We start from the raw sequence: 70,573 nt of genomic DNA, 5'->3' as shown, positions 1-70,573 counted from the left end.
GTTGACCAGAATTTCATTCATCGACCCTGTGCCGGTGAGCCTCCGCGTCTTCGGCCCCCAAATGGCGCCCTGCTTATCCTCGCAGATTCAACAAGGAGGAAGATCACCAACAACTTCTTGGAGTGTCGCCTTCATCGGCAACCTGCTGACTAGTGCCGGTAAACATGCCCAGAACCGCAATGGCGACGTCGCGCCAGAACCGCGTAGTCGGCCGGATTTTTGGACCTGCTCTCCGACGACACTAGTGCTGCAGCACCGCAAGCTCGATCAGGATCCTTTGACCCGCGTCAGTACCAGATCCGACCCGACGTCTCTTTGATCTGGAATCAAAGTTTTCTTACCTTTAGTAAATCAGTAAAGAGGCATGGTAACTTTTCCTTAGGGTTAAAAGTGTTTTTACCCCACACATTGATTTTTAGTAATTTTATTTTATTTTATTTTTTCTGATTTTGTATATGGTGATTTTAACTAATTATATATTTTTTTGTTTTTGTGAAATAAATTACACGACGAACAAATCTTAACGGTGTGACTCTTCACTACGTGTATGTGGAATCAAGAATAACCGTGGAATTACGTAAAAGTCAAAATTTTGACGCAAATTAAAAGGTAGTTATGAAATTTAATTTACTATTGGACTAGTTACTGTTTTATAATGAATTTATTGTCTGGTGGATTAGTAAATTAAATATATGATTAAATGTGACCTAATCATATAATTTTAATTATTTTGTATGTTAACATAACACTTACCTTGCGACGATCAATGCGAGAATTACGATGTGAAAGAACAAGCACATTTACACGCAGTTTATTTGGCAAACTTACAAGTAAGATCTAAATTTGTGTTGCCGTTTTCATTAAATTGCATTCATATACATGAAATGATATATGTTACATGATGAGTAAAGTACTCTCTAAATATTGTGCATGTTATATGCTATGCTTATTATCAAAATTTGATTGCTTAGCATGTTATTAAATTGTGATGCTATGATTTCAATTTTTCAAGCCCAACATATTTATACATGCTCATTGGCTTGTATCATGAATACGATAATTGCCTAAGTTTTGTCAATTACTTAACCATGTTAAATGATATGCTCTATTTGTTGCATATGTTATGTCTATATAATTTTTATAATTCTGTTATTTAGCATATTATATGAACATTGTCATGATAACGAAATTTCATGACAATTTTATAATTCAAAAACAAAGAGAGGACACCATATTCTTGTGATAAAGTATTTTCATGAAGCATCGAAAATACAACCATTTCAATTCTTGGTCTTGCAATCCAATTTGTATTTCTTGAAAATGAATTAAATTGTATATTTTTACTGTGATAAAACAACTTCATAAAGCTTCAAAGTTGCCATAATATATCTTAATATGTTTAATTTTCGTGTAAGTGTATTTAGAATTTTAGACTGCGAAACTAATAAGTCTCGTACTCTATCTACAGTTGGTTAAACTAGCATAACATATATTGGACTTTAAAGAATTTGAATACCAATATCTCCTACAAGTCAACCAAGGCTCAACCATGATCAAATTATACAAACATGTTTCATGCACGTAACTTGGAAGCATACTTCAAATTTTGAATGACAAAGAAACTTCTCTCAAGACAAAGAAATTTTCTCAGAACGAACTATGGATAATAAAGAAGTAATGACCGTAAAGCAAAGGCAAATATTATGAACATTTAGGTTCATACAAATTGATCAATGACAATTGATAACAATATAACGTTTGAAATATGCATAGGGGATATGACATGCGCGATATGGAACGCCCTTTTACAAAATGAGTATAGAATAATGAGAGAATGGCAATTTGAAAAAGTATATTCAATATCAAACTACAATGAGAAAGCTCCTTAATTTTAAGAGCGACACAAATCTAGGTCAATTTAAAATATTTCAGACTTTGATTACAGTCTGCCACTAATTTTCTAAGATATAATTATAATGGCTATTATATATGCCCAAAATTTCATTAAACTTCGGTATTGAAGTACCTTTGGATTGGACAAGACCTTGATGCAATCGTTGACACACAATCAAGGTTATGACTTTTTCTCAATGAAATGATGAGAATATTCGAATATTAATTGGGATATACGTGATTGGATTTTTAATATTTTGACTTTGCAAAGTACCGCATAAAGTAAAGCAACTTCACAAAATATTAGTATGACATGAATAACTGAATGCAAAGAAATGCATCATGCAATCCTCACAGTAGTAGTACTGAAGAATAATAGTACTATATCCATGGATATAGATAATAATATCAATAATGATCGCTAATGTATAATCCTTCGGGATTCAAAATGTACATGCATTATGAGATTGAGATATCGTTTTACGATTCTATCAAATTACTCTAAAGAATTTGGGTTTATATTCCATTTTCATGTCTTAACTATGTACTTGATTGACACTTCATGTAACAAGAGCCAACAAGAGACAATCGAACCCTCATACGTTTGAAATATATTTATGTCAACGACTATTTCATGTGCAAAGAATTAGTTAGATTATAATTGACTTCATTTGCATTATCTCTAATGACTGCGGATGTAATCGAGAACTAGAGAAGTTTATATGTCTATTTAGCAAGTATATATGTAATTGCTAAATTGAATCCAACGACGTCAAAAGAAATTGACCTTCGGGATTTTGACATATTTGGGCTTTGACACGACTTACTGGGATACTCAGGTCATGATATTTGTGTCTATATATTAAAGGAGTTACACCATGACACTTATATTTTTTGGATAAAATAGAAGCAAGAACTAAGGAAACAAAATACTGTAAAAATCCTTAAATTTATTTTTATGGAGGAATTGAAGATGTAATTTCATCCCCAGATTTCGTCGCTCCCCTAAGACGGAACTGTAAAATGTTTGATGCAGAAGTATATGCACTAACACCATATTTTGCTTCTTATATCCATTGTGATTACGTATGTAAAGATAATCATTCAAAGCTTATCGATCTCTTAAAGAAATTTAGATTGAGATCATCATATGCAAAGGATATGTATTCTCACAATGTTCAAAGATTTTCCCAACAAAAATTATGTGGACATTCAACCAACTTGCGGACACTTTAAATAATTTATGGTGTTGGTTGATGTGTTGACACGCTGGTCATGTGTCATCACACCATTCACTACTAAAACTAATGCTACATATGATAGTTATAAATCCACTTAGTCTCACGGAAAACGACTAAAGTACTAGTCTTAATATTGGTAAATGGTAATATGCACTAATCTTTTCGTTTAAGGTAATGTAATTTTTGCATACACAACCTCTTACTCACTAGTTCTTGGCTATCACCATAATAATTGTAAAAGGAATTACAATCCATAACATCGAAGGATCGAAATACTTGAGCTCGCTAGGATTGACACAGATCTACAATTCTTGAGCTAAACTAGATTCATCTACGTGCCAAATTGCGACGCCACATCGCATAATGCAGAAGCCAATTAATGTGAATAAGTGTTTTTATTGAAGACGAGCATCCAGATAGTCCGCTATATTTCAACATTGACAACCGATCTCTTTTACCGCTAGATATGTGGAATATCACTTTGACCCCGTCTTTAGGGGGAGATAAGAACAAAAAATGTTCAAGTGGAACGACATGAATTGTCGTGGTTTGTCCCCACTGTGTCTCATCTTGATCCCCATTATTGCACAAAGTGATGAGATCACAGATATTAGCTGCAAATATGCTTGCAATGTTCAATGTCCTAAGAAGAGGACATGACACCACCCAAGGGCAATTGGGCATTGCGTTGCCACCATAGATAGTGGCATGTTGACACCATAAAGTGGCATAAATTGTGTCATAGGTTGTGGCTCTCCAAGGAAGAGGGGAGACCACCTTATGTTCGATTACTTCGATATATACTCGATTAAAGGAAGAAAACGAGTTTGGCACAATTGGATCCATTGATCCATAATCTCAAATCCGCCTCATGAGAATTCTTATATTTTGGTTATCACTGGGGGACGACTCATAGGTTAGAACAAATCCTTGCAAATATAGAGATCTATACAAATACAAACCACATGAGGATGTAGAATATTGAGTCTTCATATCAATCTGTACTTCGTTGAGAAATAACAACGTAGTAATTTTGACCCAATGGAAAGAAGCGATCCAGCATGAACTAAGGTTCACTAACAAATAGATAGGTATTTGGGCAGTTGAAGCCGACACCGCAAGTGTAAAACCTATCATATATCTTTGTTAGGATGCGTATGAGAAATGAGAATTTAAATTCACCTTATAGCGCAAGGTCTCTCACAAATCGCAAAGACACATTATTTCACTTAACACAATATACTTGACTCGACCTATCATTCGTTGTATAGCTTTGCGCCCACACAACAACAATACCAAAATGTTTAGGTTTATAGTCCTTATAAAGAAAAGAGAAAATGATATGATGAGAATAGATACAATTTACGTCGTTCCATATTTGGCGTAAAGAAATACATACCAAATAAAATGCATTAAATATGCAAAAGTTATCAAAGCTCCCATGATTAATGTAAAGATCAGGGGGATGAGCAGACATCAGGGGGAGTCTAACACATATGTTAATCTCAAATGTAATAGGTGTGTTGTGCTCTTTTCCCCTTCGACCAAGGTTTTATTTTCTCCCATTGGATTTTGTTACTTGGCAAGGTTTTTGATGAAGCAATACCATATGCACCATTATATCTTTGAACTCGGCACAAGGGGAAGTGTTGAAGGAAAAACATCATTAGTGTGTCTTCGTTAAAGTAAATACCAAAATGAGTTAATGACGTTTATGATCAACGGACATAAATGATCAATCACCATTATGTAGCCTTAATTAACATTTATTTCTATTGTAATCATGACTCATATATAAAGGGGATTATCAATGAGATGAGTAGACCATTTTATTTTCCCTACAACAAACTTATCATTTTATCAATGTCTTATTTAGGCCGTTAAACAAGAAAATTTGGAGCAGTACGTTGAAGGATTTCTCTAGTAAATCAACATGGGCTCTATCAACATTATGTGAATAGATAGTTGATATAATTTTTCCATCGGCAAATCACGTACATCTTTCACGAAATCATATTTTAACTTCAATTATAAGTGATTTTGTATCAATATCATGACATCATTAACGAATAATATTATAATTCTTTGTCACAGATCGATGCTCTTAGAGTACAGTAAATTTTATCAACACTACGTTTCAAATTCACTGAATTGTATGTTACGCACTATATTTACTTTTGTCGCAATTTGATCAATTCAGTAAGAAAAGAGGATTCGGCATCAAAATCACTTTTAAGTTAAATGATGTCGAAGAATATAGAACCAAACAATCAAAAATAAACAAACTTTAAGCTTAAAAAAAAAAGAGGAATCCACATCCCTTGGAAATTCCTCATCTATACAAATACCATAGTAAAATAGTAAAATTAGCAATACACAATGTTAAGGAAAACTCAAAAGTTGATCAACACCCTTGTTCTACACTTCTAGTTACAAAGAAGGTAAGAAAGTCCCCTCACCCTAAACCCTAAATGTCACAAAGCACGTAGTACAAACTGTGGATCCCCAAGCCTACCACAGCCGACTTTATTCGAATCAACTAATGATTGATGATGATTGATCTGATGCAGGCGCGCACTGCATAGCAGGTGGGTACGGAAATCCACGAAGCCCTCAATCATTCCTTTTTTAACTGAAACGGTCAGTAGATCTCTGCCCCACCCTGCACGGATATCTAAAATGCTTCCAAACTGTACGGCCTCTACGGGAGTAAAAAACTACCTGCTTTTACTTAACCGTCTGATAGCAACTTCTCCCTTCATTTTTCTCATCAGAAACTCCAACGAGAAAGTTACATTCTTTTTTGATGGAGACATGTTTTGTTTTACCATTGAGTTATAATCTAGCAGATGATAGAAGGCGGCGCAGCTACATACACCGCCAATTTCCGCCGACTTCTACCGTGTTGCAGTTGCCACGGCCGGCATGGACACCGCCAGAGAACTTAAGCTGGTGGTTGTGGCGGCCGTAGCTGCTCCAGTAACAAAGGCGGTGTCATGAGGAAGAATGGTTGACGATGGGTTTACAAGGAACTTACTGACAATTCCTGTTGCGGGTCTTGAGACTTGGTTGTCCCACACTCGGTCTCCCTCCCGGCCGCGGCGGCGGTGCAAGAAAGCATCGGTGGCGTTGAGGCAGTGCATACTCCAGTTCCACTTGCGCCGCAGCCGGTGAATCTTTTGCAATTGGCGATGAGCCAACGTGCAAGTATTCTTCTTGATGTTGGAAATGGCTTCCAACAGAAGCGCCTCTTGGGTTTTTTCATCGTTGCCAATCGCTTCGCCGCGCAAGTAATGATGCATCTCTGGTACACCGATGGCTTTCCTAATCCCGGTGCTGTAGTCTTCCTCGTTGGCAGTTGGGTCGAACATTCTTCTCACCTCGTCCACCAGACCACCCACCTCCACCATCCTATCAACTCGCTCCGACACAAACGAGTTCAGCACTCGCGGGGCCACGTCAACCCATAGAAAGCAGCACTCGTATCTCCTCCGGAACTCGGCGTGCTCGTCCACCAGTGCCTCTATGTACGAGTTTGACCCACCGGCAATAATCGGTAACCGATCACGCTCCAGGATCGATTCAATGGCCAAAGAAGCATGATGCTTGAAATCATCAGCTGTGAAGTTAGACTCAGGATCCACTGTGCCCAACAAGTGATGTGGTACGCCTTTGCACTCCTCAGTGACCTTGTTGGTGAGGGTGTCCAAGCCTTTATAGACTTGCATTTTATCTGAGTTTATGATCTCGGCGGAATATTTTAACGCAAGGTCGATAGCGAGCCTGGACTTACCGGTTCCAGTGGCTCCCATTACTACCACAACCTTATCCTTGTTCCGACCGAAAAATCGATCCATGGATAGTCCGGCTGGCGGCCCTTGGAATCTTGTCATCGGCTGTATCTGAACTACTTGTTGGCAGGCAGGCATGGAGATGAGAGTTTGCATTATTGAAACCTGCCGAGACCCAAGGCCAAAACAAAAATTAAAACACAGGTATATATAAGCAATGGAAAATCATATGTCCAAAGTTAATCAAAGCTTGATCTCTTGGACCACGGTACCTTTTAACAACGAAAAACGCGGCGATTTGACGATATAAAATGGCTCTTCACAACCTACTTTCTTGCTAGCGGCCCAGACAGATTGAAGGCCGGGGAGATAGAGAAACAGAAACTACGTACGTAGTTGAGCTAGATGCTGAAAACGGGGTTTGAGAGTTTTTGGACTTTCTAGCTCGATGGGTACATGCGTAGCTCGCTTCGCTTCCTATGTTCAGAACCACATATGCAAATACAAATACTTATCGATCCTCAATTTAAAAACTTGATATTTCCACTGAGGAGATCTGTGATTACTTAACGACCAAAGCACAAGAGCAGAGCTTTGATATGTATGCAGGTGGAGTTGGGCAAACGATTGTTGGTATAGGTTTTGGCTTTGACTTCAATGAAGGCAAAGACACATGCAAAGGTGTGCAAGTTAACTTGAAGCCTTGGTGTTGAATCAATGTCTTATATATAGTAATGCGCGCGGACCTCTTGGTGGAAGTCAAAGGACTAATTTGGCGAAGTGTTCGAATCCTAATTGAAAAGGAAAGGGAAATGTGACCACATTCACAGAAGTAATTATTATGTGTACCCGCCACACCACGTAATACTACTATGTGGTGTACTCAATCAATCATATTACGTCATGGTATAATTAACATACACGCGTTGAAAATGACAAAAATTTATTTACATATAAGAACCAATCAAAACAATCACAGTAAAAAATAGACTAATAACATTAAGAGAGTACGTCACGTGTGATATGTGGCGGGTATATATAATAATTTCTCCATTGACATTATTGAATACCTATAGTTACTTAAGCTAACTAATCATGTGTACGTACACACACACATGTAATTGTAGTAACTTAAACTTTCGGTGGTATGTTATATTATGTAGGGTTAGGGTTCTTTGATAGAATATCAGAATATTTTAATTATTAGTTACGTCCTGAAAAATTTAGGGTTAACTCTCATGGTAATCACTCTCATTTCCTATTTTTCCAAGTATGGAATTGAAATCACGTCATCACTTTCCTCTCTTTCTCATTAACACCACCATGCCATTTAGTACTGTTTACTCTCTCAACTCTGAGTCCATGATTCATTTATCGTTTCAATCGATCTGTACACTTCTAACTTGATCTCTACAATCCCTAATGTCATAATTTTCAATCCTAATTGTCTATTGTGTAATTTCTTTACGATCGTTGGACAGATAATGTGAATGTAATGACTAGCAAACTCAGCACCATGTCATCCACGAAAAATGTAAGTTGTCCGTAGTACTACCGGCCCTCTATTTTGATGAGCATACGCTAGAGCTCACATCCTTCTCATTTTCATACAATATTGGGAACGAGAAGATTTCAACTTAAGGTCTTCAAGGTTTTTAAAAAGGAAAATTTGCAGAGAGATCAGAGAACAGAGAAAGTAAATCTAGTATCTCTCTCTGCTCCATCACTGACCCTCCAGAACCTCACGGTCACAACTCACAGCCATCGTGCATTCGTCCTCAGCGACCTCGATCATCTCTTCACTGTCAATAAAATTTCACTAATAAAGTGCGTTATACATCTCTTAATTAATAATCACAACTAGTGGTGACCTAACAGAAATATATATATATAACTGTGATATTATTTAACAACAAACATCATATCAAATATATAAAACTGTATTATTTGAGGACAAACATCATATAACATGTAGCCGGACGAAATCATATCTGACGGCACATCGTTTTATCACGCCGGTCGGAGCTAGCGTCCAATTAATAGCCAGCTGCCTTGCTAGGCAAGCTGCAATTAACATTAATTAATGAATACGTTTGATATTACATATTTTGACACATTCTTTACCACTGAATTCTTGTTCAAATTTCATAATTCGTGTCTTTATATATAAACCGTACTCGTTAATGTTCAAGATCTGTCTTAATTCTTAAATAAATTGGACATTTTCGTGAAAGCATGGCTGATGGCTCTGTTTCAGGATATGTATTCGTATTAGCTATAGCTAGCTAGGTATCGTAATTTAATTACATGTCTTAAGAAGGTACATATATCGATTGCTTAATAAAATTAAATTAATGTTAATGCTAGTCAACTCGAAGTAGGAAGAAGTGGGTGTTTAGTCTATGATTCCCTTAACACCATTTGTTAAGTGAGGTAGCTTTTTCTTAATTTGGAGTTTAGGTTATGTCCTTATTCACATAGAAAAATATATGAGTGGGGAATGGGACAGTCGGTTTCATGAAAGCAGTGGGCAAAGGGAATTTTCTTTTCACGGTTTTGATTCCTACATATATATATATATATATATATATATATATATATATATATATATATATGGTGAAGGGACAACCTAAGGCATATTAGGCCATATGTTTCTGAAATTCACTCGTTTTGGTTTAGTAATGGCCTTTGGTTCAAAGTAAAATTGGTTATTCGTACGTATAACCAAAAACCATTATTCATTAACCTAGTAACGTTAAGCAAAGTCGATCTTTGATTTAACTCTTTGAAAAAATAAAGAAATAAAAAGTTACTGAAAGAAGGAGCATTAACATATTAAGTTGACATATTGACAAAGTTTCAGTGAATTATGCATGTAATGTTTTTTTTTTATAGAAATATGTTTAGACAACTTGAATACCTAAAGGGCGTTCTTAATAGAGACGATGTTTCAGTTTCATAATCTTTTTTAACTTTTTAAGATAGATGAACGTACAATAAGTGTAAAGATCAATATTGTCGTCTATTACTTGTTGAAATGCATTTTGACTATATCCTTCTTTAACTTGAGTGTTAGTTGTGTAGAAAATATGCGAAGTTGCAAATTCACCTCAACATGCCTGCAATAATATATAGATCAACAGTTGTTCTAATTAAGCAGATTCCTCATTTAGTAGCTATTCTTGCTTTGCCTAAATTAAGTCAATGTTTCAAATGTTGTAAGGTATGTACGTAATTAATCTGGTAATTCTGCTCAGCATCCTCCTTCTAAACCCTAAAAACTTCTAAGGAGAAACAGTTACGTATGATCAAGCAATATTGTTAGATGAATGAAACACACACATATTATCTTGAACAGCGCGCCAAGGAGGGTATATATATATATATAATAAATTTTTGTGAAACTAAATTCTTTGATTTATGAGGAAGAAGATCAAGAATTTAAGAGATAAGATGGAATAATAAAATAGTGAGATTTTCTTGAAACAATATAAATGTGAAGGCCGAAAAAATAATTTTACTATTTAAAATATATTAAATTAAATTATTGATAAATAAATTAAAAAAAACTTTATCATGGCCCCAGTGCAAGCGCGGAAACAAATTGCTCGTTCCTAAGTATGTACTACGTACTTCCAATGAATTGCCTGAACCTTGTTAAGATATACGTCCATATTGAATTAGAAAAACATCCTCGACCACTTGTAAAATTAAAACCTTCGAGTGTTGAGATGAATAATGCAGCCATCGGGGTTTAAACTCATCCATCTGAATTTTAATTTTTGTTTCCTAGCTAGCTAGCTTTTTTTTCTTTTGAATGAACTACAGATATTTCAAAAACTAATTGATATCTTTCAAGCATTAAGCGAGGGAAATTAACCCCATCTGTTAGTAATCTCATATGGCCATTTTATACCACTGGTTTTGAACTATGCCTAAGTGAAGGATATTTTAACAAAGTCCTCACTATATTCGATCAAACCAAAGGCGGATTGATCTAAGAGTAGTACGTTGCACACTTGCATGCTGGGTATTTTTTTTCCATTCCAGGCAAAAGAAATTTCATCCGCTGGGTACAAAATCAAGTCTGGATGTTAAATTCTTAACTCAAACCATCCTAAATCATGATAAATTTTCCTCCCTTAACCTAATTTTTTCGACGCTAGATCCGCTACTGTTCAAGGCGAACCCGGAAACATTTTGATGGCATATATATGCCTATATAATTTGGCATTGTTACATATGCTCGTGTTTCAATTAAATTCATGTTTAGTAAACCCAAAAAATATTGGCACTAAACTCAAAAGGACATGATTATGACTAAAATTAACATTATCTCGAGTACCAACTTGTTATGTACTGATCATATCAAAAAGTTGGAAAACAAATTGTCAAACTAATTAAGTTTGAAAGAGAACTGATGTTTGCGAGAGCGTGAGATCGAGTTGTACATCTAATTTTCAGCCTGTTGTTTTCTCATGATTTGATTGGTAATGATGAGTTTGAAGTTCGTGGGTGCGAAGTTCTTTACAATAACCAAATTCAAATGTTGGTGCATCAATCATTGAAACATGCTCATTACATATAGCTAGGTAGACTCGCAACTTGAAAGGACAAACTCCAAGCTCATAAAAATATATACACCATATTAGTTAGGGAGCTTCTATTCATACCTCTTAAAATGATATTTAGATCTTTATTTTTTTCCTAGATAGTTTTTGACTTAATCAATGCATATGAAATTACCAAAAAAATAATTCTTAAATTATCTATTCTAAGTTACAAATGTAGAAAATTATCTTTTATATTTATTGCTAGAAAAATCCTAAAACGGAATATCAAATTGCATAAAATGATTTAATTGATTACCATCTTTTTTGGTAAACATCATAAGTCAAAAATTAAATGTAGATGATTAACATCAAATTAAATGTAGACGATTTAATATATAAACTATATGACTATCTAAAATTTTTCTCATAAACTTTGATTTGAGTCAAAAAACAAACTTTGTTCATTAGAAGTTAGAATATTTGATTGGTAATATATATATATATATATATATATATATATATATGTATGTATCTGTGAATGAAAATGAGTGGAATAGTGAATTAATTCGAGAAGATAGTGTTGTGTGATTATTATACATTTTCCTAATTGTATATAATAAATGAATTTGAAATAGAGTATGAAATAAATTAATTGATAGTAGTCGGATTTAATATACCAAATTAGATATTTAATATTTTAGGAAAACTATGGAGATCTAGATAGCATTTTATGTATCTATAAAAACAAAATTGAAATACATGAGTAACGAGTTCTAAATACCGTTTTTAGAAGTATAAATAGAAACTCCATATTAGTTATTAATGTGTAAATTTGATCCCGAGTTATGACAAACGGGGAGTTTTTAGGGGTTTATGAGAAAAAGATCGATATCGAGTGAGAGCACGGACGAAATACCTCAAATGATTACATTATCGATCATCGATGTTTTTAAGGCCATCCTTCCACATTACCTCTTAAGAAATATCACATTAGCTTTCCCGCCTAGAAACTCTTAGGTAATCATAACTATTATGGCTTTACAATATAGTAAAATTTCCACATGACTAATAATATCCATAAAGGAGCCCCCGTGCGCAAGATACCATACTATATATCATCAATTCATCATGATACGAAATCAGGACTAATATTAAAAGGGGCATGATGAATTTTCATATCCATGCGAATTTATAAATGTATTAGTTTGGGGTTGTATCTTCTTTTGAACCCACAACCCTTTGATTCAAAATGACCTTTGTGGCTTTGTTCCATTCAGAAGCACATACTAGTGATGATTCCCAAAATTCCAATTAGTACTACTATTTATATTTACTTTAATAATGGCCATTCAATCATTTTAAAGCTTTATAAAATATGACTACTTGCAGTCGTCATAATGCGTATCGACATATACGAAATCCTCTTCAAACAGGCGTCGAGCGGCCGCGGCTTCTCTGCGGGGCATGGGTAGTTTTCTGACAAAATTTTGAGGGAATGGCATTAGGCATGGTTATCTAAAAATGAGAACCATGCAAAGTGTTAAATAAATTTGCAACCTTTTCCAATATATAGACTCCGCTGAAGAAAGTGTTGAAGAAGTTTGCAACACACAGCGCCATCTCTTGAGAAAGAACTGAATATCTTGATAAACCAATTTAAATGTTGCATCCAATGAGCTTTTCACCTTCACAGCAAACTTCAATTTGTTAAACAGAGCATCCATATAATTTTTACTCGACCAAAGAAGCTATCTAGCTAGTTTCTCTTAGTAGTTCTAGAACTGTATCTAGCGCATGCTTGATATTGATTGTGGGCATTATTGACTATCAATAATTACAGTATAATTTCTCAGCAATCATTGATGGATAGAACTAGAAGTCTGAGCCTCAGACATTATAGATCCATGACATATCTATTAGTAATCAATTTGATGATTAGTCGAATGCGCGCGCTTGGACTTGCTTCCAATTAACTTGACTTGAGCTTGAAATTCTGCATCGTGAAGCAAGTCAAATGAAGTAACCACTCAAGTCTCTATCCCTAAGTTGGCCATGGTGGGTTGGGGATCGATTTCGTTCAAGGTCAATCTCCTACCCATTTTTGTGGCCAATTAATGATATGCGCCACTATCTAATCTTACAGATAATGGCCAAAATAATTTTCAGACCTGCATAATTGCGTTTGCCATGGCAGGAAGAAACTTTTTAAGCCTTCATATATATTGAAAACCGCAGGCTGCAGCAGTTATACGTACGTTATATAATATATAACCAGGTCAGGATCGCAAGGATGGTATAATATTCCTGATCATAACCTAGTCGCAAAACCTAACCGTTACTGTACAATATAATTCTGCATTACATGATCACATCATTCACACGATCGATTAATATTTCTTGTGTGCTTTTCGGCGATCTGTGTCATATATACCGGCAGCGTGCAGAATCCTGCATCATATAATGTAACTCAGCATGGTAGTTCTGAACCTACCACAGCGCGCTTCAGATCAAACTAACAAAGAAACATACCTAATCGATCAGTTAAACAAAGATGGATGTAATGTTTCTATACGATGGATGAAGTAATCTATTGGCTACGGACGGTTTATTTGATACTCTGTGAGGAGTAAGGACTAGCTTACATGTACAATTTATGTCAACTAGTACTTAACTGTTTGTGTAATGAGCCAGTGAGGGAAAATTCAATATGGTGATGAGCATGTATATCTAGGGTTTCAATTATGGAGCTAGCATGTACCATACGTATTCTTTAGAATGGATCAGAAACAGAATACAAGTTAATTCGTAACAACAGTAGGTTTTTTTCTCTGTGTTGTAGTAGCAACCGTTTTTGTTCTGGAAAAACCTTTCATTTATGATGATCCTGTAGTTCATAATAAGGATTGATTGAGAAAAGAGAAGCCCGCGCGCCACGTCAAAGATTCCAGAAAGTCGCCATGCCATAAAGAAAACGATCGCAATGCGGTTGCTTAATTGAGATAATCCGTAAGAGCCAAATTAGCTTATTTTTCATATTAGGACCAAATTACTTCTTCATCGATCTAATTAGTCAACACGTTATCCAATAGTATAGCTACAATATCAATTTTAATATCATATTGTGGACTTCCAGTTTTCCTAGGACTCTATTTACGATAATTTTGGCTAATTCTAGCTATTGGGTTTGAGACTATAAGTTCATGTAATACAAACACTGATGGCCTCATTTTGCAGAACCCTGCATTAGTCATGAGTGATTAATTGTAAAAATTCTACCCAAACGATAATATGTAGAAGCTAATCATGATCCATTAGGCTTCTTTCTATTTTGGGCCTTTGAATTGGGAGTATGGAATTAATGGGGTTAGTTTAAGAACCGAATAGCAGAAGAAGGTATAAGAGGCTTTAGACCGAGTTACAGATGGGAGATTTTGTGGTGAATAAGTCTCTTTTCTGCCAAATCTTATAATAAAGGCATTTGGGCCAATTCGTTCTTCCAATTCTTCCTGATAAGTATTAACATATCAGTGTTTGCCAAGTCATTGCTACATAGAACTGTTGACAACATTTCAATCAATCCAGAATTCCGGAAAGTCCATGCATGCTAGCTAGGTACAGTAGTACGCGTTTGCATATTTTTCTCTAAGGAAAACAAATTATTACACCAACTCACCAACCTAAGATATTAAACAAGACACAATTAATTAAGAATGGAAGAAAAATGCTAATTATATATCTTCTCCATTTATTACCTCCTCAAGTCATCGAAGAACTGCATTCCATTTACACTAGGGCTCTAAATCGTCCCACTTACCGTGGGAACCGAACCAATTTAGAGCGGTTATTTTGATTCATATAAAAAAAATAGAGTTACACAATAGAACCGAACTATTGTATATAAAACGGTTCAGTTCGGTTCTAATTTTTGAAACACTTACAAACCGTTGGATTTTAATTCATTACAATATTGACTGTTACATCACTAGCTTAGATCAGTTTCCTCTAAACCAATGGTCTAAATATCGTTTTTGGCATCGTATCGGTCGAGAGGTAAAACGATATATCGGGGGATATATCGGTTTTATCGGGGATATATCGGTTTTATCGGATTGTTTATTTTCAATAAAATTTATAAAATTATACTTCAATATGTACTAAATAAACTAAAAAAAGGTACTAAGTAAACTAAAGAAAATAAATATTTGATTTAATGACAATTAAAGTACACGAACGACATCTAATAATAAAAATATGTATTTAAGAATTATTATTTAGACTTAAAATTCATCATATATATTTAAAATTTATATAAATTAAAAATATATATGAAAAAATGAAAAAAAATATAATTTTTTTTAAAAAGAGGAAATAAATATTTAAAAATTAAACAAAAATTGAAAAAATAATAAAAAATTAAAGTTTGACCGATATTTGACCGTTGACCATTATTTTTGCGTTGACCGATAAAATTTGACCGATATGCTCTTATCGTATCGGATTCGAAATATCAACGATATATTGGGAATATATCGGCGATATCGCTGATATTTCGAACAACGCTCTAAACTTAAGCTCAGAGCCTCTCAAGTCTCAACTCTTCATTCCCAAAGGTAAAGACCCAACTTTGAGAATCGAGTCTCTCAGCCCTCCCCCCCCCCACCACACCAAAGATCCTTGTTTCTCTACTGCGCCAATATGAGCACCATCGCCTCCACCTCTACCTCCTGGTCTCCACGTCCGATTCCAACCACCACGGCACTGCCAAGTACGCACGGTGGCGTCCAATCCCACAGATCCTCCTCCTCCTCTGATTGCGTCAACCTCAGCCGCAGCAGCTCACCATCGCTTCCTGGAAGTTTGATAACGTCTCCAATTTGATTTTAAGGTTTGTGATTTTCTTCTATGAAATTTTCAGATTAGTGGCATTGGTTAGCAAATTGGATTTGTATGTGTACTTAGTGATTCAAATTGATGGAGATGAGTGAAAATTGAGGTTTGAGAGAGGGTTTCTGAACAGTTTTTGTATGACTAATGCTTTCATAGTAATGTAGGTCTTGGTTCACGCATTTGATTGCTTCATTTTGTTTTAGGTCGATAGATATTGAGACTTGGTTTTTGAATCATTTAATTGCTTCATTGTGTTTAAAAGTCTTATTATCAATGACCTTATACTTGTTAGATTGACTCATAGGATTAACATTACTAAAAGCATATACATTTGGCTTCAAGAAAATTCTTCTGCTTACAATTTTAAGCAAAATATATATAACATGGATTATACTGATAAAGCAATATATCAAATACAACATGGAATCCCTTCATTGTTTGAGTTTCTTATCATTTCTATCTCTCATTCTAAATTCGTGCAGTATTGCTTCTTTATCATTAACTTGCTCATGGATGTTTTCAAAGTCTCAACTACTGTTGATCCCATTCTTTATCGATCATGATTTTTTGTTTCTATGCAGTAAATGGAGGCTGCATTCATGGAAGTTTATGTGCAGTTGGTTTTTAGAATTTTAGTGTTGTTGCTCAGTACAGTTACTGAATTATTGACTTATTGTTGGAAGTTGCTTGGAGTTTGTTAATTACTTAATTTTGTTATGTTCAACCTTTTTGGTTTGTAATTTTAGTATTTAAAATTTTTGATTTCTTTCATGCTTCACTTTGCCACATTTATAAGTTTGACTGTTTGAATGTTTAATCAAACTGCTGCAATTTTCTTGTTTTACTATCTTCAGTTTACTGAGTTTCGAACTTCATGGAGAAAAGTTCATATTGTTGATTGTTCCATTCCATAATCATGGCATAGTAGTGATAGTACTATTGGACAGTAGCATTATTAGTTTGTTACAAGTCTTCTACATGTACATAATGCCATAATCATGAAGTAGCATTGAGATTAATATAGATTTGTAGCTGCAGGAAATCGAGAACCAAATGAAACTAATTAAAGACATCTGAGGAACCGTCAACCGAACCGGTTCTAACGGTCTGATTCTTAAACGGTTCATTCTCTCATCTCCACTATTATAATAGCGTGAGTTTAGTGTCAACAACTTCACTAATTTTTTGACTTTCTTATAATACCCATGCAGAGACTGAAATATATTTAGAAATAAAAATGTACAATGGGGTAATATGGTAAACTATTAGAAGATATATCAGAAATATCCACTCCTCTCTTCTGTGAAATCGTGAGAAAAAAAAAACTGCCGCACACGATCTCAGTATGAGAGAGGCTATAGAACGGAAGCTAGGTACAATGTCAGAGGTTATGATAGATATGGGTTGCTTTAAAAGGATGGACCGAGCCCAGAATCAATTAAATGCAAAATCAGTCTTGACTCTTGACGAATGTGAGGTTGTCGAATTGTGATTGAGTATCTTGGGTTTGACATCTAATGATTTGGTTTTTTTATGTTTGATATAATGGGTTTTCTTTCAATTTTTTAGGGCAATGAATTGCCTTTTGAAGTAGGGGAAACACAAACAAACCGCATACCTGTAAGGTATTCAGACCAAATTTGTTGTTTTTGTTTGTGTATCGTTGTTGTTTCTTTTGGTAACCCAATTATTTGACGCTGCAAGTTATAACTACAACAATGAGTCATTCTTATGGTGTGAGAAGTTAATATAGTAATCGACTAATCGTAGATGTAGAAGGCATGTGGATGTACGTAGGACTTTTTGGGAACGGTGGAAGGAGAGGAAATAACAGAAGGGGAGAGGTGAGACAGAACACGGGGGAAGAGAAGGAAAGAACTTTTTTAAGAGGAGGAAAGAAAGGGAAGAGAGAAAGAGAAAGAAGAGGACAGAATGAGAAGAAAGAAGTTGAAAAAGGGATAAGAGGAAGAGAACAAGGGAATAGAGAAAGGAGAACGAAGGTGAGAGGGAAAAAAAAGATGAAGGAAAATAATTTTATTATTGTTTGCATTTCGTACAGAGAGGATGCTAAATAAGTTCTCTGATATAGTTGTCAGGACAAAATTGTTGTTACTGTTTGTGTACTTCTGATGTCTTTCAAAGTATCCAAATTCTTTGACATTGCAAGTATAACTGTATAACTGCAATGAGTCATGCTTATGGTGTAAGGAGTCAATATTACAATTGTATACAGTTGTAAGGAGGCCAAATAAATTATGTGATATAGAGGTCGGTTTATGTCGCACACTCGCTTAAGTGCGTAGTAGTTGTTCGTCATGTCATGGTGATAAAAATGCTTTTGATCATACTTCAGAAGACCATAGTTCAATTCTTTATAGTTAAAAGGGTAGATTACTCTTCTTTCAATTCACAGTTCATGGAATTAAATTTCTATCAACTCGATTGGTAGTGCTGCAGTTTCGATTTGGTTTCTGAATTTTAAACTTTTCTTACCTTTAGGTTAGCACTTTCCTTTGTAGCACACAACCATCAATCGTCTTTGCATTTTCTTTTAAGTTCCATAAGTTTCAATATACAACTACATACTGCATCAAATTCGTATATTTTGAATTTACACATTGGGAAAATAATATTTTATACAATTGAGCAACGGAAAGTTTATCCCCACAAGTAGACTTTCATAATGGTCGATTTGTTTGTTATATGAAAGTATTAGACTTGAAATATGAGAGACTTTTGTATGCAATTTTTTTTCCCTCATGAAATGACTAAATTTTTTTAGAAGAATAAATTATAAATCAAACTTATTCACATTTAGAAAACATAACACGCCCGATGAGAACTCAAATTCGCACGCGCGAGCGCGACCTTCTGCACGTGCATAGCACAGGCATGAAGGCTAGTAAACAAAGAACTAGAACCATTTAAGGAACACAGTTCGGTTTTTAATTCCTATTTTTTAGGTGTTTTTGGAACTGTTTACGGCCATAATTTACGTATTACCTCGTCACTTTGAGATTGATAGAGTTTTGACATAGGAGATCGAAGTCATTCAATTTCTAGCGCTCAAAGGTTAAAGTAACCTCTTGCCAAGAAAATCAATAAGCTAAGCAGACTTGGACCTGTTTTGCAAAAGCACACTGACATTGTTTCTGTTCTTGTCCGCACGACCATGCACAACATTTATAGTATAACTAGCTAAGCTAGCTTCTTATAGGCAAAGCCGTATTAGCAAAATAACAATAAGAGCGAGCGAAAGGACATTGGACAAACACATTTAAACAGTTATATAATCTTTTCCGGTACAACAAAATTCTTAATCGGATTTTATAATTACGTATCCGATCTCTAAACACAACATACTACTCGGAGGATGAGCCTCCCGGTTATACTGGCTTCTACTCTTCATATCCTGAAAAGAAGAAGATTATCGATCATAGATGTTGTGCGTCAAGTAATGAGAGATAGATTTGGACTTTCTTAAACATCTCCGGGATTTCATTGTAAAGAGTGTCTTTCTCGGCCGGGTAGAACCAACCATTTACATGCTGCTAGACCTCATCATTTAGCCGGCGGAGGCCCGCAAGCCCGATGGACTTTTACCCGGCCCGGCCCGCGAAAAAGTCCGCCAAAGCCCGCTTCCGTGAGTAGAGGACCGGGCTTAGATTAGATGTGTAAAACCCGGTCCAGCCCACCAAAAGCTCATCAAATAATAAAATATTATACATACATATTTTATTAGGTTTAGAATAAAACTATTGCATTATAAAACAACTATATGAAAAAAACTTCTCGGGATCGATCGACACTAGGCGATATGATCGGTATATATATTTATTGACCTTATAAAAATTTCATCTAATTCGGACTTCGTTTAAACGTCGAAATTTCCGGTAAACCGAAAATAACACTAATATGTCATAAAACAAGACTCATTACCAAAATGTGAACACCGAAAGCTGTGTGCATATCTCAAATCACCTATTTTTTTTCACCGTTCGTGTGCGGTCGCACTAAGAAAACTCATTTGGTAAAACCCCGGTCAATGAGGATTTTAATATGTCAAAACGCCTCTTTTTTGGTTGACCGTAGGTACGGACGGTCAAACAATGTCCAAAACAGACGAAATTTTTACTGGGTCCCTAAATATATATACCGATCACATCTACTGGTGTCGATCGACCATATTTCGAATTGGAGTTGTCGATCACCTAAGTGTCTACTAATATATCTTAACCTTTATATTAGGTTTAGAATACAATTATCGCATTATGAAGCGACTATATGAAGGAAACTTCTCGGGATCGATCGACACTAGCCGATGTGATCGGTATATATATACAATGACCCTATAAAAATTTCATCCAAATTCGGACCTCGTTTGACCGTCGGAATTTCTGGTAAACCGAAAACACCACTAATATGCCCTGAGGGAAGACATATTACAAAGATGCGAATGCCGAAAGCCGTTTGCATATTTGAAATCACCTAATTTTTGTTACCTATCATGCACGGTCACACAAATGAAACCTATTTAGCAAAGCCCCGGTCAATGAGGTTTCAATATGTCAAAACGCCTCTTTTTTTGTTGACCGTAGGTACGAACGGTCAAACCATGTCCAAAACGGACGAAATTTTTACGGGGTCCCTAAATATATATACCGATTGCATCTGCTGGTGTCGATCTACCATATTTCGAACTAGAGTTGGCGATCGCCTAAGTGTTCACTAATGTATCATAACCTTTACATTAGGTTTATAATAAAATATCACATTATGAAGCGACTATATGAAGGAAATTTCTCGGAATCGATCGACACTAGCCGATGTGATCGGTATATATATTTAGTGACCTTGTAAAAATTTCATCCAATTCGGACCTCGTTTGACCGTCGGAATTTCTGGTAAATCGAAACACCACTAATATGCCATAAGGGAGGACCTATTACAAATATGCGAACGCCGAAAGCCGTTTGCATATCTGAAATCACCTAATTTTTGTTACCTATCTTGCGCGGTTGCACTGAAAAAATCTATTTGGGAAAGCCCCGGTTAATGAGGTTTAATTATGTGAAAACGCCTTTTTTTTAGTTGACCGTAGGTACGGACGGTCAAATTATGTTCAAAACAGATGAAATTTTTACAGAATCCCTAAATATATATATCTATCATATCTATTGGTGTTGATCAACAATATTTCAAAATTATAATTTATTTGTGACTTTTTAAGGATGTTTTATAATAATTCTTTTATTATTTCAAACTCTTAAATTCAAATATTATATATATTTTTCTAATAAAAGTCTGCAAAATCCGATCCGCCACTTATTTAAATTTAATAAGACCCAGCTCAGACCGGTCCGAACCCGTCACTCATGAGCCGGGCCGGGCCGGATCCAGTCCGTCGATGAGCCTTTATACCACTCGAAAACAAACTCCCAAATAGTAAAACAAAAAAACAAAGTCCTATTTGCCACGTCAGCTAAAATAAGTAGAGTAATATCAGACTCACTAGCAGTAGTAAATGACTAAATGTTGTTGGAGACCCGATCTCTCTCTGTTTTCAAATTCTTCACACTTCCGAGAGTCGCATCCAAACCAAGCCCCGAATCGGAGCCCTGAAAATAACCGATGGGATTCAATCGGACCCTCTAAAATGAACCCCTCCTCCTCTTCTTCCTCTCCGCCTTCCACTTCCGCCGGTTCCTGGTTCTCCGGCGTCGTCCGCGGCCGATCCGACAAGGCTGGCTCCGTCAAGATGGGATCGGACTCCGCTTCCGGTGGCCCCGGTGAATTTTCCGGCCCTGTTGTGCGGAAGAATCAGTTCCGAGGAGTGATGTTCAAGTACGGCCCCAAACCAATTCAGGTTAGGTTGGAATTAAAGATTGCTCATTTGTAGAGATTGGAGTTGATTTGAGTCGGAAATGGAGTTTGAAGGTTTGATCTTTTGGTTATGAATGGGTGATTGTTATCTGCAAAATGTGATCTTTATGTGATGGCTAGTGTAAACTGTGTAGTGTGGTGCTTTAAATATTTGAATTTGGTGCGTAATTCAATGTCAAGAAATTGGTTTTGCTTAGTGGAAACTGTGAGGGTACAGCAATATGTGACTGATAGGGTGTTCAGGTTTTGAGAGCGTGGAGACTTCATTTAGGTTCAGAGTGTTGGAAGGTTGAGTGTTCAGAGCTATTTATGTCATTTAATGAAGAGCATTGTTGACAATTGGGAATATCGGAAGGTTCAGTGAGATGCATGAACTAGAAGAGAAAGTGCATGATTAGTTCAGGTTTGCTTTTCGTGGAAGCTTGAGTTCGACGTATGAGTGAGTTCAAGTTTAGGTTTAAGAGGTTAATGCAAACATTCTGTTTCAGTGTTAAATGCTCAGGCTAACATTTAGTCAGAACATGCTATAGCTGTCTTTACAGTAGAACGTTTCTTGTTCTGTAATGAGAAATCATCTGAATGCTATATACTTGCTGTTTTCTGTTGTCAGCAAATCTAGCTCGGTCTCTTTAGTTATGCTCCTTTTGGCCTAGGTTTCTCTGTTTATAGGTTTTAGTTCCTATAAGGATTGTTAAATGATGATATCCTTACAATGCAGGTTGCTTTTAAAACAGGTGATTATAGACAGCAAGTCATCTTTATTGGTGGATTGACCGATGGCTTTCTGGCAACAGAGTATGTAACAATGTGTTCTAAGTCTTTATGAAGTGCCATTTTTTCTACCATTAATCATCATATAAAAAAATGTGCTTGACAAGGTTCCACTGAGATATACAATATTTATTGAAATGTGCTTGACATTATAAAAAAAAAAAACAAATATCACTGTCCTGAATTTACGGATGCTCAAAGCAAATTAATTTCTATCTCACCTTTCTTTTCTGATTTCAGATATTTGGAACCTCTTGCAATTGCTTTGGATAAGGAGAAATGGTCACTTGTTCAACTGCTCATGTCATCTTCATACAATGGCTATGGCACTTCCAGCTTGAAACAAGTAACTCATCTTAAGCTGTCATATGGTTATTCCTTGTACTTGGGTTCCTATTATTTAACATACTGTTGGAGGAGTAAGTAATGCTTGCTAGATAATTGGGTTTAGTTGTATCTTCCTTGTGAGTGTTTAGCTAGTTTGAAAGTCATGGCTGACTGGTCTTATAGAGCTTTCATTAACTTAGATCATACCTATTAGGCTTTGTGATCTGTGTTCGGCCTAAGCTGGGATTGGAAATAATGACCGCTCACTGCTCTTTTTTATTCTATCATTTCTAAATGTTGCCCTCTTCTTGGGGTTTGTGGGCATCAAAGTTACAAAACAAATCCGCTTTTGCTCATAAGATCTCATTTTCTTGTGTATCAAAGGACGCGATGGAACTTGATCAGCTGATTAGTTATTTTATAAACAAAGAAGATTCTGAGGGTGTTGTACTGATTGGCCATAGTACTGGCTGCCAGGTTTGTGTTTGGCAATGCTTCAGCGTCTAAACCTAATTATCGTTATTATTTCTTAACGAGTATAACTTGAGTTTCTTGTTTTTGGTTATGACTCTAGGATATTGTCCATTATATACGCACAAATGCTGCATGCTCTAGAGCGGTTCGTGCTGCCATTCTACAGGTAGTAGACTTTCCATCATTTGCTTTTGTTTTTCTTACTGATACTTGATGTTTTGTGATTGATGTCAATGATATTATCTTTGCTTGTGGCTCATATTCCCTTTTGTCTACCAATTTAACGTCTTCTTAACTTTGGTATTACATCTATAAAATTGTTCAGGCTCCAGTCAGTGATCGGGAATACAGAGCAACTCTTCCTGAAACAGCTGCTATGATTGACTTGGCTTCAACCATGATAACTGAAGGTCGTGGATCTGAATTAATGCCTAGTGAAGCAGATTTAGCCCCAATAACAGCATGTCGGTGGGTACACAATGTATATATCAATTTATAGATTTTGAGTTGCTTGCAATTGTAAAGGTGCCGACAACATTGTTATGGAAATACACACAAAATATGTACCATGTCATCAAGTTTGGTTGCAAAGTATGATTTTCCTTGTTTGAAGAGCAAACTTCTTTGCAGGTATCACTCGCTTTGTGCATACAATGGGGATGATGACATGTTTAGTTCTGACCTTACTGATGACCAGCTGAGATTAAGACTTGGGCACATGACCAACACACCTTGCCAGGTAGAATTCCAACTTCAAGCACCCACATGTCTGCAAGAAATTTAGTTCTATATCCCTGAAGTTCTGCACTTTGAAAGAGAAATTGATTATTTATTTAAAAAAAACTAGAAAACAACAGTGCTATATTATCTGTTAGGCAAGTTTATAACAATAATAAGTATTAAAGGTGAAAAATAATACTAATTTGGAGGAAATGGTCTTATTGATCAAGCATGCATTTTGGTTCACTAACAGGAAAACTGTTTCTTTCTCTTTTTCATGCATCATAATATCAACCGTGCAAATTAAGTCTAGTCAAAATATTCTGCAGGTTATTTATTCTATGGCTGATGAGTATGTGCCAGACTATGTTGACAAGAAAGCATTGGTTCAAAGGTAACTATTTCTCATATTATTGTGATAATATATGTTGTTAAAAATGAAATATTATTTCAGTTAATTAAGGTCTTCAAAATTAGTATGATGGGTGATGTGTTGGTATTTATTTAACTCGTGCAGGTTGTGCAAAGCAATGGGTGGTGCAGAGAAAGTTGAAATTGAACATGGGAATCACTCCCTTTCTAACAGAGTTCATGAAGCTGTTGCTGCGATAATTGATTTTATCAAGAGAGACGGACCTAAAGGGTGGGATGATCCATGGACTTAAAGGGAGTTGTGTTTATACTGTATTCTCCATTCTAAATTATTTATTTTCATTTGATTCTGATTTTTTATCTTAGTGGTTTCTTAGCCTTTTCTTTTTATACTGTCAAGTGAACTGTAATCATATCTTGCCTCTCATTGTTGAAAGAGATCATCCTTGTTTTGTCCGACTTTAGCAGTGTCGAATCAAACATCTGTGAATAGCTTAATCATTTATTCTTATAAGAAAATTTGATCATATTATTATCTTCTTATGCTAGACCATTTCACTTTTTCGATTGCTGCAGCTGTAGCCTCGTTTACACCTACATATTCCTTAGTAACATCCTTGGCCTTTTTTTTTACACTAGAGGGTCAAGTGAACTGTAATCACATATTGCTTCGTATTGTTGAAAAGTGAGATCATCCTTGTTTTGTCCGACTTTAGAAGAAAATTTGTTTGTATTATCTTCCTCTTATGCTAGACTGTATTAACGTTTTTGAGTGCTGCAGCTGTACTGCTGTAGCCTCGTTTACACCTACATATTCCTGAGTAACAACATCTAACGCAAACATTTCTTAGTATCCTCAGAGGTTTTGGGATTTGTCCAAGACTTGAATTTGGCTGTACCTTTTGAAAACCAGAAGCATAGCTGTTAGCCTTTGTCTTTTTATCCGTTGGAATTTGATGGCTCAGGCTATGAAAGAATGAGAGGTCCTTAGAATAGAATTGTTAAAGTAACGACTATGGAGGGATTAGAAGGGGGGAAGTGAACCGTTGGTAGATGGATGGTGGGGGTTAGTAGTTGGTACCTACCACTAGTTTTCGCGCAAATCTTCTCTGAACCATGTCAAAAAATTCATGATTTATGAACAACTTTCTGGAATAGAGAAGAAATCATGGGAATGTCTTCAGATCACACATTCACTCCCAGACATGCTCATTTTTCTTAGCCAAAAGCCACTTAGAGCTTCACACGCTTCAACATCACTTTACCCCATGGCCGTCTCTCCAACATCCATTACTACGCCCACTCTGGTATTTTTGTCCTCCATTAGGAAAAGAGGGGATGCAACTTCATTAACTTAATATATTACCGTGTTTCTACAATCAAGTTTGTCAAAATCGGCGACAATGAAATTAAAAATAGATATTTAGGGGTACTAACAAAAGAGCACTGAGAAAGTCTGTGCGTAAGCGTTGGTGTACAAATAGATATACACTACGCGTAGTAGAATTTTCATATAGTTATACAATTATTTTACTAAATTCTAATCATTTTCACCAATTCTATCAAATCAACGAAACTGAAATCTCATTTGGTTTGTGGAAAGACGAGCAACATATTCTACTAGCTTCTTTAATGGAATAAATAGAGTAAAACCGCTATAAATTAATAGTTTCGGGACTGACGAAATTTATTAATTTAGCGAGATATTAATATATTGATAAATTAATAATATATTAATTTATCGATTAGTTAATAACTTATTAATTTATCATGGTATGATAAATATTTTGTTTTGTTTCGGGAGAATTACTATTCTACCCTTGTGTGTGTCTTAGCCTAATAGGTTTCCTGTTAGGAGATAGATTAGCATCTCCGTAATAGATTAGGACTCCGAATCCTACGGGATTGTGGTTTTGTAATGCCTATATATAGGCCCCCATATCATTCAATAATACACAATTATTTTCATCCTGAAACACGTTATCAACACGTTGCCCTAAAACCCTGAACTTTTAGAGCCCTAGAAATTTTTTTCTCTTCTCCACCACCGGCTGACGTCATCTCCGGCCTCCGACATCTCCTCGTCGGCGCAGCCCCTGCTCGCCGTTGTTGCAGCCCCCCCCCCCCCCCCGCTGCTACCCCCGCAGCCCCGCATCCCTGCGCGCAGCCAGCCTTGCTGCCCCTGCAACTTCTGCCTTGCTGCCCTGCACGCAGGCCCTGCTCGCTGCCCCTGCACCCATGCACGCAGCCCTGCACACTGCCCCTGCATCACCCCTGCAGCCCCCGCATCGCAGCCACATGCAGCCCTGCTCGCTGCCCCTGCACGCTGCCCCTGCATCACCCCTGCATGCACCCCTGCAGCCCCCGCATCGCAGCCGCATGCAGCCCTGCACGCACGCTCGCGACACCTGCAGCCCCGCTCGCGACCCCTGCAGCCTCGCTCGCGACCCCTGTAGCCCCGCTCGCGACACCTGTAGCCCCGCTCGCGACCCCTGCACCCCCGCTCGCGGCCCCTGCAGCCTCGCTCGCGACCCCTGCACCCCCGCTCGCGACACCTGCAACCGGGCACAATAGCCATTTGGACTTCATACTATATTTTCTTTTCCTTTTTCCTATTTCATTATTTAAATGTTCATTGGCACGTTTTTATTTCTAACGATATTTCACGTGCTCGTATAGGAAAAATCATTGCTCGTCGTATTATGGTGATGACATTCATGTCGCGATGGACGATACTTTTGCCATCTACATACGATTTCGATCGTATCCTCCCAAGATTTTTATGTCATCGGACGAAGATCGAAAAAGGAATTCAACAAGCAACTTCATGCATGACGATCGATTTGCAGAGCAATTTACTTATATGCGGTCTATTTGGCAGACCAACAAGTATGTTTTTCTTAAAGTTGCTGCTTTTGAAGATATATATATATATATAAATTATCGGGCGCTATTAGCCTTTTTCATGTCTTCTTTTCCGGCCTTTCTTATAACGCTGATGAGACCAAAGAGGGATATGATTCCCCTCTTGGTCAACGTTTTTCGTGTGACGGTCCTGGGGGAGTCACGTTATTATTTAAAAAGGAAGATATCGATTTCGTGTGGTCGCCTGAGTGCACCGCTGTTTTGGGTGCGATCATGAGAATCGCTGATATGCATCGATTATTTTGTGACCATATGCATCACAACCTTCTAATTCCGGTTACATACTTGAATAGTTTCGATTATTTAAAACCTATACAACCCTCGTTTCTTATGGATGCGTCGCCATCGCGACTGTTATTTGAATGTTTGAGTTTTCTTAAACTCATGTCTATAAACGATAATCTCAAGGTCTACGTACTCATTTATTTGAGTTGATTCATTACTCTGATGCAGCACTATTTGCTGACAAAAAGATCCCAAAAATAACGAATTCTATGGGACACACTTAAAAGTGATTTAATGAACGTCTATGACGTTGTATTATCAGAGTTGACCTTGATGCATACTCCACATCAAAGAAACGCATGCCATTTTTGGCACCTGTATCTATTTCTTGAGGGATTTTTGGAGATGGAAACGTAACATTCTTCCATTCTCAAGTAAGCACATTTTTGAGCCTCATGCTAAGGCTTCGCCCAATCCGATATGCAAGATTTTGTTGCTACATACTTTTGATTAGTCAATCTATTTTGACTATGTCTTCTGCTTACTATTTTTCAAGTATGACGTTGGCATTGCCATGATTATTGCTCGACTTTAGCTTAAGTCGTCTATTGGAATTGGAAGCTTGATTGTGTTGTATTAAATATTGGCATATTCTATAAAATTTCTCGTATTTCTTGTTTACAAGATTGACTCGTGAGAATTTTATTTGCCTTGGCTTAGCATGTATGGTCAACGTTTACAACTTACGTGGTTTTTAAATTGGCCGCTTTTGAGTTACATGGGACCCCAATAGCACTAAATTGGGATTTTGGACCTTAAAATTTGGAAAACGGACCTCGGAACGTCAAAATTGACGTCGTTTTTCCCGGTTACTGTTCCGGCGTTTCCTGAACGTTTTCCGGCGTTTTACCGGCGTATTCGCCGCCTTCCGACCATTTGCCGGCGTTTCCAGCACTTCCATCCGGTTCCGGACGGCGTTCCCTGTCGGACCTGAAGTTACGGCCTCCATACCGGCCGCCGCCGGCCAGTTTTCCGGCAATCGGTGCCGCCGGCTTCCGACGATTTTTTTTTCCGTCGTTTCTCGTCATGTTTTCCGCATATTTCAGCAGTTCTTGCTGCCACGTTTTTCCAATCCAAATTTCACCCGGTTTTGAGTTATATTGACATGGTTTTCCGGTTAATTTTCCGGTTTTCTCCAAGTCGTTTCATAGCTCAAATGATTTTATTATTATTGGTGACCACCCGCACCAAATGGAAGGTTTTGCACCGTAATTGTTTGGTATTCAACTGCTCTAATACCATGTTTTTCCAACTCTTAAGTTGAAGAATGTAGTTCTATTGCCATGTGATACATTCGATGAGATTGTCATTTGTTTGAATCCCCTCTCATACAATATCCTACGACGTATTATGTAGAGAAGTTCACCGCGTCGTTGACTCTCTTAATCTTCATTTTGAGAATGTCTCGCCGTGAAATCGAGTGTCTTGCTAATTGCGTAACTACCCACACTGTCCTACGGTGCATGTAGTTGTTTTACGGATCTCGTGCAGATATTGTGTGTATATCTTCGTGCCTTGCTAAGTTTTAAAGGCCATTCATGCCAATGATGGATTTTCATCTTGATATTTGTGTTAAGAATGGAGAGGAATAAATCTGTTTGATTTCATTGACAATATCTTTTTCAAGCTTCGACAGTAGCTTTGTTAGCTTGCAGACATAGTTTTGCTTGCCTGCAACAGTAGTTTATGTAACTCAAGATTCTTTGAATCATGGGTTCGGTTTTACTGTCTTCTCAGTTTTGATATGATCATTTTTGGTCATTTTGAACAAGATATGATGATTCGAGTTCTTTGAAATTCACATTATCATCTATTTATCATGTTCACGAAGCGATTGGAAGACCACCTCACCCATGCTCCACACGGTGAGGCCGAGCCTGCCTATTTCGGCGGCTCCATGGCATTAAGGCCGTCGGTGGCGGCATCCCCTCCTTCACAGGAGCTTGTGATGCCTCCCGTGTCTTCTAATGCCTCCATGACAATCTCTGATGCCAATCGCTCATTTTGCAAAGCTTGTTCTTTTGCTAGATTTCAAGAAAGTCCTTATTTGCTAAGGCTCCAACCGAGAACATTCCATTCTTACAAAGTATTTAAGGTGACATTAGTGGACCCTATCCAACCGAATACGGACATTTTTTGGTATTTTTATGGTATAGGTTAAGAGCATCGACGCGTTGGTCACACGTCGCTTTGCTTTCCACAAGAAACGCTGCATTCGCTAAAGTTTTTAGCTATGATCATCATACTAAGGGCTCACCACCCTTCCCATCCTCTCAAATCTATTTGATTGGATACCGTTGGAGAGTTCACCTCCACGACTTTGATGATTTCATTTTGCATATCTACTGGGATCGTCGTTGAACATATTATTCCTCATGTTCATTCACTGCACGATCTAACAGAGCTCGGACTTGGTTATGGGTACTAACCTGCCGATTTTTACATGGAGATATGTAATGATATTGCATGCAGCGACACTTATTCGTTTTAGACCCACAACTTACCAAGCGTTTAGTGCGTACCAGATGGTTACTGGATACGATCCCAACGTTCTTTTCCTTAAACGCCTATTTGGTTAAAGTTGTTTATGTGCCTCTATTGTAGTTATCTCAATGGGTCTACTTGAAACGATTAAGTATTCTGGTTGGTTATGATTTATGAATCACCAACACTTGTCCGCTATTTCCAATCTACAACCGTTGATCTCTATCCTGCGATATTAGCAGACGGTCACTTTGATGAGACATACTTCCTGTCGTTAGGGGGAGATATGGAATGCTCCCATTCCGATTTTAACGCCAGGAATTGACGTGGTGTGACACTATGTCTCATTAAGATCCCGCACTACTCAAAGTGAGCAAATGTGTAACGCATTATCGACCTCCAGAAAGTCAAAGATTCGATGCTCAATGACTTTACCGATATTGCGAAAGTGACGAGATCGCACATAAATGCTGTGATGTGCCGGTAAGGTTGGAACTTTCAGAATATGAGAGAATTTCATATGACCTGGTCCTAGCACCGTTGACACCATCCCTGACAGTGGGAAGGAAGCCGGCGATGGCACCATCGTACGCTGTGGTGTTGTCGGCGCCCGTGGCATTGCACCACAAAACAAGGGCGGCAAACGCAAATATGGACTAGGAAGGGTCATAGCTTCAGTCTTGGCTCCTGCCTAGATGAGGGGGAGACCATTATTCTCTAGAATCAAAACTAGAAAGAAGCGAAGTGCGTAGGCACAAGTATTTCGCCCATCATCAAGAGATATTCTCTAAACATGTGTATCAACTAAGTTTCTGTGGGACGCTACAGACTTCTTTTGTTGATGTTAGAGAAGAATAGAAATCTCACGAATTGATCATATACAGCGCGCGCGTGTGTTTAATGTATTGATCTCCCATGATTGATGATGTATTCGCTTATGCTCTTATTCCGTTGTAAAGCATCAACGATGAGCAACTTGACCGAAGTGGAAAGAATCAATACAGGCTGAACTAGACTTGTTATGTTGGTCGTTGTTCGTAAGTGTAATGAGAAAGATGAAGTCATGCAATATATGCAGGACTTATGGCGCAAAGATTGTCTCATTATCCTAGTATTGAGTACGATGAGTTATATTCTCTCGTTATGGACATAATTGCTTTCCGCTACTTGATCAGTAGTAGTGTCCATGAAAACTGATTTGCAGCATATGATAGTGGTCATAGAATATCTGTAAAGGGATCTTGACGCAGATATGAGAGTGCCCAAGGGACTTTAAATGCCTCCAGACCACGGAGAGCTTATGTAATCAGATTGCGACGTTCGAGAGAACATAGTACAATCGGTTGCAAGAACTCATACCCATATGTGTTCATATGAAGCTAATTCTTGATTCTCTATTCCGTCTAAGTATAGATGATGAAGAGGTTCAATGAGCTATACATTCATACATACTAGTGTTGTTGGGACACTATTGCTTTCATTATGACGTGATTAACTATGCGCCTATGCATTGTCATTGGACTTGCATTGCTTCTTTGACATGGGTTTAGTTCTACACTTAGTGAACCAACACAAATCCTATCCACACCAATGCCGCCAGTAGCTCCAGCAACATCAACATACGCCTTGGTGTAGCAGTCGACACTGGTAGCGTAGAGGATGTGTACAGTTCCACCTTGGACCAAAATCAGTCCTTCATTGGTCCATTCCCCCATTCTTTTCGCGAAAGACACATTAAATGTGACAAATCAGAATCTGTCCAGTTTCGTAGGTCAACTTCAACGAGACCTACAGGACAGCTCGCTCGATGAAATATGGTGAAATTGGTACCGTTAGAAAGGTCTATGTGTCTACTTTCCACGGACATTAACCTTTCATTCATAGCTATCATATTGAGTGAGTTATGGCCGTTTTAGCAAAGTAGGACAGTCCTATCCGGAAATTTGCAAGTCGGTTAACTTCGACAGAGCATTGTGAACTGCTCCGATCGGATGAGGTTGTGAACCTTATGTCACTGGAAAGCCACGGGTGTCTACCTTTCAGAACATTTTACGGTTCGCTGATACCTATTTTGACGAAGAAGTTATGGCCGTTTAAGTGAGTGAAGGTCATTCTACCCGAGAATCTGATTTTCATTGCAAACTCTTGTTTTGAGTTGTTATGCAATCTTGTTTCCTAAGATCTAAGTTTGGCTAAATATAGAATGTATGATCTAAGGATGTGTGGCTAGATTAATGATTAATCATTAGCCCAAGACTACGTTTGAGAAGCATGTAATGAATGTTGTGTACGTTGTTCTTTGTACTCCATGATTATGGCACTAATCAGGGGGAGTTGTTTCGTAGACTTCAGGGGGAGTCTACCTCACATGATGCTATCAAATGTAGACGGTGCGTTATGCTCTTTTTCCCTTCGATCAAGCTTTTGCTTTTACTCAAGATGTTTTTATTTTGCTTGACAAGGTTTTTACCGAGGCAACGATGTGTGCACCATGTAACCTAGGCATGTGACACAAGGAGGAGTGTTCCGGGAGAATTACTATTCTACCCTTGTGTGTGTCTTAGCCTAATAGGTTTTCTGTTAGGAGATAGATTAGCATCTCCGTAATAAATTAGGACTCCGAATCCTACGGGATTGTGGTTTTGTAATGCCTATATATAGGCCCACATATCATTCAATAATACACAATTATTTTCATCCTGAAACATGTTTCACTTTTTTGAAGACAATTTTTTTTTACTTTGTTTATGCACTACATTATTTAATTTATCATGTATACCTTATTAAATATACTGTTTTTTCCGATGTATTAAATTTTTTAAAATATTATATTGTTTGATGATGATAATATTAACAAAATTCGTTAATGAAATCCTCATAAATTTAAAAGTCATTGTATAAATTATGACACTATTAGTTTATATATTCGATGGGGTCTATATGAATTATCAAATTTCTATTATCTTATAAATTTAGTAAATTATTAATTTAGTAGTTATTCCCAAGTCGGGACAGACAAAACTTATTATTTTAGTAAAATTATTAATTAATCAAACATTAATTTATCGAGCTTTTATGACGAACCTCATTAATTCCACATTATAAGAATTCCATCTAGGATACAGCAATCCAATAAAAACTCCGTAACTTAGGAATCAAGAAAGTCGAGCTCATTGATTCCTTATTGCATATAAGGTATGAGTTTTGGGGAGAATAGGCCGACCTTAATCCAAAATGCCCGTGTCCTTAAGTAAGAGTCACACATTTATAAGTTAGAGAGAGAGAGAGAGATTCTCAGATGCATCATATGTTTTTGAACATCATTTTAATGGAAAAGAAAAACAAGAAAAAAAGAGAGAGAGGATCCGTGTATCATTTGCAATTGAAACTATGTATCAAACCCAGCACGAAGACATGGACTACCTGAAAGGAGAGGTGATATATGCATGCACATGATACAGAGAGATTTATCATATCAGTAGTCCTTGTTAATTGGTTGATTATTTACTCAATGCACTTTGAGTTGGAAGGAAGTATGCTACAAAAAGTTAGACTATGTGATCCTTCATTAATTGGTATGTACCAGGAAAAAGATATATTAGGCTGACAATGTGCTTAATTATTAGTTCAATCACAAATTGCATGTTTCATAACGTAATGAACGCCTCACAAAACTTTTTGCTCTCCTAATCTTGTCCTCATGATCATGTTATTTGGTCTCATGGGGACAGCCTACCAACTAACAAATTACAACTAAACCATAGCCTACAATGTATGGAAGGCATTACTAACCTAATCTAAGAAGGGCAGAAAGACTTCAATATCAGACCTATACTACATTCAAATTTAAAAGCCTATATATTTGATAGAAAGTTAGAAACTATATGATTATCAGGCGTTCAGTACGTTAGAATCTATAAAATCTGTAAAAAAAAAAATTGCCCCAATTCAATAATCTTATTCAACCAAATTTCACAACGTTCAAATTGGAATTCTATTGAAATGACTTGCAATTTTTTTTTCTTGAAACAAAAAAAGATCCTCAATAAAAGAGAAAACGAAACACAGTTCCAACACTTACACATACGTTGTATGATATGTGCTAACCCTAATAATTTCAGACTACAAGGCTAATTGAAGTTTAAATCACATTATTGGAAAAAAATTTAGTGTTCCTGGAGAATCACGTGACAATATTTAGTGGTTCTCCTTACCTATTATAATTTGATATATGGATTTACTACACCAAAATTATAATTTTACATATTAATATTATTTGTGAAATGACATTCATGCGTATTGATAATTTTGAATTAGAATTTCAGATTTAAAGTTTAGAGTTTATAGTTTAAAATTTAGGGTTTTAGAGTATAAGGTTTAGGGTTTTAGAGTTCAGAGTATTAGAGTGTATGGTGTATGGTTTTAGAAAGAAACTTAAAATATTTTTTAATAAAATATATTAAATATGATTTTTAAATTAAAATTTAAGTGTCAAATGGTGATTGGAATGAAATACCACTAAATATTGCTACGTGATTCTGTAGGAGAACTGAAAAAATTCTTATAAGTTTTTCAAACATACCCTCAAGTCATGAGAAAATAAAGAAAAATTTCGTAATTAATTCGTGAAATATGTTGAAAATGTCGGACTACATTATCACGGACTCATGGTAACTCCGAGATATTTCGCCCACTCGAGGAAACACAATTTTCGGCAAGAATCTCGATTTTTCAGTATAATTAAAAAAAATTAAAATGTTTGTCGATCTCTTCTAGCCAATGTGGGTCGGCCTCTAGGCTTTGTCTTCTTTCTCACCATTCACAAGCTGGCACCACCTTTACCTTAACCCCAACACCAGTGAAAGCTATCAATAATTCATGAAGTCCCCCATACCCATATCATAAATTGACCTAAATACCCCTACCTCACACACACCGACGCTCCTCCCATTGGCCCCCTTGTCGGTGCCATCCTCGTCTTTCTCACTGCCTCTCCCACCACACACCGAAGGGCAAATCCGTCCCCTCACATTAATTATGCCTGCCCTCCTTCAAGGCATATCACCAGCTTTGCATTGTGATAATAATAACACCTCTTTTTCTCCTCCTAAACTTAAAGCTCTAGAAAGACTGAAAGAAAGAGAAGAGAGAAAGAGCAGGGCTTTCTCTATTAACGCTCTGTTTTTGTTGAGGCAAAGGATTCCATATACAAAAATAACAATCAAAAAGCTTGGCTGCATTGTCCAAGAACCCTAGCCTAGTTCTACTCACCAAAACAAACACCCCCGGTAAGTAAAGCTTCAATCTTTTTCTTCACACCTTACTATTATTATATATACTGCCTCGCCCAAATCGATAAAAATACATTCTTGTCGTCAAAGCTAGCAGTTTTTTCAGTAATTAGCAATCTGGTTGTTTATTCATTGTTGGTTTTTGCAGTAGTTTTGAGTACTCTCTGAGATGCCAGAGAAGCAGGGAGCTATGAGTTGGCCTTCATCGTCGAAACCAAGCCCTCCTGTGCTTCAATGGCGACTTGGGTTGGTTACGGCTCTGGTTCTTGTGGGAATGGTGTTGATTTGGAACCTGGATGCAACAACTGTCAAGGACTTGGTTGAGGCCACCAAGTCTCAGCAGGGCTATTTGACTACAAAGGTTGGTGCTTTTTCTAATAATATTGCTCAGAATCATGAGAATTTGGAAGCTAGGACTGCTCACATTGTAGTTAATCAGACCCAGAAAGGAACCAACTTGACCCAGTTGAATACCCAGACGGGCTCTCAGAACCCTGTGAATGAAACCCAGAATGGGTCAGTGTCTGATCAGAATTTAACTGGGGTTTCTGTGGTTCCTCAGAACCCTATGATTGAAACCCAGAATGGGCCAGTTTCTGATCAGAATTCAACTGTGGTTTCTGTGGTTCCTGCTAGTTTGAACTGGGTTAGTGCTTATATAGAGCCTAATGTGACTAAGAGTCTTTTAGCTAAGTGGTTAGCTCCTGGAGGAGAGCCTTGTAGAGTTACAAAGACTGTTGAGATTGCAATTCCTGGTTTGGATAGTAAGGATCTGATTGAGTTGTCTGCTGGTGAAGTCTATGAGTTTGGGTTTCAGGCTTTGGATGAGACTAAGCAGCCTAGGTGTTTAGGTGGGGATTACTTTGAGACTGATCTTTCTGGGGAGTCATGGAAATCTAGGCCTGTTGTGAAAGATTTTGGGAATGGATCGTATTCTGTTTCGCTTCAAGTTCATCCAGACTTTATGGGAGATTATAATCTTACTATAATCCTACTGTTTAGGCATTTTGAGGGTCTTAAGTTCTCTCCTAGTCGGTTTGCATTTGATAGGGAGTTGCGGAGAATTCCAATCAGGTTTTACAAGGGCTCGGCTCAAATACCAGAGCTACAAGTTTGCAAAGAGTCTGATTTTGGAAGAGATGTTTGGACTGGAAGGTGGACTAGGCACGGTAAAAATGATGAGTGTGAGATTAGTCATGATGGCCGATACAGATGCTTATCACCAAGTTTTCCTTGCCAGAGTCCTTGGTGTGATGGTTCATTGGGGGCTTTGGAGAGTAATGGTTGGGTTTACTCCACACATTGTTCGTTCAGATTATTTTCAGCTGATTCTGCTTGGAAGTGCTTGAACAACCGGTGGCTTTTCTTCTGGGGTGATTCCAATCATGTTGATTCGATACGAAACATTCTCAACTTTATCTTGGATATGCCTGACGTAAAGTCAGTTCCTAGACGGTTCGATATGGTCTTTACAAACCCAAAAGACCCTTCACAGAATATTCGAATTACAAGCCTTTTCAATGGTCATTGGAATGAAACACAGAATTACCAGGGTTTGAATTCCTTGAAAGATGAAGGATTCAGGAATTTAATCAAGAAGTACTTCTCAGAGGACAGAGTTCCAGATACTATAATCATGAATTCAGGCTTACATGATGGTATATATTGGTCCAACATAAGATCTTTTTCTGTGGGGGCGAGCTATGCAACATCATTTTGGGTGGAAATTATGGAATCAATTAGGCAGAGAGGTTTGGTGGTGCCAAAAGTCTTTTACCGGACCACAATAGCCACTGGTGGGTATGCGCGAACTATGGCATTTAATCCTAATAAGATGGAGGCATTCAATTGGATACTGGTCGAGAAGTTGAAGCAAGCTGGTATTCTGTCTGGTGTGATTGACAATTTTGACATGACCTTCCCATGGCATTTTGATAATCGTTGCAATGATGGAGTGCACTACGGCCGAGCTCCTGCGAAGGCAAAGTGGAGGGATGGCCTCATAGGACACCAGTATTTTGTGGACCTAATGCTGGATCATATACTGCTGAATGTACTATGCGCAACCAGATAGGAAGCTGCTGCAAACATGTGAAGCAATTCAAATTTCTGCTGAATTTTTTCAACAAAGTTGCGTTCCAGAGCTATCAAGATTCCAGAATATAAAAGGCAGGCTCATCCTTGAATCCCAGAATGAAGGGCATTAGTTTTAGAGAGCTGCGACTTGAACGCCTTTGACGTGTATCAGGTGGAGCACTCTTGGGTTTTCATCCATATTGTTCATTTAGATTGAGTTTGGCATATTCTTTCCTGTTTATATATAGTTTAGAGTGAATTCATTCCCACAGGTTGTACATCAGGAGAGCTTCCAGAATATCTAGAAAATAATGAAATTTTTGTAAGAGCTATCATCGCAAGGTATCATATATTCTTATTACTTTTACATACTCCTTCAGCAGAGTTACCCTTTCTCTCTTTAGTTATGCAACATGGATATGCCATTTCGGCATAGCCATTGTGCATTGTATATCTCTAACACAGTTGTTGGCTTTAAGAGCATACATCAACCACCACCGCAGTACATTCAAACCCCTCCAACTTGTAGGTTAGCCAAAGCCTTAACCACAAATTTGAAGGGAAACCAGCATAGTAGTTGGGTATTAAGTGCTAAATTGGTAGACAAGCAATCTTGCCTTAGAAGTTTCGTTGATCTTGGTCGATTTTATGCAGAATTGCTGATTAAGGTATGTTGCCTAATGCCTATATATGCTTGATTAAGGTATTGTTAATTTGGTAAACGAACATATGCCAACAGCTCGTATTCAGATGTTGAAAATAGATACGTGAAAGAAAGAAAAGGACGAAGAAAAGAGACCACATGTGGAAATATGCCATGACTAGGAATAGAATACCCTTTTGTTTTGGCACCAAGTTCGTGTTTGACTTGCAATAATCACCCCCCGAAAAGCTAAAGGTATGAAATCAGTAGTGTAATTGGATTGATAGTGTTCGAATTAGTAAAGAGTTGATAGATTCTTCTCTATGATAATCATCGTGTTCTACTTTTAGTCTTCAATAATTAGTGCACGAGGAATTTTATCTCTCATAATGAAGATTTACCTAGACAAATTTTTTTTTTTACTTAGACAATCAAACCAAAGGAAGATAGGTCTTTGAGGTTCTTGACTGGCCTTTCGATCACGTTGTCAACTTACCGATCGAGCTCCACTTTCCGTCCAACCCACAAAGAAATCTTTGTTTCTTTTTAGAAAGAAGAAAGTTAATACAAATTTTTTACTTCCTTGATTCCTTCAGACATACAACTCGAAAACTTTTTTGTCGCAATTTTCCCTGTACCCAAATGATACAGTAGTTTCCTTTCCTACAAAACAATTTTGATGCAGCAGGCAGTTTTGAACACAAACGATGAAGCATCCTAGGTTGGTCACCAAATGACAATATTGTCTGCAATCAAGCTGTGCATAGGACGTGCGTGCTGTTTGACATTCAGCAGTTTAAACACTAATGATGAAGCATCCTAGGTCGTTCACTCGTTCACCAAGTGCCTATTAAAATTGTCTGAAATCGAGCTGCATAGAAGGGCATGGTGTTTGACATTTAGTACAGTGTTCCTTATACCAATTCTCCGGCCATCCTTACGAGTCACACATATCAACTTTATTCCTCTATGGAGGAGGTAGCTTCACAACTTACACAGCTTCAGAGCACCGATCAAGTTCTATCTTTTTATAATTTCAATTTGGGCATGTTTGTAGGTTATACTGGCGATAAGCCTATAACATCACAAGAAATTAACCAAATACTCTCAGAACCAGTGGCCATCCTGGATCGTGCTGTTTCACCACATATATTAAGCATGTGAGAGCTCTCATGAATGATGATTTTAGCTATACACATGTTCTAATGTCAAAGTGGTTCAATTCACTTCTTTCATACCAAAATGTGCCAATGTGGGCTTAACCAAAGTTATGAGGTAATGTGGCCGAATTCACTCCTTACATTAACTTCTTAACAATGTCAATGTGGCCGAATAAGTGATTTCTTAATTAATACCAACTTATGGGCCGACTAAAACCGTTTTGCAACAACTCACTTCCGCTTCAAAAGTTCTAATCAACACCTTCACATTGAATTCTCCATCCCATTTGCCTTGCCGAGCTTGCGAAATCAAAGTCAAAGACCAATCACATATTATCCACTCGCCAATACATCAGAGCCATATACGAGAATCGAACAATCACAATAAAAGACACTTTTACTTAAGAGGAATAAAATGCAAAACTAAGGGAATGATTCTGGGTTTAGAGAATTCCAGCGTTTACTTACATGTGATGAAATTGTAATAGGTGTGAGTCTCACATCCTCATCAGGAATTGAATCATTAACAACCTGGATTTGAAAATCCAAGGCGAGAGATGGGTTTGGAATTGAAACATCAAGAATCAACTTTTTATGCATAAAATATCCTCACATAATTTCAATAACTCAAAATTACCCAATTATATATTAACTTTTTATGCTCAAAATATTAGATAGTTTAATTTGAATGGAATACGTCACGGTGTATATCTTTAATTATATTTTCCTCTATATAAATAGTATACTATAAGAAAATAAACATATTCTTAAATTTAAAGACATAATCCAATAATTTACTTAAAAGTATAGATCGTTATACTCAAGTTAAAATGATCAAGGCTTTTTAGTAATCGAAGTAGTTTTCTTTCTAATTCCTTATGATAAGTAAAATAAACAACATCAATCGTTACAAAAAATGTCTCAATGGAATTGAAATTTTCATATATAATTCTATTCCATTTCTCATTCATTCCATCTTCTATTCTAGCTAAATTATATTCTAAATAAGTAAACTTGTCCTAAAAGTTCACGCCAAATGTACATGAGCCCAATGAGCTGCTCGGATAACAGATGTTATGGAGATGAAGCACAAGAAAACTTGAACATTAGCTCCCAGTTTACAATATAATAAAATGGTTATAACTTACGTAAAATTCTAATAACCGCTTATGAAAACATAAAATCTATGTTTTCTCATCAAGTATATCAAATTAACGTAAGGCAATGTGAGAAACATCATACGGTCCAAATCCCTAACAAATTTGGTAACTAATAATCAAAACTATCCATCTGATTTTGTTGTTCTTCGAAAAAATGGATCTCGACTCACTAATAGACAGTTAGACCTAACCAAAAAACCAAAGAAAGTTGAGAGTTGACCCTGAAAGTACCAAGGTAAAAAAAGGAGAAGTACACGCAATGCATAATAACCTGGAAGCAACCCACCAGGTAGTCATGAGAAACATCCCACATTCCCACCAAACATAAATTTGTCCAGAAATAACCCATGAAAACCAGATAACGATTTCAACTCAATCCAATCCCCCCTCAACCCAATCGGCCAATCCCAAACTCCAAATCAATCAAAGTGGCAATCTTGACAATAGAATACAGACCAACAACAAAAGTCCAGGTTTGGATAGAAGGAAAGAGAGGAGGAAGGTCACATAGTTTTGGAGGGACACCCAAATCTGGCAAACCTTGGGGGACTGAGGCCTCGTTTGCCGCTGAAGCAACCCAACAATATATACGACGACGACGAGGAGTGTCGGCCTTGGCGTCGTAGGATCTCTATGGCTCTCTCTTGGGGCTCTGCGCTGAGGATCACACTCCTCCTCCTCCTTCTTGCCGCCGTCGCCACCGCTTGTTTTACTCTCCCTGTTGAAAAGGTCTCACCTTTCTCTGTTTTGGGTTCTTCAAATCATGTGTATGATGATTGTTGGTTCTGCATTGTTTGAGTTTTTATTGGTTTATTGTTAATTGGCCTATTGGGTTGGTAAAGTTAGCTCCTTTGATCATTTGTGAGAGTTTCGGATATGTTGTGGTCTTATGTGTTAGTTGTTGCTATTGGGGATTTTGAAAACTATTGGAATGTAGCATTAGTTCATTTGTTAAATAGCGGCGGTGGGGGGAAGAACCTGATTTTGATGGATTTGGGAAGCTTGGGGTAAATTTTTGAGCTTAATTGTAATGGTGAAGTTAATATAAGCATTACTTGTTCTGTTTAATGCAAGATTAGGGTGTTTTGGTGTATTGGCAATAGATCGGCTTGTATCGAGTGCTAGTTTTGATTTCTAATCTGGATGGAGCTCTGTTTTTTTAAGTTCATAAAACCTTTTACCTTAAAATGTCGTAATGTGATAAAGTCCTACAGTCTTTTATTTATTGATTTTATCGATTGTATCAGCTGCAACTGGAGGTTGTGTTGTGGATCACTTCTTTGGGAGTTTTGTTATTTATATAGAACCCAAGATTTTGGCAATGGAGATGATATCTCTCTATTGAAAATGGTTTTTTTCTGCTAACTGATAAAATAAATGTTTCCTGCAGCTTTTGAAGGACTTCTTATTATGGGTTGATCAAGATCTTGGCCCTTGGGGTCCACTTGTGCTGTAAGTAAATTGTAGCCCTGGACCCGTAACACTTTCAATCGTTACTTGTTAGAATCCGTTGCTTGCCTACATGTTAGATTGATTCTCAAAGATTTTTTTTCTGGTGAGAGAAGTGACCTCGTTTTTTTCTAACTCAAGCTCTTTTGGTTGCATGCAGGGCTGTTGCATACATTCCTTTAACGGTCTTGGCAGTACCCGCTTCAGTACTTACTGTACGTATATGGCCGATGGCTTATTGTAATAAGTGTAGCTTAATTTCTTTAAGAGTGTATATTGCTTAGGTTTCCTCTTCGCTTAAAATTTGTGTTTTACACTGTGTTCCCTAACAACAAGTACATAATTCAAAAGGTTTTTCCTTTTTTTTCATCTTGTCCACTCTATCAGTAGAAAATCTGGCAGTCAGGACAGAAACCTTGGACAAAGAAGTAGAGGAGAGCGATAATATAGAGAAATGTTTCAAATAAAATTTCATCCTTATGTGATTGCTCGTCTTATATATTTCAGCTTGGTGGTGGTTATCTTTTTGGCCTGCCCGTTGGCTTTGTTGCCGACTCAATTGGTGCCACTGTAGGGGCAGGGGCTGCATTCCTTCTTGGCAGAACTGTAAGTTTCTAAACGCTGCATTGACTTCTAAATGTTTGAGTTCCGAAAATAGTACTTTACCAACTGTGTAAGAAGTTAATATTTGTGTTCTCTTTCATACTTATGTAATTTGCTTTTTTGCCGCCTATAGCGCATATATGTTATATAAGTTTATCTTTCGTGTGCTGCTACATGCATCTCATTTAGAGTGCCTATACAGATTGGGAGATCATTCGTCATTTCCAGGTTGAAGGATTATCCTCAGTTTCGTGCAGTTGCGATTGCAATCCAAAAATCTGGATTTAAGGTTTGGCACGATTCATATCTGACCTTCAAAAGTGATCGTATAATTTTAATATTGTATTTTGATGTTTTCCCATGCAGAAATCATAATGTTAATTCTTTTCAAGTCAATAGTCACTCAATGAAATCGTTGTATTGTTATATTGACATTTGGAAATATGCTTGTTTAATACTATCTGCAGATTGTTTTGCTGCTTCGTCTTGTTCCCTTACTTCCATTCAACATGTTAAATTACCTCCTGTCGGTGACCCCTGTTCCAATTGGAGAATATTTGCTTGCTTCATGGCTAGGGATGATGGTATTTTCTTTACCCCTGATCATTGTTCATCTCTTATTGTATCGTTCTGTGTTACTTGTACTCTATTATGATCAGAAGTGAAGAGTATGAATTAAATAGCAGGAGGCAGAGTGGATATTAGTATATTTTATCACCAGGTTTAACTTATAAGTTGAGCAATATGCTTATCGTAATGTCTTTATAAGATTGAAAACATTATCTGCGCCATTTGCAAGCTCTATTCATTTATTATGATTTGCAGTCATTCCCTATACTTCGTGACTGAAACATGCTACCTGTTTGTTGATCCTGGTTCACTGTGCCTGGATCTTTAGTTGGCCCAAATACTTCTGATTTCACATCTCTTATACATAATAATTTAGTGCATTAATGAGAAGGTTCTAATGGCACTACCAGTCTACAACATTACTGAAACATGGGATACATATAACAGGTCGGTCACTGTTGTTTGTGTTTTAACCATTGCTAATGCGTTTAAAATTGGTTCTCTGACAGCCGATAACATTTGCGCTGGTATATGTTGGAACAACCCTCAAGGATCTTTCTGATGTGACCCATGGTTGGGGTGAATTTTCAAGGACCCGTTGGGTAAGAGAACTCATTCTTTATCTTTTATCCACTAATAAAAGCGCTCATACATTAATTTTACCAAAAATATATTTCCTTGGAATGGTTTATAAAGACTAAGGATTCCAAAGGCTGTTACATTCATATGGTTCTCAAATAGCAAAACCTTTTTTTTTTGTTTAATATGAGGCTTGGGGTCATGAATGAGTTTTTCTTTATTTTCTAATTATCTGATACTGTTTGCTCTTGTGCCGTGGACGGACATAAAATTTGGGCAAAAATGCAAATTTGCACCCCAAACTTAGACATAATTGTCAGTTTGCACACCAAACTTGCATTTGAGTCAATTTGCCTCCTAAACTTGATAAAAATTGCCGATTTGCACTACATCTGTTAAATTTAATGTTTTCCATCCAATTTTAAGTCACATGTCATGCATTTGAGGGGCAGTATTGTCATTATAAATGTTTTTTTTTTCGAAACATGTTATTGATTTATATCTCTACTACTATAAAGGCAACACCCAAAAGCTTCACTAAATTATGAACTACCAATTTTACCATTCTCTAACTTTACAGAAGGACAATTATGTAAAATACAGATGTTTTACTAATGTGTTTTACCAAAACTATCCTTCATAAGAAACCGAATTACATAAAATGATGGGCTTTTTAGAATGATGGGTTTTAAGAATCAAGAATACACTTCAAATTAAATTCATAGAAAATTAAAAATAAATGTGTACATATAAATATATATATATATATATATACACAACACACTATATTTGAATGGGTGAGTATGTTGAACATATAATTCGAAGTCGGGTTAAGTATGTAGAAAAAAGATGTAAATAAAAAATTTGATTAAAAATATAATCCTTCTTTTAAAGAACATTTTTATTTGTTTTTAAGAAAAATATTAATAGAAAATGACAACATTACCCCTCATGTGCATGTCATGTGACACAAAATTATATAGAAAACAGTTAAATTTAACGGATGAGGTGCAAATCGGCAATTTTTACCATGTTTAGGAGGTAAATTGACTCAAATACAAGTTCATGGTGCAAATTGACAATTTCAGCCAAATTTAGGGTGTATTTTGGCAATTTTGCCTATAATTTGATATGGTAAATATTTTTTTTTGAATTAGGCTTGGGCTGTGGATGATAATCATTCCATATTCTCATTTTCTGATATGTGCACACTCTTTCATGTTGTTTATGCAGGCTGTCATCATACTGGGCCTTCTTGTCTCTGGTAAGTTGCAATATTTGACATCCATGAAGCACCTTATATTACCTCTCCTTGTTCTTTCCTATTGGGTTGGGGTCAGGAACTTCTATGCCCGGACAAATAGGGTTCTGTCTATGAAGACTTAATCTTTTTTCCAGATTGATATAGCAATATATGCCACTAGCAGAAGAACAAAAGAAACAAATTAGCATAAAGATACACAGTATAGGGTTATTGTGATGCCTTAGAGAGGAAACTCTGATTTTTGGACTTCGTAAGTAGTCCCTTCTGTCTCAAACCAAAATCTGTTCAGTGTCAGCTATGAACTTGTATTCATCTCAAGTTATCCCTTTTGTTAACTCAAACCATGGAGAACTGCGGGGTGTTCATGTACGGGTGATATTTCTCTGAGAAACTGACATCTAAAAAATGAGTGACCTGCTTGCAAAGTGACTTGCATTGTCAAGATAAAGCACAAGATTTTGTTTATAGAGAGAGCAAAAAATGTAGGTGAGTAAGTGTGGTAGTTGGAGGCAAGAGGAGAAAAGGAGAGTGACCATTTTAATTTGAAGGCTAGTGTCTTTTAGCACAGTTTGCATGCACGACACTTTTTATAATCAATATTCTGGACTGAAATGCAAATTAACACGTGTTCATGAGCTTTTCATGTATAATCCATCAGTTATCTGAGATAATAGAGAAGATTATTTGAAATAAACCCAGCTTTAAAACGGTATTATCAACTTTAAGCTTAGGAGATATTAAAATTCTTTCAGGGTTCATGCGTAAGTTTTGTAATTCCCCTAAAATAATGGAATAAGCCAAAAGTTTTGTTGAATATTCACATTTGCTCTGCACATTAGTAGTAAGAGTAAAGATATTTAAATGTGTGTACCTGTATTGGAGTCTATAGTTGTCTTACTTTCCTTTTCTCTGGCTTGTTTACAGTGATCTTAATGTATCTTGTTACAAGAGTTGCCAAGGCTGCTTTGGAAAAAGCTTTGGCTGAAAATGAGGATCTTGATATTATAGCGCCACCGGAGTTACCTGTTTCTGATACACCTAGTCATCTCGACCAGCCACTTTTAATCAAGATAGATCCCGTTGACAACTGTCATGAAAAATGAAATCCATTTTCTCTGTAAATTCTTTAACCTTCTTTCACCGTGCTATTCCTAATTTATACTCCAAGATGTGATACTTTTTATTTGACTTGTACAACAGTATCCCCATCTTTCTAGATTGTAATTTTGGACAAGCACGCTAATATGACCATAAAGATTAAGTGTTCAGTGTAGTTTGTGTTTCCAAATTGAAACAAGATATAAAAAGAAAAATCATTTGAGATCAATTTTGTGTGTTCTTTGCCTTGGTTGGTTTGATATAGCAACAGATAGTAAATTAGTTGTTCTCTTGAAAGTGAAAGGTATTATCTTGCTTGTCCCAGTCGCTCGGTGTTGGCCAGACCTTTTAGGCGTTTTGCTTCATTCTATATATCCCATTATTGTTTCCCCGCAGACCCAAATCTGCAATCTCCGTTGGCCTGTATTGAAATTCACAGAGCTTATATATGGCTAGGATTTTCTTGATTAACTATGTAAATTGTTTGATCTGTTAATATATAAAAATCTTAAAATGTGAGGTTTCGAGATAATGAAGAAAGTAGACATCTAAATTGATCTGATGAAATGCTCCCTTGCCTGCTGTTGGAACCAGGGAATTCAATCAACCTTCCTGCAATATATTATTTGTTTACAAAAGATTATACTACCATATTACCATAATTAGTACTTTAGTACTGCAAACTTTTTATCAGAACATCTGGTGTGGACTTCATTGTTCTCTTGTAAAGATTGTCCAAGAACAATAGTTGCTTCTACCATTAATTTAACATAAATTTCCTTCTCTCTATCAAACTCTTTGCGAAAAAACAAGATCATGATTTGTCCTGGTGTTGAAGCAAGGTATATCATTGAATATATGTCCATGACTCCATGTGATTCTCCAGAGTGAGACTGAGCTATGATAGAAAATATTATCCTTCTGTAACACAACTACAGAGGTAGCCTCGTAGTTTTACCAGAACAAACTCAAAAATCCACATCAGAAATCCAAATCTGCTTGTGGTCCAAATTGCTTGGTTTTTTTTTTTTTTTGGAAATGAAAATTGCTTGGTTTCTTAAGTGCTTATATAAAGCAGATTTTTAGGGCGAAGGTGTTTGTTGGAAACTAGAATTAGAGTGGATGAAAAGCAAAGTGCTTGAGACACAATTGGAAACAACATCATATTTCTAACATGATACCTCATCATTAGTGTTTTTGTAGCAGTGTGTAAGCCACATTTACTTCTTTCTCCCTCCAAAACAAAGGAAAAGCCAGTCTTTATCATATTTATTTGTTATTGTTCGCTTAAATCTCATCTTTTCCACCGTCTTGTGTTGAATCCCTGGCCCTCTTAAGACCCTACCAGTTCCTTAATGGAAGGGGATAAACTATAGTCCAGTTTTGCTACAATATTCTGTATGGCACTGGCATGGTAAGTAATAGTAGCTGAAAAAGTGGAATTTGACTTGGTAGAGGGGGCTTATATCAGTGAAGTAAAATTAGTGATACTTCTGCAGCACATAAGCAATGCATGTTTTCTTCAAGTCTAAGGTCACCAAACACTTGAAGTCCCTGAAATCAAAAATGCCCAGATTGTGCATTTTCCCAATGGGGGGATGTTTTGATGGGTGCAGAGACCACACTCAGCAATCCTCAGGGTTTGGCACTAGGATTTGGAACCTGACTGACCAGCCTGTGGAGCTTCAGATAAGAGTTGGTTCCATATTGAAGAAGGTTCACACTTTGAAACCAGGGTCCTCCAAGAGACTGAAGTGCAAGAGCATATACAAAGCTTACATGCCTGGAGAGAATGGCAGGCCAGATATGAAGAGCTTGCTGTATTACTATGATGAGACCTGTCACCCTTATGTTTGGATTCATGAGACTGGTGGAGATAGCATGAGGATGGTTAAGCAGCAATATATCAGTCTTGAAGATTTGAGGGATTGTGGTGAGATCAGAATCTTTAGGGATCATCATCGAGGCTGCTTATCGGTCCGGAAAAAAACCAGGCCAGATTTTTGCTGATGAAGTTTGTATGTTATGTGTTGGTTGTTTGCTAGTTATTACTAATTGGTGTGCTAATTTTCATCTTTTTTTTCTTTGGGTTTGTTTGATGGTAGCTAGTATTTGAAGAATTTAAATGTTATGTGTTTGTGTTACAAGAGGTACAGAGAATGGAGTTACTGCAGCAGTTTGATGTGGTTGTTCTTTATGGGATATTTGATCATCAAGAATAAAAGGAATGCAAAATGACCCTTTGTAGTTTTTGCATAGAGATATTGTGTTCCTGATTGAATATAGATGACAGATGCATTGTGTAGGATCTGTCAATAGGTGACTTTTTTTCTTGTTGAATTCAAGGGCACCTGGTATGCTGCGTGTTGAACAGGTTGCTGGGATTAAAGTTGATTCTTGATGAGTTTGTTTTGTCAAATCAAATTTTTGTTTGAGGGAAGTCCACATGAGCATTTTAACAAGCCTAGTCTTCACATTAATACTACATGCATAATGTTCATTTTTTGTGATCTCCAAGTTGTTGCCTCCATGCTAAACAATTTCAAACGAACTTGGTTAATTGATTCAGGGATGTTGGACAACCTAGAGTTAAGGTGTTAGAAGGGTGAATGTAGGGTTGTAATATGTGGGGTGAAGGGGTTTTCTGGTGAGAACTGAGAAGTCTAGGACTTTAGAAATTGTTGCCATTGCACTCAGAATGAATCGAAAATCACACTGACACAACTTGTCATGAATCACTCGGGAAATATAAATTCGTCTTTGAGGTTCCTAGTGTGATTTTGCCATCTTGAATTATTATGAATTGTGTTCAAAACTCTGATTCGCTTAGCGTAATACTCGATCTTAAATACAGAGCTCATTCTTCGATTCGTTTTCCTCTCGTTGGCATATCAACATAAGCAAAACATGATTATCTTCTTCTTCGTTGCTATGTAACACCTACAAGGCATAAAATCAGAGTACGCGACCAGAAGATATCAACTCTTGGTGCACGATTGTCGAGAGCTGAGGCGAACGATTAAAATGTATGGCATTCATGAGGCTACATTATCGCTACACTAAAGCACATTAATATCTAAAACTTACGTCACCGGAGCCTTAAGGCGGACGACGGCTGCCTCAAACCAACTTACACAAAAAAAGAATTTGTGCTTGCCCTAATGGCCATGTGTCCATGGCCCTAAAGCCATACAGTTGATCTTTGTGCCTAGCTTAGATCGCCTTGTTTACGGTTGAGATGTCTATAGAGTACTTTGTCTCAAGGAAGCGTTTGAGGTAGAGAAGGTAAGCAGTTAGAAGTAAGGGGGAAGGTAGATGAGGTGAATGGAGTATGCAAGAAAGAGTAGAGCGAAGAAGAGTAGCAAATTTGTCGAACATTTTTTATTTGTTTATTTTATGTATTTTTAAACTCATGTCATGTGTTTTTTCTCAACTCAAAATTAGATAATAATTAAGCAATTAGATACATGACATGAGTTTAAAATAATTAACACAATGTGATCAAATAAAGAGTAATCGGCAAATTTATTTTCAGAAGACGCCATTTCGGACTTACCGTACCCCATATTGTTCTTCACCTCTTAAAAAATAAGAAAGAAACACATGCTCTTTCAACTCTCACTGAGGTATCAAATGTCAAGTCGGAAATAATCAAAACTCAAAAACATATGCGTGTTTGGCAAATTCATAATATTGTTAAATCCTCAACCCCAGCGCGCGTTTAATCTAAATAAAAAACACGCTCCGATTCTCGCGACCAAACTTAACTCCATCATCCTTCTTCTTCATCTCCTGTTTTTCATCACAGTGGACTTTCCTCTCTCTCTCTCTCTCTCTCTCTCTCTCTCCTCCCCAAAAATGGGGCTCTCTTTCAGCAGCAATCGAAGACGAAACAACCACACCACCAATCCCTACTACCAAAACCCTCCGCCTCCTCCTCCCCCTCCGCCTCCTCCTCAGCCCCACTACCTCTCCAACTCTCCCTTCTACTCCGACCCACCTTCCTACTCTCCTCCTCCGCCGCCGCAAGGCCCTTCTTTCTCCTCCTCCTCCTCCTCCTCCGCCGCCGCCTACCCAGACCAACCCAATTCCGCCACCCCTTACCCCGCCCCCAGGTCCGCCTACCCTCTTCCTCTTCCTCTTCCTCCGCTGCCGCAGCAGGGCCACTACTGCTACGGGCAGTACAATTCTTGCAGCCATGCCAATCCCATGATGGGGAGGTTTAGCTACGGCCAGAATTACCAGCCGTACTATGGGAATCAGGCCAGTGGGTGGCCGGCGATGCGACCTCCGGTGCAGGCGCCGGTGCCGTACGTGGAGCACCAGAATGCCAAGAAGGTGAAGAATGATGTGAATGTGCATAAGGGAACTTTGAAGGTGGAGATTGATGAGGACAATCCTGATCAGCATTTGGTTTCTTTCGTTTTCGATGCCTTGTATGATGGAAGGTGAGCTCTTTTTATTTATTGGTTTTATGTGTTTTTGTTTGAGGATTGTTGCTTTTTGATAGATTGATTGTAGTTCAGTTTGTGTGTTGAACTTTTGATTGTTGTAGATAGAAAATTTGGGTCGTTTTTTCAGTTTCGATATTAGGAGCATTTGAGACCTGAGTATGGAAAAAGCTTTGTTCATTTGAATTTGGTTTTAGCTGAGTTGAATAGTCGTTGCAAGCGAGTAGAGGGCAACTGTGCTTGTATTGAAGAATTTGCTTGCATTTGCTGTTGTAGAGATCATATAGACTATGAAAGTATGATACAAAGTGGGATGTACTATAGTTAATTAATGTTCATCTTTGACTTTGAGTCTTTGGTGATTTTGTATTGCTGATGCTAGACCTGGTAACAAATGAAGCTCCCATGTATTTTGCCTTTCAGTAATTTTCCTTTGTTGGAGGATGACATTAGCGGACATGACCAGAGTTAGCTACGAGCCTATAACTGTTAGAGGGGCCTTTTAGATATAGTGAATCTTTGGTTCACAACTAACTGTGTTCCTGTGGACTGAATTTTGTTGGCAGACACTTTAGCTCTTTACTAGAAGCACTACGGTTTTATCTATTTCAAGGCATATAAATGTGGTGCCATCTCTTTTCATTGGAAAGGTTCAAGGGTTTCATTTTCTTGCTTTTTTTTTGGTTGTTCAGCTACTCAGTAGAGATTGGAGGGGATAGGGTTTAGTAATTTACTCACTAGTGTTCAATTTAGTGTATTATTAGCTTTTCCGGAACACTTTTTTTTTTTAATTATGAGGCAACAGTGAACAATATTATGAGAGCAACACTTTTAAATTGTTTTCTATAAAGAAGTGGTCGCGCTGGGATGTGCAAACTTCCCTTTGAAAAGTGTTATTGTTATAAGAAATATAATTCTATAAGCACTTTTAACAAGCTCCATCGCTGTGTTTATGTTAAGACTTCTGTAAGATATTATGTCTACAGAGCAATATGTGTAGGTTATTAAGAAACACTAAGTAATGTAATTATATATTAGTCTTTCATCTATTTGCTTCTGTCCTTTTTTTATGTGATGTATGAAAGACTTGTTGGAGTCTGTTGTTCTTCTACAATTACTCTTCACAACTGTTCTTTTCAGGGGTTGTAGAACCAAGCATCATAAATGTTGTTCCTCCTTTTGCTGATGTCGTTTTGGTCTATAAATACAATTGCAAGTAGAGATCTAATCTGTTTCCATGTATGGTAAAAGACTGCAGTTGAAGCATCAAGCTGTGTATGACAATTTAGTCATTGGATTGTCTTGCATAATTTACGTGGTTCTCACCAAACAGGGTATTTTTAAATTTTTTGGGGGCTGATGCTTGTGTGATGTGGAAGGTCATGTGGGAAGGTGCCTAGGTTGCTTGCATTGCTGTTGAAACATTTTATGTGCACTAACATTCACATGAGTGATAAGAGCTGCAGTCCAAAGTAGCCCATGTGTTTTTTCCTAAGATGGTTTCTTAGAGTAAGGTGTTCCGGTAAGGATAGGGAATCCTTATGATGATGGTTTACCTGTAATCCTTGTTGATTACAGAGCAGGAGGAGGTTTTTACAGCCTACCACTATTAGGAATAGGATTCCTATTTGGTGAGGAAACTTGTTTGTCCTTATGGCTATATAAGGAAGGGTAATGCTCTAGGTTTAGGCATCGCATAGACAAAGAGCAAAGTGTGTTCCATTCTTGGTTAGAGGGTGAAGAGAGGGCAGTGAGGAGAGAGATAGGAAGAGAAGAGAGTCCTTGTTTTCGTAGTCTTTCTTGTGTACCCATTATTAATATAGTGGAAGTGTGTGTTTCTGTCCGGTGGATGTAGGCAAAGCTATTTGCTGAACCACCTTAAATCTGTGTTCTTGTGTTCTTTATTTTGTGGTTGTTTCTCTTGGTTTGTTGTGCTTGTTCTGGTTCTCTGACACACTTTTTGACCGATTCACAACAAGTGGGAAGGTGCCTAGGTTGCTTGCATTGCTGTTGAAACATTTTATGTGCACTAACATTCGCATGAGTCATAAGAGCTGCAGTCCAAAGTAGACCTACGTAATAGAGTTAAAAATATATGTTTACCATAATTGTGATTGTTGAGTATGCATGTGGCACTAAATTTAAGCTGATATATTGAGCACGAAGAAAGTAAGTGGGTTATGTTTTGATCGCCTGCTTATTGGCCATGGTCATGATTGTACTAGTCAACAGGACTTATACCCCAGAATAGTATGTCAACAATTTTCAGAGGCTGTTGGTGTTTTTGGTTCCCAAGTATGATCAATACGTATATATGTTTTGACTAGACCTACAATCTTCATTGCTATTTGGCACATCTGAAATTCTTATCTAATTATCTCAGTCATGTCTTCTTGTTGACAGCATTACTATTCTCTACTTTGCCAAGGAAGAGGCAGATTGTAGATTTATTCCTCTATTTCCTGAAGCATTTACATCGGTGGTAGTTCCCTTCCAGAAGGGAGTAGGCCAGAAATTTCGTCAACCCTCTGGAACAGGCATTGATTTAGGCTTCTTTGAGTTGGATGATCTTTCAAAACCCTCACCTGGAGAAGACATATTCCCACTTGTAATATCTGCTGAATCTTCGCCGCCTGACTCAGTTGATCATATTGGTGAGCCTGTCTCAGATGCACCTCCTCGTATGCAAATTACTCAAGCTGTCCTAGAAAAGAATAGTGGTGAACCTTTCCAAGTGAAAGTGATTAAGCAAATACTATGGATTGATGAAGTTCGCTATGAGCTACGTGAGATATATGGGATTGCAACCTCAGCAGTGGAAGGCTTTGATGACAATGACCCTGGGAAGGAGTGTGTAATTTGCATGACCGAACCAAAAGATACTGCTGTTTTACCTTGTCGACATATGGTGAGAATTCAACTATTACTACTTAGCTATTAGAAAATCAAAAACAAATTTAGGTAATCTGCACATGAGCCATTTACAAATGCTATAATGTTGATGGTGGAAGGCATGAGCCCTTTGAGTGCAAGCATATGTCATATATGAATTTTCTCATCATGATTTTGGGTTGTAAAGAAGTTTGCTTTTCAAAAATTTTAGTGTTCTTTCAGTAGTTGGTTATTGGTACAGTATCTTGTCATGAACAGAATTCAGAAGATGAGATGGCTCGGCCATTAACATGGTACATTAGTTTCCATAGTCATGTTCTAATTTCTTTGAACTTCCATTTTATGAGTTTCTCAATTATGAGAAACTGAATGGTGATTGAAATCTTTAGCTGCTTGGGAAAATCTAGAATGTAAGATAACTGCGCTCTTTTTATTCCTTTGATTGCACTGTTATGATGTCAGTTGTTAAACTTCTGTTCCTTTTCTTGTTTCTTCCAGTGTATGTGCAGCGACTGTGCAAAGGAATTGAGGATTCAATCCAATAAATGCCCCATTTGCCGTCAACCCATTGAAGAACTTATAGAGATAAAGATGAATAAAAGCTAGCTATGAACTTGTTTTCTCCATTATGTGGATGTTGCGGTATGAATATCAAATATTTTTTCCTTAATTGATGGGCAGCAGCTGTATAAATGCATCTTTTTTTCTTTTGTATATTGCAAGTCATCTATTGTTTTTCTGATTTTGATGTTTTTACATAGATGAATCTAATTACTCCTCGATATGAACTTTCTTAACCTCTATATACTTGCGCTGTGTGTATACCTCAAGCTTTCTTCATCTATTTGTCCGTCGGCAGTGTGTTTTGATTTACCTGATACAAACCATTGTAAAATATTGAAGGAACCTTCTATTTTTCAGCTTGCAATTAGATATGGAAAACTTTCCAGCTGCCTTGCCTGCCATTATACAACAAGGTCTTCAGGTTTACGGTTTGGAATCAAAAGCTTTCATTTCCCTGCCCTTTTATTTTCTTTATATCGAGTATGATGAACATTCTAGATGTTGGGGCTTCTAGAGAGACAAAAGCACAGGGAAGCATCTTTTTCAATCTGAAATTCAGCAAAGGAAAATATGGGATGGAATATTTTCCAGTGAAGTTTGCTAAGAATCTATAAACTTAAAAAGCTTGGGTAGGCCAGAAGAGGATGTTTCTTACATCTTATTGAACATCCTTTCAGTATTTCTTGCATCTTAGCTTTCTTTCAAGTGATTTTTGTCTCTCTCAGACTATTCTTGTTCTTCTGGCGGGAGACTACAGGTCTACAGTTGGCTTTAGTACTCTTTTCGACTTTGTTAACTACGGACCAGAGATCCCATCCCCGTTGTGAATTCACCATAGTCAAAAGTTTCTGAACGCTTCAGATTTGTATAGTACTTGGGAAGATCTTTTGGGGAGGTGGCTTATGACTGGAAGGCAAAACGTTAAACATGGTGGCCAATTAGGGGACCTCTTGCTGTTTATTTACGTGGTGAAAATTTATGGGGAAAGAAAGTCGAGGCCAAACTTTCATTATTATCTTCACGTTACAATAGTGTTGATTGATGGAAACCGACCACTATGTTGTCCTGCTGTGTATCACAAGCGTTACAGTGTTCATTTTAGGTAAGGACACCAAGTTCTCGATGAGAATTGCCCAAGTTAGCTATAAAAAATTCCCACATCAACACTCCTCTCTTCTAATTAGTCTGTATGTCCTTTTGTTGCTTCTGTGATCTTTCTTGCATCCTAAGAACTGAGAAGAATGTGGGTTTAGGGTTTGGAGTTGGACCTAGTTCTACATGGAAATTGTGGAGAGTTGTGGGTGATGTTGATGGATTAGAGGAACCTCTCTTAAGCGTACTACTATCTTCGTGTAACTCAAATATTGGGAAACAACTTGAGAGATACAGTTTCATAACTTGTTTAAAGTCGAGTTCCCTGACACACTTACATTTGAATGCAAATTTATACACCAGGTACATGTAGTTTCTCTTAATCTATTTACTTCATCTTTGAAAGGACATAGTTTGTAAGAGTTTGAACCATAGATCAATATATGGATCGTTCAAATTGTCAAAAAGCATAGGGTAATAGGGCTCCCTCATAGTCAGAAGTCAACATCTATACCTCCATTATTGTTGTTATTTACATACAGACAAAAGTCCATAGTGTTAAAACCAGAAAACATTTCCAGAAACCATGTGGGCATCGAAGCATTTTAGATTGCTGGTAAGATCTGAATAAATGACCTCAAAATCTGATTCTCTTTCATTTCTCCCATCAATCACTATCCACATACCATGTGGTGTGCTTCATGTGACAACCTCTGCAATAAACAGCAATGGCATTTTCTGGGTGCTCAACTCATTCCCCCCTGAAAAACTCTTTGGGACAAAAGAGATGGTAATTTCAAGTCCCAAATATAGCTACCCCAGTTGGCATCCTTAAGTAAAAGGTGTAGAACTCTATATGATATAGTGGTCTGTTACAAACTAGCTCCCCATAAGTTGGGGTACTTCAAGTTTATACACTAAATATAAAAGCGCATCTACGTATTAATTATAAACGCGCTTCTGCTTCCTACATTTCAAGATTATTCACTGAATAGATCTCATTAGTTGTGCACATATTCACTTCTTGTAAAGTAACTATAGGATAAGATTATACAATCAATGAATGTAATATGATTCATTTATAGGCTATAGCTAGCTCAGTCCTTTGATTACATCTCCTTCAACTATAGTTTCATGAAGCAAACTATGTTGCAGATTGAATTCATGACGTTCACACAAGTGCAGCCATTTTGGAGTAGTTCATACCTCCTAACTCCTAACTGTAACATATTTAGCATTTAGAATCAACATGCAGCAGAACACAGTTTTTGCTTCAAAACACCTTCTCTTTGAATTCAATTAGAGCAAAGAAAGGGCTATCATCAATTGAAGAGCTTCGGCACCATTCAAATCTCTTTTTAAGTTACAGCTAAACTTTAACCTCTTCCTAAGGGACTAAAGGTAACAAAAGCCCGAAAGGGCTTGTTTTATTGTAAATGGTGTTTAGGCTTTTGAGAAGGACAGTAATGATTTGCTTGCCCAGGAAACAAGTGCCCAAACTCATGAAAAATGTACCCACAAACATGATTCATCTGAATTCAAGGACCTAATTTGCTGTTAAAGTAGGATATGATCATCAAAGCCAAAGTAACTTTTATCAATTCCACCTCTATTTCCTTCCCATCACCAACAGAAATTTCTTTTATTTTGCTTTACTCAAAAGCTAATTAGGACAATTAATAAATACATAGGAGTTTTCATGCCATGGGGATCTGCCTTTTCAGGAAAAATCCAGATAGTTTTTGTTAGTAAGCGTTTACCACTGTTTCTTTCACCCAAACTTCCCCGATTTTGTAATAATGGCTCTTGGCATTAAGCCAAGCATATACTGGATTTTGGCTATCAGCATTCGCTTGAAAATAAATTGTCTTTCTGACTCTAGCACACAGTTCTTCCGGAAATAAAGTGAGAGATATTTCAAAGCGCCAAACATACTTTTTCCCTTTTTTATTTCGCGAGAGATAATTTTATTATTCCTCATCCAATAATGATGACAGAAATTACTAATCTGGGGCATTTCTCCACTAAAATTTTCATTTCTACCATTTACTCTTTTACCATCCCTTCTGCAATGTAAATTTTTAGTGAATTTTAGCTATATTTGTTGTATGAGAATTACTCCCCGTAATATCCTTATGTATCGTTTCTAGTATAGAATAGTCTAGGTAATGAATGATATATAATTCGTGATTCTACGGGATACATGTAATGTCTATAAAATGTCTCTTTATCAATGAATAAAAATGATGTTTTTCCATATTTTTATACGTAGTATATTTCTTTAGGATACATTATTAGCACATAGTTCTAACTCTATGCTTGCTAAACCCTGGATAAAAAATCCTTCTGCTGGGAAAACAAATGCAGAAGAAGTCTAAAAAAGATAGCAGAAATCGTTTCTGCCTCAAGGCACCTAGCAATCTTTTTAGTGCATCCATCTCCTCTTATGTGTAGAGGTTAATCCATCGCCGGCATCACATCTCAGCACCACCCTTCAAAGACCCGACCTGTTGCCCAAACTTGCTTTCTACCAATCTAGTGTCTAACGTTTCATAGAAACTCATCATATTACCATGATTTATTTTCTCTTAGTTTCTGGTAGTGATACCTATTAAAAACACAAAAGACTAGATAAGATACATTCAACGCAAAATATTTAAATCAAATTCTAAAACCGGGACGAGTCAGTTCAAATTCGGTGGTTACGATCCGAATCCATATCCAATCCACTTGCATGTAGTTTGCTAGTTTTTAGTCCCTGATCCACATAACCATCTCCAGTGAAGTTTTCATATCGTTTTTCTGGTGGTGAACAGTGGAGTATTACATTTCCAGTATTAAATACCCACCATAAAACTAATTAATTATTACAACGTATAAATATTGTCAAAACTTGTTGCGTGTTCTATTATTAAATAGAAAAACACACACCTTATGGATATGGGAAATTAATAGTTATCTACGTGAAAAATAAGTGGTTAAAATTTAAGAATAAATAATATCTTTCAATTAATTTTATTTAAGTTTTAACCAAAGCATCCATAGCAGTTTGTTTGTCAGTGCAGTAAGTGAGCGTATTTAAAAGTTCACAATTTGGTTAAGTTTATGAGTGCCCACTTTATTGTAGTAAAGATTTGCTCAGGCGAGGTGATCAATTTGTGGTTTGTATCTGCTCCCAAGCTAGCTTGTTCGAAATATCGTTTCAAACAACGGATTAAACAATATTCCTAAGCTAAAAATTTAGATTAAAATTTAACTTCTTAAGAAAATTGATAAGTCACTAAGAATTGGGGAAACGAATCAAGTTGAGGCTTAAAATACACTCATACTATATGTCCTAAATTTTAATGGTCATATATACCATCATTTAACTTGATTAATTTTTTTCCTTCTTCTTCATTCTTGTGCACATTATGATCATTTTGTCAGTTCCTACGTGATACATATGTTGTTGCATCTACAAACTAAATACGTGTCAACAAACATAACCCTGAGCCAAACAATGTGAAACATTAACACATATCACGTATTTATAAGATGAAAAATGTAACGTACAAATAGTTTAATTACATTGTATATTCCTTTACTTTAAAGAATGTTGGTCAAATTCAACGTATTCTATGAACTCGCTAACACTGTGTCCTTAGCAACGCACATGAGTGATTAAGTAGCACATATTAAGACGTCTCAAGCAGAAAATAAGTTTGGTAGAAAACGAATCGGTATGTGATCAATAAGTCTATACGAATGATAACACATAGTGACCTTGATCATTTACAAACATTCATTTACTTGTGGAGTGGTGTAATGGAATTCCAGATGGTTAAAACTTCAAAGAAAGAAAATGCAGGTCAAGTTTTACTTTTTGATCGAGGGGTATGGTAGTAATTTAAACTAGACATCTAAATATAGTGGTAGTACAGAAAATAGATAAAATATGAAAGTGTGTATACATGAAACAAGGCCAAAATATTAAATGCCATTATTTAATGCATCACCCAATTTGAGGAAGAGCAAATCTGACAGAATTGTTTCACATCTGTTTATAATAATTATCTTTTTCAAAAACAGATTAAAACTTCAAATTCATGACCATGAAGCCCTATTTATACTCAAAAATCAAAATAGTAGAAACCCAATTCAAGTTCTCAAGCCAGTCACATCCCCCTGAAGCTGAAGCTTGGAAGCCACCACAGTGCTCCCAATAATGGCTTCCCTAACCAAGCCAAGCCAGACCCACATGGCTCTAGTAAAAAATTACCATTAAATAAACCTCCATATAGGAGTCAATGAAAGCCTAGGAGGCACCAAGGCACCAAGCCACCAAGACTCTCTCTCTCTCTCTCTATCTCAGGCTGCAACAGTCTCCTTCTCTCTCTCTCTCTCTCACACTGCTTTTAGGCTAATGCTTTGCTACTACTCACATCTACACTCTCTCTCTCTCTCGTACCCTGAAATAGAGGAAGCAGAGATACCCATAGAAGCTTTAATGTCCACCCACCGCTTCTGATCCTCTCTTCTTCTCTCCCTGTCTTCAAAGACTGAACCTTTGCTATTGGGTCTAAATTTTTCTCTGCTCAGAGACACAGACCCATTTCGCATTTCTTTCCACCTCTGTGTTTTTGCTTAGATAAGTCCCAAAAGGAAAGAAACATAAACACCTCCAACTACCCCTTTCTGTAATTCCCTCCCCTCATTTTCCTTCTGTTTCTGCAGCTACTGTTTTCTCTTAGATCTATCACCAACCTTCTTCCTTTTTCTTATTGTAGTCTTGTGTTTGTTGCATTTGAGTTTAAGTAGCCATGAGTAAAGAGGAGTTCTTGAAGATCCAGGTGCTCTTTCACTCACCTATCTCTGCTTGTTCTTTGCTTCATTTGAACTCAAAATCATTAATGTCTTTTCCGTTGTTGTTTATTTCCTTGCTTTGCATTAGACCAAATTATTAAACAGAGCACTTGAACAAGCTTTGCTCTAGTTCTTTTCCTCTCTTTTTTTGTTCACTCTACTTTTGTGTTTTGGACTATTTGTACTTGCAGAAATGTGTTCTCAAAGTTAACATTCACTGTGATGGATGCAAGCACAAGGTGAAGAAAATCTTGCAGAGAATTGATGGTAATGCTTCCTCCATTTTCAAATTTACCTATATACCCCAAGATTTATCATCTCTTTGATGTTTATCCTCTACGGAAATCCGTCATTTAACTTTGCAATCTTACTTTGTTCAGGGGTTTTCACAACCGAGGTAGATTCCGAACAGGGGAAAGTGACCGTTTCCGGCAATGTTGACCCCTCTGTTTTGATAAAGAAGCTCGCAAAATCCGGGAAACATGCAGAGGTCTGGGGCGCTCCGAAGGCAAACAACAATCAGAACCAGAACAACCTCGTCAATCAGTTCAAGAACATGCAACTTGACAGTGGCAAAGGTGGGAACAACAGCAAAGGCCAGAACAACCAGAAGGGCGGCGGTGGAGGTGGAGGTGGAGGTGGAGGTAACAACAATCAACCCAAGGGTGGTGGTGGGCAACAACAAGGACCGAGCCCACAGCAACAGCAGCAAATGCAGCAGCAACTCCAGCAGCTGCAGCAGCTTCAGCAAATGAAAGGGTTCCAAGATCTGAAGCTGCCCCAGTTGAAAGGGATGCAAATGCCTGCCGGGTTTAAAGGGCCGAACCCACCGCCTAGCCAGAACCAGAAGGCCGTCAAATTCGCCGACTTGGATGATGACGACATGACTGATGATGAGTATGATGACCTTCACGACGATGATGATTACGACGACGATGAATTTGATGACGAGCTGGATGATCCTCGCCTGCCTGTTATTAACAAGATGAAGCCGGCGATGGGCGGCGGCGGCGGTCAGGGGCTGCCTCCTATGATGATGAATGGGATGGGTCACCCTCAGATGATGAATGCCGCCCAGAAAGCTGGTGGTGGACAACAGAATGGTGGCGGTGGCGGTGGGAAGAAAGGCGGTGGCGGAGGAGGGGGTGCTCCAGCTCCGGCTCAGGGAGGTGGAAAGAAAGGCGGTGGCGGTGGTGGAGATCATGGTCAAAGTCAGGCTGGAAAGAATGGAGGGAAGAGTGGTGGTGGGTTTCCACCAATCGGTGGTGGTGGCGGTGGGGCACAAGGCAAGAATGGTCAGGGAGGCCAAGGTGGGGGCGGTGGTGCTAATGGGGGCAATAATGGAAATGGAGCTAAAAAGGGTGGAGGTGGTGGTGGTGGTGGTGGTGGTGGTGGTGGTGGGATTAGTGAGGCTCAACTGCATGCTATGATGAGCCACCAGAACATGGGTGGGAGACCTCAAGGCATGCCTAGTGTGGGGCAGCAGATGCCCGGGATGAGCCAGATGAACATGGCAATGGGTCCAATGGGAACCATGCCAATGGGTCAGATGGGTCAAATGCCGGCAGTTCAAGGCCTACCGGCCGCCGCCATGAGTGGCGGTGGGGGCGGTGGCCCCAGCGGCTATTTCCAAGGAGCCGGGCCTGATGCCATGCCTGGAAATCCATTCCAGCAACAACAGTACATGGCAGCAATGATGAACCAGCAAAGAGCAATGGCCGCCGGTGGTGACAGGAATTTTCAGCCTATGATGTACAATAGGCCTCCTCCAGCAGTCAACTACATGCCGCCGCACCCTTACCAATACCCTCCTCCAAATGGTGGCGACAATTACACCCATTTCTTCAGTGATGAGAACACTTCAAGCTGCAATGTGATGTGAATAATCGACGGGAAATTGGTGCTTGATCTGCTGAGAATTGGGCTAGCTAGCTGCTGAGTTTCTCTGCTGCTTCTGTTCATGGTTCCAAGGACTAGAATTCTGATGATGCCATATTATACATGGAAATGTTTTTTTTCCTTTAATTATAATTTTCATCTATCTTACCTTCTATCCTATGTTATATTAGGATTAATTATCAATAGGGGAGTATCTATAGATAATATAATTAAAGCTTCTAGGGGAGAATGATGGAGATGTAAGTGGGGATGAAACAGTGTTTGAGAGCATTCTCTTCTTTATGAGATGTTTATGTGTTTATAAGTTGCAGACAACAATAATATGATACAGAGAATATGGGAGAAGATGCAAAATTACACCACCCATCTCTCTCTCTCTCTTCCCAATTTTTCTTCAGACTCTCATCTCTGTTATTTCTTATACCAGAAACTCAGAAAGCCTCATGGCTCATGTGCATTTTGCTCATGACCGTACAAAATTGCCTCTCTTGCTCAATGTGATTGCATCATGGATGTTCTGGTGGTGGGTATAGAGCCCCCCCCCCCCCCCCCCCCCCCCTCAGTGTGTTTGGTGAAAAAAAAACCAGAAGCATAATTCATTTTAAACAAACCCAATATAGGGTGTTTCTTACACAAGTTTTACACAGAAGAGGTGAGTTTTACAGAGCAAAAGCTTCTGTAAATTCTGGGTAATTTGAGTGAGAGAGAGAGGAAGGACTGAAGGAGGAGGAAGAAACAAAGAGAAGGTGGTTTTGACAGAGACAATCTAACAACTAATTTTTTTTTTGATAAGAATCTAACGGCGTTGACACTTGACTCCATTTATTCATTTAAGCTTCTGAAGCAGTAAGTGAGGCTGTGAGGGACACACCCTCACTGACTCTAGACTTGTCCAACAGAGAGAAAGAGCATCCATTTGTTGATGAAAAAAAAACAAAACAAGGCTCAGAGGTTAAGAAGAAGAAGAAGAAGAAGAAGAAGATGAAGAGCAGATGATGATGATGATGATACATAATGGAGATGATCAGGTCCATCCACTGTCTAATCAGACAGTGATTGATGGGATGCCCACTGTACCTCACAAAAGTACTTCTCTGTTTCAATCCCCCACACATTGTACAATCTCATTAGTGAGGAGCATTTGATTGTAGCCAAATGGGCAGCTTTGAATTACTAAACTCCACTGGTTAAGTAGGATACTGAACTAATCAAGAACTAGACTTAGGCACTTAGCACTTGGATTTTTAAAATTCAAGTCTAGTTTTAGAAATTACGAACCACTATTCAGGTCATTAAAAATGGTTTTGAAAATGAATCTATTAGATTTTGTTATGAGGCCAACAATTATCTATTCAGTTCTACGATAAGCATATATATTTAATAGCACTGCTACACTACAATATGGAAAAAAAAATCAGTGTTTGTGGATAACTCTGTGACAATGTCTAGTGGTTCTCCTCATTTATTATATTTTGACACATATATATATTACTACACTAAAATTATAATTTTATATATTTTTATTATTTGTGAAATGATCTCCATGAGTATTGATAATTTTGAATTAGAATTTTGGGTTTAGAGTTTATAGTTTAGGGGTTAGAATTTTAGAGTTTAGAATATAGGGTGTAAGGTTTTAAAAAGAAATTAAAAATAGTTTTTGATAAAATAGCCTAAATATGATTTTTTTAATTAAATCATAAGTGTCAAATGGTAATTAGAAGAACGTGACTAAAAAATTTATCACATATTATGACGCTAAAATATTTTCCTACATTTAATCTAATTAAGTAGACAAAGTGACACAGTAATCGAAGCATTAGTCACACAGATACTACATTTGTAGTCAAGATTTTAAATCTAGTGTATTATATTATTAACTTCAAAAAAATGCATAATATTTATATCTCATGCTAATTCAACATGAATTTCATAGTCAAGCTATCGGTGTAACGAGACTGAAAGAGACTATTAGGAATCAATTGATGTCGTACGATCCAATGTTCTTGAATTGACATTGAAGTTTTGAATATTTTGTCAATAAGATCTTCAGTCTCTTTCTTAGTACACTGTGGATTGCTTTAAGAAAATACGACTGATATAACGTATTAGACAATATGATACGTCACATTGTTGCCGGTTACTTACAAATCTGTAAACGGCGCATTCAAAGCAAACGTTTCTCAACTCGTTGGATTGTCGTAACTCCCTTAATCGACGATCAGTCAATCAAACGGATCGAAGTGTACCGTTACAAAAGATATTTAATTTACACTTTGCCTAGGGTGCTTTCTTTTTACTATAAAGTCTAGAGTGCTAATTTATGAGAAGGGGAAGATGTTGGTAGCAGGAGGAGGCAACTTGTGTGCATCAGAAGCTGTCGACGGTTACACGAGTGTGACCGTGGTAGCCAAGAAGCCATTTAATGCTGCCCCGAGTAGAGATAGAGCTCCAGATCCAATATTTTCTCTCCGGCTAATCACAACAAACATGACTCGCCAATTGTCACTCACTATTTCAGCCACGTGGTCTAGAAGGACGGGACGACTTTGAAGGGTAGATGAGGTTCCTGAGTCAGGTAGGGAGAGACTTTCTTTCATATGGGACGAGCCGATCAGGTATGGGCTGGGAGTTTTGTTCGGGTGCAGGCGCGGCAGGAACAAACCTATCCAAAACGCACACTTTCAAGAAACCATGTAAAAGAAGATTAAAAAAAATTCATATGAACTAAAAACTTATGTGATGTTGGAGTTTACTAGTGATTGTGTCTTTGTTTAGGAACATTGGTAAAGTAAAAATTATCAAACCTAGATGGCTTTTGTTGTTCGGTTTGGCATTTGGGAGTTGGGACTCTTCATGTCGTCCCTCTTATTTTCTGGCGCCCGTCGGCTTTCTAATGCTTTCGTAACAGTTGCATAATACTAAGCTATTAACCTCAACTGCTCTTTCTTTGAAGTTGAAGGGAATTTGGCTCTCATTGTCGATTGCATTAGAGGCTCTTGTCTCTTGTTCGAAACATCAAGAATTTGATTAGGTCGATCATTCGAGGTAGTTTCAGTTCCTCGTGTGTTCAGAGAGGCTAACTTAATTCCTAATGCTGTTACTCATGTGGGTCACTCCCTAGCTCCATTCCCATATGCGTTGGACTGTAATCCCTCCTCATGAAACCATGGTTTTTGTTTTCGATTATCTCGGTAGTCGCCCGAATGGCGCCTCGTTGTAATTTATTTTTCTTGTAAAAAGAAGAAAAAAACAAGGAAAGCAAAGGATACACAATGAGTGAGTGCTAATCATGATGAAGAAGACATGAGTCGAATCTTTTCTATTAGTTTGTTTAATGTTCTTGTGACTTTTATCCGATGACTAAACTGACATGCACCCTCAGATATATTCATGTAGAGTTGGATGACATTAATGAATATTATGAGAATTGCTTTACCTACGAGATCAAAACCATCAAGGCTGACCGGAAAGTGTGACAAGTTAACTTGAGCAATAGGGAAGCGAATTAGTTCTTTTTCTCAGCATTTATGCTTATATTCTTGACTTCTGCATTTAGGACACTGACTATCAAACATAGATATCATCAATCTCATTCCACAAAAGCCGTAATGGATTCGATCAATTTAATGAAAAATTGATATTGGTTAGCATCCTAGTGTGTAGACCTACAAGTTTTGTTCTAATAATTTAGTGGATATGAATCATATGATGAACTTCTAGTTATCATTCATACTCATTAGTGTCCGGTCATCTTGTTAGTTTCTGAAATTATGTTTTGGCTCAAGTACATGCAATGAAGGAAAATTATTTACTAAGTGTGAGTTGTTTTGTTCCCCACCATGTGACTTAATTAGATAAAATTTTGAAAAGAACCCTTAAGATTTAATGAACTAAGGAGACGAATAAGCATTAGATATAACAGAAAGAATGTTAGAGTCAAGAGAAGCATTATATATCAAGCAATCGATTTAGAACTCTCTTTTATGGGACAGTGAAGTTTCACACATAGGAATGGATTACTTGGGAGTAAAGCATATATAACCTATCTCTGGAATGATGATTAGAGAAGTCTTTGAAAGTTCATTAGTTGACTCGCTTATTTCTTTGGTCGGTGAAATTGGCACACCCCTTTTTACATTCTTGTATATTTTAATATTTATTTTCTAACATTACCCCTTATCTTTCTCTTCTATCTCCCTTTGAGACCTGCAACTCCGCGTCTATCTATTCTACGAACCAAATTTCAACAACATCCCCAATCAAATGGAATTACTTATTTCTAAAATTAGATCACCACCACCAAAAACTCCATCTATCTCGTATAACTCTTCATCCTCAATCCTCAATACCATAATTGTAAGTTGTAACACATAGGCTATATTACTCACAAAACCGGATATATACAATTGAGCTCCATGAAATCTAGTTGGGAATCTCAGAAATGATGCACCTTCATTGCCGATCCTAATGAACAAACTATTGCCCAAAAAATCAAATATAAAACTCAGTGATGGTGATGGACATCAACTATCAGTTGAAGCTGAATCTTTGAACTTGAGCCAGTAGAAACAAATCCAAGCTTATGAACTACGCACTTACTCGAAAAGCCAAGACATACAAGGTGCGTTCTGGACTAGGCCTGACCTCCGAGAGCCCAAGTGTTTTTTGTGGACGGCGTCAATGTGTTAGTTAGCAATAGTAACTGCAGTGAAACCTTATCAGTTACTTTTTTTCAATTGTTAAAAGAAGCACGTGCTTGGGATCTCGGGTTTGGTGTTTGGGTTTCCAAAATCAGTCCGACGAGCTCAGCGGCGAAGCCGCTGCTAGCAAAGAAGAAGGACGTTCATACACTGTCATGAGAAGATCAAAACATGAATCATTTAAATCTATTACAGACAAGAAATATGTATGGCATCACCAACGATCTTGATAGCCATTCTAGCAGAGAGACCGACGAGGCCGCAAACAAGACTCTCATAGCCGTCCAAAAGATAATAAGACTTGGCCTTAGGATTACCCCAATACTAATGATCACACCAATGATCAAACCATAAATATCCAACACTCCCTCCATAACTACCGGCACAATCGACTTCATCACCAGCTCCGGCCTCATCACTCCTATCGACGCCACCCGACACCGCTCTTTGCCGTCCCATATGCCGCTCCCAGACAGGAGAAGACTAGGGAAGTGGCGGCGCCGAGGAAGCCGAAGAAGGGTATCGTCTCCGCTGAAGGTGGTGGACGCCATTTTTGTGGAGCTCGGATTGGGATTTCGGTTCAGATTTGGAAATGAACAAACTCATTTTAAGTCAAAGTCGAGGGTACCCCCTGAACTTACCCACCATTTCAGTTTACCAATTTATGTGCACTACATCTGCCTTTTTTTTCATAACGTCTACAAGTTAACGAGGTTGGTCTCACTACTCTTGCTTCGTCCGGTGAGTGTTTGACACGTATTAAAAAGTTGTTTGGGCTCTAGGAGGTAGGGCGCATAACAGAATGCTCCGACATACAATTACAAACTTTCACACACATACATAAAAAATGGCCAAGCTTGCTCTTACGTCTCCAATCTCAACATTCCAGCAAGCAGCCCATTGAAGAGAATTCGAGAACCATAGCCCCATATTGTCTTCTTACTAACCTAAAAATTTGCAACTTCATTCACCAGTTAATCCTCTGGCTCTATCCCAGAAGTTCTTGGTTTTTGGAATGTCGGCGTTGGCGCTATCTCGACATCGTTATATCTCACCAAGCCTCATGTGGTCGACCAATGGCAAAGAGACCATAGATGTCATCTCAATAACCCAAACGAACTCGTCTTTCTGGATGGTTTTGATTTTCATAGAAGGGTTGGAGTCCAGGGAGATGACCATGTTGTAAAAATCAGTGATATATTGCATATATAATTTAATAAGCTGAATTATAAATAATCAGAAATGAAGAACACGAAAAGAAATTCAACAAAAATACCGAACGATTTGTGATGGAAGAAATAGTCGAGACGTGTGTGCTACCACACTGTCCTTAAGACGTTTACGCCTCCTCTACCGGTGCAAGGATGTTTGGCGCTTGTCTCCCAGGATATAACGACTAAACAATTCTAGAAAGTTGCACTACTAATTAGAACCCTCAACGAACTCGAAAGGTACCTCTATCTATCACCAGAGAAGAACTAAGAACTTTGAGAGTGGGAGAGAAATGTGTTTCGAATGGGATTCTTCTACAATGAAAGGATGGTGGCTATTTATACTGTGAGGATTTGCAATCAGCAATAAATAAGATAGCGGTTATAGAAATCAAAAGATCATAACATATATGAGTTACATATGTTACAAACATTGATTTCAATTCTGTTATAATTCTCCATAACACACAATAACTCAGTTGTTACAAGAAGAATTTAAACAGTCAAGAGAATTTGAAAAGTCAAAACCGAATTTTCGGAAATGCAAAAAGAATCTGCGTTCCGACCCTCAATTCGGTGTTGCATTCGTGTCCGCAGGTCGCACGGGCATACACGAGTTTCCCTTGCGACCTATGATTTGCACCCCCCCCCTGCGCGTGCACGAGAAGGTATAAGGGGGCTTACACACTTTACAATCCATACACAATGGATTCTATATAAAGGCTTTTCAACACTTCTCTTTTCCAATGTGAGACAATTACATTTCCCTCATTCTAAGTAGCCATCTTTGAGTGACAATTTCTTATTCACCCACAAACCAAATTACACAAACAAACATATGATCTTGTAGCCCTCATTATGGAGAACTCAAATCTATGTTCATCTTTGATTAATTATAAGTTTAACTTAATTTAATTAATCAATTAAAATTTGGTTTTAAATGGTTTTTCCAACCATTTTCCAACAATTCCCCACATGAATGAAATTGGCCACCAAAAGACTCGATAGAATTTGGTGATAGATTTCTACGGTTGAAACCTGCATAGGATAGGTAGGTTTGACCCTTTGAACCTTCCCTTATAAAAGTATGCTTACTTTACTAACTAAATAGTAGACGCGATGTCTTTGAACTATTCGTCATTTGTGTAAATGATAACATACTTTACACATGAGTCTCCCTGATACACTTCGCTTCTCATTTTTGTGCCCATTTTGGCCATGGAACATACGCCTGGTTCTGCAAGTAGTTTGATAAGAGTTATGCCCTCATTAACTCCCCTAGAAGCGGCCCCACTTCTCTCTTGCATAGGTGATCTCTTAATTAAGAGTAGCCCGCATTACTCTGCTCGATTTCTCGACGCATAAGAATCATTAAAAGTTTTAGCTTAACCTCATCCTTACGGGTATCACTGGTTTTTTAATCATAGGAATGGGCTTGGGGAACTCTCCACAGTGATCCGAACTAATCTCTACAGTTTGGTTTTCCCTTTTGAACCTAGATCTTAGGATCTCCAGTCAGCTAGGTTGGGTATCCACTGTAGTGATTTTTAATTTCCAATGGGCTTTAGTCCCATTCCCTTCGATGATTTTTCAACTAACTCTCTGTTTAACCCTTTAGTTAACGGATCAGCAATATTATCCTTAGACTTTACATAGTCTATAGAGATAACTCCAGTTGAGAGTAGTTGTCTAATGGTATTATGTCTTCGATGAATGTGTCTAGACTTACCATTATACATCTTACTCTGTGCCCTGCTAATTGCAGATTGACTATCACAATGTATACCAATCGCATGCACATGTTTTGTCCATCTAGGAATGTCCTCTATGAACTGGCGTAGCCATTCTGCTTCCTCTCCACATTTGTCTAGTGCTACAAACTCAGACTCCATTGTGGATCTAGTTATAACTGTTTGTTTTGAGGACTTCCAGGACACGGCTGCACCGCTAGCGTAAATACATATCCGCTAGTAGACTTTGAGTCTTTCATGTCAGATATCCAGTTCTCATCAGTGAACCCTTCTATAACAGCTGGGTATGATGTGTAGTGCAACCCGTAGGTACGAGTATACCTTAGGTATTTGAGTACTCTTCCAATCGCTTGCCAATGCATAGCTCCAAGATTACTCGTGTACCTACTTAGCTTATGAACCGCATAAGCTAGATCTGATCTTGTACAACTTGTTAAGTACATTAGGCTCCTAATTATTCTTGAATACTCTAATTGAGAAACACTTTCACCTTTATTCTTGGACAAATGTAGATTCAAATCTACAGGAGTTCTGACAATTCCAGAACCTTCCTTGTCAAATTTCCCAAGAATATTGTCCACATAGTGTGTTTGACTCAACACTAGCCCTTCTGATGTTCTCGTAATTTTAATTCCTAAAACGACATCAGCAAGTCCCAAGTCTTTC

General features: G+C 37.5%; 8 protein-coding genes and 1 long non-coding RNA gene across 10 annotated transcripts; 7 read left to right on the top strand and 2 right to left on the bottom strand.

Annotated features, from left to right (window-relative positions):
* Nucleotides 1–5,497: 5,497 nt before the first annotated feature.
* Nucleotides 5,498–7,530, bottom strand: LOC126791514 (adenylate isopentenyltransferase 5, chloroplastic). The gene is made up of 2 exons (XM_050517973.1): nt 7,198–7,530; nt 5,498–7,090 (listed from the first exon to the last, which is right to left on the bottom strand). Exon 2 carries the CDS (start codon nt 7,079–7,081, stop codon nt 6,032–6,034), a length of 1,050 nt encoding a protein of 349 aa, XP_050373930.1. The 5' UTR covers nt 7,082–7,090; nt 7,198–7,530; the 3' UTR covers nt 5,498–6,031.
* Nucleotides 7,531–16,134: 8,604 nt separating this feature from the next.
* LOC126791522 (uncharacterized) lies at nt 16,135–17,136 on the top strand. Its single transcript, XR_007671826.1, has 2 exons — nt 16,135–16,363; nt 16,947–17,136. It is a non-coding gene; the product is annotated as an uncharacterized LOC126791522 (long non-coding RNA).
* Nucleotides 17,137–21,917: 4,781 nt separating this feature from the next.
* On the top strand, nt 21,918–25,470 carry LOC126791517 (UPF0613 protein PB24D3.06c). The gene is made up of 9 exons (XM_050517975.1): nt 21,918–22,231; nt 22,967–23,043; nt 23,260–23,365; nt 23,731–23,823; nt 23,921–23,986; nt 24,146–24,288; nt 24,451–24,559; nt 24,870–24,934; nt 25,058–25,470. The coding sequence occupies exons 1-9, from the start codon at nt 22,022–22,024 to the stop codon at nt 25,203–25,205; spliced, it is 1,017 nt and encodes a 338-aa protein (XP_050373932.1). The 5' UTR covers nt 21,918–22,021; the 3' UTR covers nt 25,206–25,470.
* Nucleotides 25,471–35,721: 10,251 nt separating this feature from the next.
* On the top strand, nt 35,722–38,340 carry LOC126791511 (uncharacterized). The gene is made up of 2 exons (XM_050517969.1): nt 35,722–35,894; nt 36,046–38,340. The coding sequence occupies exon 2, from the start codon at nt 36,067–36,069 to the stop codon at nt 37,969–37,971; it is 1,905 nt and encodes a 634-aa protein (XP_050373926.1). The 5' UTR covers nt 35,722–35,894; nt 36,046–36,066; the 3' UTR covers nt 37,972–38,340.
* Nucleotides 38,341–41,227: 2,887 nt separating this feature from the next.
* Nucleotides 41,228–46,722, top strand: LOC126791518 (uncharacterized). The gene is made up of 9 exons (XM_050517976.1): nt 41,228–41,665; nt 42,327–42,388; nt 42,546–42,600; nt 42,893–42,991; nt 43,191–43,277; nt 43,456–43,572; nt 44,068–44,160; nt 45,371–45,401; nt 46,326–46,722. The coding sequence occupies exons 1-9, from the start codon at nt 41,570–41,572 to the stop codon at nt 46,502–46,504; spliced, it is 819 nt and encodes a 272-aa protein (XP_050373933.1). The 5' UTR covers nt 41,228–41,569; the 3' UTR covers nt 46,505–46,722.
* Nucleotides 46,723–47,938: 1,216 nt separating this feature from the next.
* Nucleotides 47,939–48,749, top strand: LOC126791520 (uncharacterized). The gene has a single exon (XM_050517979.1). It carries the CDS (start codon nt 48,009–48,011, stop codon nt 48,507–48,509), a length of 501 nt encoding a protein of 166 aa, XP_050373936.1. The 5' UTR covers nt 47,939–48,008; the 3' UTR covers nt 48,510–48,749.
* A 1,508-nt stretch (nt 48,750–50,257) lies between these two features.
* On the top strand, nt 50,258–54,946 carry LOC126791513 (probable E3 ubiquitin-protein ligase LUL4). 2 transcript variants are annotated; one of them, XM_050517972.1, is made up of 4 exons: nt 50,258–50,947; nt 53,354–53,858; nt 54,341–54,484; nt 54,764–54,946. In XM_050517972.1, exons 1-3 carry the CDS (start codon nt 50,358–50,360, stop codon nt 54,446–54,448), a joined length of 1,203 nt encoding a protein of 400 aa, XP_050373929.1. In that variant the 5' UTR covers nt 50,258–50,357; the 3' UTR covers nt 54,449–54,484; nt 54,764–54,946. The 2 variants fall into 2 exon arrangements, with proteins under 2 accessions (XP_050373929.1, XP_050373928.1); XM_050517971.1 differs by lacking the exon at nt 54,764–54,946 and having other exon boundaries at nt 54,341–54,512.
* A 4,928-nt stretch (nt 54,947–59,874) lies between these two features.
* Nucleotides 59,875–62,524, top strand: LOC126791239 (heavy metal-associated isoprenylated plant protein 33). Its single transcript, XM_050517661.1, has 4 exons — nt 59,875–60,177; nt 60,268–60,330; nt 60,535–60,610; nt 60,724–62,524. The coding sequence occupies exons 2-4, from the start codon at nt 60,301–60,303 to the stop codon at nt 62,223–62,225; spliced, it is 1,608 nt and encodes a 535-aa protein (XP_050373618.1). The 5' UTR covers nt 59,875–60,177; nt 60,268–60,300; the 3' UTR covers nt 62,226–62,524.
* Nucleotides 62,525–67,036: 4,512 nt separating this feature from the next.
* On the bottom strand, nt 67,037–67,496 carry LOC126792237 (V-type proton ATPase subunit c4-like). Its single transcript, XM_050518700.1, has 3 exons — nt 67,326–67,496; nt 67,164–67,269; nt 67,037–67,095 (listed from the first exon to the last, which is right to left on the bottom strand). The coding sequence occupies exons 1-3, from the start codon at nt 67,494–67,496 to the stop codon at nt 67,037–67,039; spliced, it is 336 nt and encodes a 111-aa protein (XP_050374657.1).
* Nucleotides 67,497–70,573: the final 3,077 nt, after the last annotated feature.

This window comes from Argentina anserina, chromosome 4, assembly GCF_933775445.1.
Source record: "Argentina anserina chromosome 4, drPotAnse1.1, whole genome shotgun sequence".
NCBI classification, from domain to species: domain Eukaryota; kingdom Viridiplantae; phylum Streptophyta; class Magnoliopsida; order Rosales; family Rosaceae; genus Argentina; species Argentina anserina.
This window is presented reverse-complemented; position numbering and strand designations above follow the sequence as displayed.

Excerpts from the sequence above, each read along its gene's own strand:
- LOC126791239 (XM_050517661.1), top strand. The coding sequence starts at position 60,301 with ATGAGTAAAGAGGAGTTCTTGAAGATCCAG. Across the intron at positions 60,331-60,534 it reads AGGAGTTCTTGAAGATCCAG|AAATGTGTTCTCAAAGTTAA; the intron begins GTGCTCTTTCAC and ends TTGTACTTGCAG. Across the intron at positions 60,611-60,723 it reads AATCTTGCAGAGAATTGATG|GGGTTTTCACAACCGAGGTA; the intron begins GTAATGCTTCCT and ends TACTTTGTTCAG.
- LOC126791518 (XM_050517976.1), top strand. The coding sequence starts at position 41,570 with ATGGCTCTCTCTTGGGGCTCTGCGCTGAGGATCACACTCCTCCTCCTC. Across the intron at positions 42,992-43,190 it reads CATTCCTTCTTGGCAGAACT|ATTGGGAGATCATTCGTCAT; the intron begins GTAAGTTTCTAA and ends GTGCCTATACAG. Across the intron at positions 43,278-43,455 it reads TCCAAAAATCTGGATTTAAG|ATTGTTTTGCTGCTTCGTCT; the intron begins GTTTGGCACGAT and ends TACTATCTGCAG.
- LOC126791513 (XM_050517972.1), top strand. The coding sequence starts at position 50,358 with ATGGGGCTCTCTTTCAGCAGCAATCGAAGACGAAACAACCACACCACC. Across the intron at positions 50,948-53,353 it reads GATGCCTTGTATGATGGAAG|CATTACTATTCTCTACTTTG; the intron begins GTGAGCTCTTTT and ends TCTTGTTGACAG. Across the intron at positions 53,859-54,340 it reads TTTTACCTTGTCGACATATG|TGTATGTGCAGCGACTGTGC; the intron begins GTGAGAATTCAA and ends TGTTTCTTCCAG.
- LOC126791520 (XM_050517979.1), top strand. The coding sequence starts at position 48,009 with ATGCATGTTTTCTTCAAGTCTAAGGTCACCAAACACTTGAAGTCCCTG.
- LOC126791517 (XM_050517975.1), top strand. The coding sequence starts at position 22,022 with ATGAACCCCTCCTCCTCTTCTTCCTCTCCGCCTTCCACTTCCGCCGGT. Across the intron at positions 23,366-23,730 it reads GCACTTCCAGCTTGAAACAA|GACGCGATGGAACTTGATCA; the intron begins GTAACTCATCTT and ends TGTGTATCAAAG. Across the intron at positions 23,824-23,920 it reads GCCATAGTACTGGCTGCCAG|GATATTGTCCATTATATACG; the intron begins GTTTGTGTTTGG and ends TTATGACTCTAG.
- LOC126791514 (XM_050517973.1), bottom strand. The coding sequence starts at position 7,081 with ATGCAAACTCTCATCTCCATGCCTGCCTGCCAACAAGTAGTTCAGATA.
- LOC126792237 (XM_050518700.1), bottom strand. The coding sequence starts at position 67,496 with ATGGCGTCCACCACCTTCAGCGGAGACGATACCCTTCTTCGGCTTCCT. Across the intron at positions 67,270-67,325 it reads TGATGAAGTCGATTGTGCCG|TATTGGGGTAATCCTAAGGC; the intron begins GTAGTTATGGAG and ends TGTGATCATTAG. Across the intron at positions 67,096-67,163 it reads AATGGCTATCAAGATCGTTG|TGTATGAACGTCCTTCTTCT; the intron begins GTGATGCCATAC and ends TTCTCATGACAG.
- LOC126791511 (XM_050517969.1), top strand. The coding sequence starts at position 36,067 with ATGCCAGAGAAGCAGGGAGCTATGAGTTGGCCTTCATCGTCGAAACCA.